The following is a 72,089-nucleotide window of genomic DNA, read 5'->3' on the forward strand; positions in this document are numbered from 1 at the left end:
GTTTACATTTCTTACAACATACACTTATCGCATCACAACACATAACACATTATTTATTATATTTAAAACTTCGCAGCGGACAACAACATAATTATTATTTTTCATCATATAATAATTCATAAAAATGTTTCAACATTGTCTCGACAAAACATCTCAACATTTTAATCCTCATGAACAATGTAAATAAAATATAATTATCTATCGAATCCCATAACCCCGGTGTCACATGACCAGAGCATTTGACTCGACTCCGTAGAATAGCTCTACATTTATTCTTCAAACCTCAACGAAAGCTACTCCTCTTTATCTGCACATTGCTCATCATAGATGAACATAAACACATGCAGAAGGGGTGAGAATTACATTATTAAATAATAATATAACGACATAAATATAAACATAATTATATATTTCACATATGCCGACACAGCTCATCATCATCATCATAATCAACAAACTCATGAACATCAACGAAACAACATATCAAATGCAATGCACACACCCATGCATGACTCAACACGACTCGGTATACCCATCTTGTGACCACTACAGGATCACCACTCCCAGATTCATCACCATAGAATCCGAGTTCCCCGTAAGGAACCAAGCCTCTCAACAAGCCCGGAGTCAACAACATCATTGGAACTCAGTCCGTTCATCACTAGGCATCGGCCTTTCATGAATGCATGCACACCAAACATGCATCATAATCAACATCGCAAAACATCGCAACAACAACATCATATGATCATGTTATCTTCATCATTAATAGCATGACATACGACTCAACAAAACAACAACAACATTACATCTTAACACATGGATTCATCACAATCAACCACAATAGGCCAAATCACCATTTCAACATAAAAATTAGTCATTTTTCAATACTGGAACAGTGTTAACCGGTTAACGCTATAGGTTAACCGGTTAACGCAGGAAAATACACATACAGGCAAAACGCAACAGTGTTAACCGGTTAACGCTATGGGTTAACCGGTTAACGCAGGCAAAACGCAACATTTTCACAATATACAACAGTGTTAACCGGTTAACACCCTGGGTTAACCGTTAACGCAGACAAAACAGCAGTTCCTGCGCTAACACAAGGCAGAATGCAGAGTTCTCCGCATTTTCCGCCGTCGGAGGACTTCCGGACCTCCGATTCAACTTCCGTAAAAGGCTACGCGTTCGGGAAAACGCGACTCACACAACTACGGATTCAATTTCAGCTTAATTCGACTTATTCATCATAGTACTAAACGACGGTAAACCCCAACTTCCCCAATCTTCCTAATTCCCCAAAATCCATCAACAATCCTACATAAATCATGAAAATGCTCGCATATTATCATTTAATAAGGTTCAGACCCCTTACCTGAGATAATCCGGCAAATCTTTGAGCTTCAATCCTTTCCGTTCTTCAACCTCTGCTCTACAGCTTCTCCCTTCTCTGCAGCTTCTCAACTTCCACGTAAAACCCTTCTGTTCCAAAAATGAGAAACTTTTTCTCTTATCCCAACTTATATATTTTCCAATTATTATTATTCCAAATAATAATAATAATAATAATAATAATACTAATAATAATCCAATTTATTTAATTAAATTAATAAAATAATATTATCAACTTAATTAAATAATTCTTTTACTTTATTTGGGGTGTTACAACTCTCCCCCACTTTAGAAGTTTTCGTCCTCGAAAACATACCTCAAGCAAATAGAGCCGGATACGACTCCTTCATCTGATCTTCACGCTCCCAAGTCAAGCTCTCACCAGCTGGACCTCCCCAACAACTTTCACCAGAGCAATCTTCTTACCTCTCAGGGTCTTCTCTTCTCGGCCATCTATCCGAATTGGCAACACCTCAACGGTCAAATTATCCCTCACCTGGATATCATCCAACTGAACAACATGCGAAGGATCCGCAATATATTTTCTCAATTGAGATACATGAAACACATCATGCAGATTAGAAAGCGACGGCGGTAAAGCTATCCGATACGCCACTTCCCCAACTCTCTTCAAAGTCTGATACGGACCCACAAACCTCGGAGTAAGCTTTTTAGACTTTAAAGCTCTACCCACACCTGTCGTCGGAGTAACTCTCAAGAACACATGATCTCCCTCTTGGAACTCAAGTGCCTTTCTCCTATTATCATGATAACTCTTCTGACGACTCTGAGAAATCTTCATTTTCTCCTGAATCATCTTAACCCTTTCAGTCGTCTGCTGCACAATCTCAGGTCCGAGTACAGCACTCTCACCTGATTCATACCAACACAATGGAGTTCTACACCTCCTACCATACAATGCTTCATATGGAGCCATACCGATACTAGCATGAAAACTATTATTATAAGTAAACTCCACCAACGGCAAATAACTATCCCAAGAACCACTCTGCTCCAACACACAAGCTCTCAACAAATCCTCCAAGGATTGGATAGTTCTTTCAGTCTGACCATCAGTCTGAGGATGATAAGCTGAACTCAACCTCAACTTGGTCCCCAACGCTTTCTGCAAACTTTCCCAAAATCTAGAAGTAAATCTGGGATCTCTATCAGACACAATACTGGATGGAATACCATGCAGCCTCACTATCTCCTCAATATACAACTCTGCCAACTTCTCTAAAGAGTGATTAATCTTCATCGGCAAGAAATGCGCCGACTTAGTCAATCGATCCACAATCACCCAAATAGAATCATTACCTTTCACCGTCTTCGGCAATCCCGTCACAAAATCCATGGAAATGCTATCCCACTTCCATTCAGGAATCTTCAAAGGTTGCATCATACCTGCCGGTTTCTGATGTTCAATCTTTGACTTCTGACAAGTCAAACAGGCATACACAAACTTAGCAACATCTCTTTTCATACCAGCCCACCAAAACAACTTCTTCAAATCCTGATACATTTTAGTTGCACCTGGATGGATACTCAATCCACTCCTATGGCCCTCTTCAAGAATACTCTTTTTCAATTCAGACACCTCAGGAACACAAACTCTACCTTTAAATCGCAGGATGCCATTCTCATCAATCTCAAAATTACCACCATTACCCTGGTTAACCATAGTAATATGATCAACTAGAGCGACATCAACTTGCTGACCATTCCGAATATCTTCCAGAATTCCACTATTCAACTTCAGCATACCCAACTTTACACTATCAGCGGAAACTTCACAACCCAAACTCATATCACGGAACTGTTCAATTAACTCAAGTTCCCGAACCATCATCATAGACATATGTAGAGACTTTCTACTCAGCGCATCTGCAACTACATTAGCCTTACCGGGATGATAACTCAATTCAAAGTCAAAATCCTTCAGTAATTCTAACCACCTTCTCTGCCTCATATTTAACTCTTTCTGATCAAACAGATACTTCAGACTCTTGTGATCACTGAACACTTCGAATCTGGAACCATACAGATAATGCCTCCACATTTTCAACACAAATACAACAGCTGCAAGTTCTAGATCATGCGTAGGATAATTCCTCTCATGAACTCTCAACTGTCTAGAAGCATAAGCTACAACTTTACCATTCTGCATCAAAACACCACCAAGACCCATCAAAGAAGCATCACAATAAACAACGAAGGACTCACCAGGATTAGGCAAGATCAACACTGGAGCACTGGTCAACCGCCTCTTCAACTCAACGAAACTCGCTTCACAAGCTGCATCCCACACATACACTTGACCCTTCTTAGTCAACTGCGTCAACGGCAATGCCAACTTAGAGAAGCCTTCAATAAATCTGCGATAATAACCAGCTAACCCCAGAAAACTGCGTATCTCAGTAGCAGACTTCGGAGTCTCCCACTGTAATACAGCATCCACTTTAGCAGGATCAACAGAAATTCCACCACTCGAAATCACATGGCCAAGGAAACTCACTTCCTTCAACCAGAACTCACATTTAGATAATTTTGCATACAATTTCTTTTCTCTTAACACCTGCAAAACAACTCTCAGATGTCCTGCATGCTCTTCTTCCGTCTTAGAATATATCAATATATCATCTATGAACACCACAACAAAATCATCAAGGTACGGATGAAATATACGATTCATATATTCCATAAACACACCTGGAGCATTAGACACACCGAATGGCATCACAGTGTATTCATAATGACCATACCTCGTACGGAAAGCAGTCTTCGCAATATCATCTGACTTCACTCGGATCTGATGATAACCCGACCGCAAATCAATCTTACTGAAAACATGAGCTCCAATCAACTGGTCCATCAAATCATCAATCCTCGGCAATGGGTACCGATTCTTGATAGTCACCTTATTCAACTGCCGATAATCGACACACAACCTCATCGTACCTTCCTTCTTCTTCACTAACAATACTGGCGCACCCCAAGGAGAAACACTTGGACGCACAAACTTCTTCTCAAGCAATTCTTCAAGTTGCTTCTTCAATTCAACTAATTCAGTTGCCGACATTCTATAAGGAGACATCGACACTGGACTCGTACCTGGTACTAAGTCAATGGCAAATTCGACTTCACGTTCTGGAGGTAAATCGCTTACATCCTCCGGAAACACATCCTGAAATTCACAGACAACAGGCAAATCTACACTCACCACTTTCTTATCCGCTTGCAGAGACGCAAATAAAGCGAATATCTGAGCTTCCTCTTTCACAAAATCCCCCACCTGCCTAGCAGATAGAAATCTTGCCTCATCATTCTCACCAACTTCAGAAAACCGCACCGTCTTACTATAGCAGTTGATAAACACGCCATAGAATTCTAGCCAATTCATTCCCAGAATAATATCAATTTGGTGCAAGGGTAAGCACACCAAATCAACCACGAACTCTCTCTCAAAGATCGTCAAATGACAACCTCGACAGACAACAGAAGTTTTCACAGAACCATTAGCAGGAGTATCTATCACCATACTTCCGCCTAGGGACGACATAATCACACCAATCCTGGTTGCACACTCATATGAAATAAACGAATGAGTAGCACCAGTGTCAACAATGGCAAGCAATTCAACATTATTAATCAAGCAAGTACCTTTAATCAGATTATCTTCTTTAGGAGTTTCAGCCCCGCTCAGAGCAAACACCCTACCAGTAGTATGAGCTGCAGTAGCCGCCTTCTTCGGTTTCGAGCACTGCGAACTGATATGGCCTTTCTCGCCACAATTAAAACATGTCGGACCAGCATCCTTACATTCAGTAACTCTATGACCAGTCTGACCGCATCGGAAACATCTCAGCACTTTCTTGGTACAGCTATCAGCACGGTGGCCTGGCTCGCCACACTTGAAACATTTACCAGCTATGGAAGATCCTCCCCCACTTGGCTTCTTCTCATCTACCATTTTCTGCTTACCTCTACCATTCGGAGATGCATAAGGATTACCACGATCCTTATTCTTCTTCTCACTAAGACTCTTGTAATGCGCAGTCCTAGCCTTGCTATCTTCATCAAATATCCTGCACTTGTTAACCAATGTAGGAAACCTACGAATCTCCTGGTAACCAATGCCTTGTTTGATCTCGGGACGCAACCCGTTCTCAAACTTGACACACTTGGATCCCTCAGCATCAGCATTATTATAGTGAGGACAATACTGCACCAGCTCCTCAAACTTCGAAGCGTAGTCAGCAACAGACAGGTTACCCTGCTTCAGTTCTAGAAATTCCATCTCCTTCTTACATCGCACATCAGCAGGAAAATATTTCTCCAGAAAGGCCGTCTTGAACCTTTCCCAAGTCATCTCAGCACCTGGTACTTCAATTCTCTGGCGAGTGTTATCCCACCAGTTTTCAGCCTCTTCAGATAACATATGCGTACCAAACTGCACCTTCTGTGCTTCAGTACACGTCATCACCCGGAAAATCTTCTCAATCTCCTTCAGCCAAATCTGAGCACCATCTGGATCATAGCGCCCTTTGAATGTAGGAGGGTTATTCTTCAGAAACCTTCCCAAATTCTTAAACTCGTCGACCGGCGGATTCTGCTGCGCCTGCATAGCCTGCGCCATAGCAGCCAAAGCCTCAGCAATCGCACGGTCATTTTCTCCAGCCATACTCTGCACAACACCACCACACCCGTTAAATATCGACAGTGTCATTTACACTAATCGACCAACAGGGAAAACATCACATTATGACTCGACTGGACTGACCTTGCTCTGATACCACTAATGTAACACCCTTCTACCCAATCGACATATTTAAATAAGTTATCAGAGTACCACATGTAGAAGAGTTTACATTTCTTACAACATACACTTATCGCATCACAACACATAACACATTATTTATTATATTTAAAACTTCGCAGCGGACAACAACATAATTATTATTTTTCATCATATAATAATTCATAAAAATGTTTCAACATTGTCTCGACAAAACATCTCAACATTTTAATCCTCATGAACAATGTAAATAAAATATAATTATCTATCGAATCCCATAACCCCGGTGTCACATGACCAGAGCATTTGACTCGACTCCGTAGAATAGCTCTACATTTATTCTTCAAACCTCAACGAAAGCTACTCCTCTTTATCTGCACATTGCTCATCATAGATGAACATAAACACATGCAGAAGGGGTGAGAATTACATTATTAAATAATAATATAACGACATAAATATAAACATAATTATATATTTCACATATGCCGACACAGCTCATCATCATCATCATAATCAACAAACTCATGAACATCAACGAAACAACATATCAAATGCAATGCACACACCCATGCATGACTCAACACGACTCGGTATACCCATCTTGTGACCACTACAGGATCACCACTCCCAGATTCATCACCATAGAATCCGAGTTCCCCGTAAGGAACCAAGCCTCTCAACAAGCCCGGAGTCAACAACATCATTGGAACTCAGTCCGTTCATCACTAGGCATCGGCCTTTCATGAATGCATGCACACCAAACATGCATCATAATCAACATCGCAAAACATCGCAACAACAACATCATATGATCATGTTATCTTCATCATTAATAGCATGACATACGACTCAACAAAACAACAACAACATTACATCTTAACACATGGATTCATCACAATCAACCACAATAGGCCAAATCACCATTTCAACATAAAAATTAGTCATTTTTCAATACTGGAACAGTGTTAACCGGTTAACGCTATAGGTTAACCGGTTAACGCAGGAAAATACACATACAGGCAAAACGCAACAGTGTTAACCGGTTAACGCTATGGGTTAACCGGTTAACGCAGGCAAAACGCAACATTTTCACAATATACAACAGTGTTAACCGGTTAACACCCTGGGTTAACCGGTTAACGCAGACAAAACAGCAGTTCCTGCGCTAACACAAGGCAGAATGCAGAGTTCTCCGCATTTTCCGCCGTCGGAGGACTTCCGGACCTCCGATTCAACTTCCGTAAAAGGCTACGCGTTCGGGAAAACGCGACTCACACAACTACGGATTCAATTTCAGCTTAATTCGACTTATTCATCATAGTACTAAACGACGGTAAACCCCAACTTCCCCAATCTTCCTAATTCCCCAAAATCCATCAACAATCCTACATAAATCATGAAAATGCTCGCATATTATCATTTAATAAGGTTCAGACCCCTTACCTGAGATAATCCGGCAAATCTTTGAGCTTCAATCCTTTCCGTTCTTCAACCTCTGCTCTACAGCTTCTCCCTTCTCTGCAGCTTCTCAACTTCCACGTAAAACCCTTCTGTTCCAAAAATGAGAAACTTTTTCTCTTATCCCAACTTATATATTTTCCAATTATTATTATTCCAAATAATAATAATAATAATAATAATAATACTAATAATAATCCAATTTATTTAATTAAATTAATAAAATAATATTATCAACTTAATTAAATAATTCTTTTACTTTATTTGGGGTGTTACACTAAGACATCACTAGGATTCTCTATTGGGTGAAGGTAATAGGGACTGGTTTGATCAAGAGCGAGATTCTTGATTGTGTGATTGTTGTTGTTATTGTTGGAAGAATTGAATTCACGAGGATCTTCCATTTGAAGGAATGGGGGTGAAGTTCAAGAATGGAACAAAGAGAGGTTAACCATGGTGGGTTTTGGGAAACGGTAAAAAAAAAAGATCATTTTCAAGTCATTCTTCCTCCTAATACCATAATACAATTTGTGAAATGTGAAATAATTTCCATTATTGAAATTACTTAAGAAATATATACACCAAAGTATATATATATATATATATATATATATATATATATATATATATATATATATATATATATATATATATATATATATATATATATATATATATATATCCAAACAACTCACTAAACCTAACTATATGCACCAAAATAGGAAAAGAAGTTGGAGATTAAAAACAGAAAACAACATAATTCTATAATTTAATATGAATCAAAAGGAATATTAACTAAACATCAATTAAAACTCATAACATTGCATCTTGTGGACGATTATTTAAAGATCATAATTGTCAATATCTTGGAAGTTTTGTTTGCTATCTTGGCAATGGTAATGCATTCTTTGAAGATATCATAGTGTCATTCTTGCCATGGAATGTCCTATCTCTATCTCTGTTCATTGGCCCTCTTTTTGATTCATTGACCTTCTTTTTAGTTGGAAACAAACTCAATGATAGTGTCTAGTACTTTTGCTAAACCAACTTTGATGCCTTATAATTAGGGTTTTGCATTATTCTAAAACGAAACCAAATCGATACAAACATATGGTTGAATTTGGTTCTTAAAACTCCTTTACCAATTTTTATTTGAGTTGGTTGGGTTCAAAAACCGATTCACATCAATAACATGCTTAAATCGATTAAAAAGTTGATTTTTCTCCAAACCAATTTGAAAGGTAAAATTTCCCAAAATCAATATTAACTAAAATGTTTTTTCCATTATCCTTATTATCCAATTTTTTAATTGTTTTTTTTTTACTTTATCCGATTTGGTTCTTAAGAAAAACTATTTTAGATTTTAATAAGTATATGTTATTATATAAAGCATCATATGCGCATACTTATATAAAAATGTTTGAACATTTTAAGATAAAATAAATCAAATCATATAAAAATAATAATTTATTATTAGAAAACTAAACCGTAGAACTATTTTAAATATGAGATTAATTACTATACATTGTCAGTGTAAAAAGTTTTTTACTATCGATTCATCACTATCATCCGTTTGGATTACTTTATAGATTTTTAAAATAAAAGTCAAACTGATTTCAATATCCATGATTAACTGATGGTGTAAAATCCTTTTACACTGTCAAGTGTATTTTAATTAAATCCTTTAAATATTAGTATGTATTAGTTATGAGTCTTTTATATTTTTTATTTTGTGCATAGTTATCAAATGTTGAGGTTATTGATTGTGATTTTTTTCTTGAGTTTTACCTTAGATAAGGTTCAACATTTGAAGTCTAAAAATATGAACTTAAAGCCTAAAAGAATTAAACAAAGATAAAAAATTCATAGAATCAATAACATAAATATATTGTTGAATACCTTAATAAAAAATCTACGAAACAAAATGAAAAATAAAATTGGAATGAGTATCTATGGCTGAGTTATATTTTTCTAATAGTAAACAATGATTAACCTAATATTTATTGCATTTTAAAAAAAAAATCTGCCTTTTGAATTTCCAAATCTCAAAGGTTTTGAAGTATTTCTATTTTTAACTTCTTTTCATTTATATATCAAAGTTTCTTATCCATTTTTGTTATAAATAAATAAATATATTTAAATCTCAAATGTTTAGAGATAAAATTAAAATAAGTGTTTGTGAAAATTTTTTATATAAAAATGTCTGATATTAGTTTTAAATAGAGGTCAGTTTTATTCAAATATTTTTTATTAAAAATATTAGAAAAATATTAAAATAAAAATCCATCAGTTTTAGTTATTTATAAGTCCTACTCTTCTCGGATTTATTCCTAACCTATTTTGATATTATATTTTATAAATAAATGAATTTTCTTAACTATTATTATAATTCAATTAATATATTTTAACTATATTGATTTCTTCACAAAGAATATTTTTTCCAATTCCAAACCTAATTGGTGTTAGAATATATAAACACACGTATTTTTTCTATATTATTATTAAAAAAACTATTAATAAATAATTTAATGGTTAATTTGATTTTGGGATACAAAGAGAGAAAAAGAACCATTCACATATATATTTTTTAGTTTGTTTATTATTATTATTATTATTATTATAAATAAATAGAGTTCAAATTTAAAATTAAAATAATTAAAATTAAAAACTAAAATGGAGCGATGATTTTCCTTTCTAGTTTATTTTTAACTATATTCGTTGATATTTATATTTTTGATATTTATATTTTTAATATTTATATTAATACTAAAAAGAGCAGGTTTAAATATTACTTTAAAATAAATAATACTAAAAAAATCTTATTATTTGATGTTTAATAAAAATAAATTTAAAAGTCTTTTCTTAAGAAAAACAAATTAAAATGCTATCACATTTAAGACTAATTTCAAAATGCGGTCTTTTTAAATGATTTTTTTTTACAAGAACCTCTCATTTGGAACTTCAAATTTTGTTTGTTTTATATATGAAATTAGTTGGTATCGGTAGTTGCAATTTTATAACTTCTTACTACTTGAAACCAACTCAATTTTGAGGTGGAAAAATTACACAAATTAAATTTTTAATTGATTGACCATGTGATATGGGGCACAAATTGAAAAGTAAACAGCTAGGAGTATAGTTTAACAAACAAAATAAAAATAAATTTGTTATGATAATAAAATATAGGAAATGAATAAAATTGATTCAGAAACAAATGTAAAAAAAATCTACATATAAGAAGTCATGATATAAAAATTTTAAGATGTAAATGATATATGTAAAAATAATAGTTGCGAGTTATGATGTTAAAATATAAGAAGTAAATAAAAAAATTTTAATACAAAAATAACTTATAAATAGTTATGACAATAAAATATAGGACATACACAACTATAATTTAACAAATCAAAGTAAAATAAATAAATAAATTTAAGTGTTTGTCATTAAAAACATGCAAAAATTAATTTACTAAAAAATACTTGATATTCACTTACCAAATTTTGTATGTTTTTTATTTGTGCTTGTTTTTTAAATATATTTAAGTCAGATAAAGATAGATTTATAGCAAATTTTAAGATGTAAGAATGTGCGAGAGATAGAAATATAAGAGATATGTGATAATAGAGATGTGATTTTACTTTATTTCTCAACAAATAAAAATAAAGCATAAGAATTGTGTTTTTTCTCGTGTAATATTTTAACCATTAGGAATAAAGCACAACAATTGTGCTTGCTCTCATCCAACTTCAATCAATAGCAATAAAGGAGAAAAAGTGTGTTTTCTGTTATCTAATGTGAACCAATATGAATGAAGCACAAGAATTGTGCTTTTTATGAAAAATCTAAGTGAACTACTTTTTTAATAAAAATACATACGTTGAATTTGATACTAAAAAGTCAAGAATTGTGCTCCTATTCATTTTAATTTATAATTTTCTCTTCCAATTTATTAATACTTATATTTAATTTGAGTAGATGGATAGTTTAACTTATATTTGCTAGTTAAAATACGTGAGTGGTTGGTTTAGAGTTTAATCTACTGTTAGTAGTATTTATTTGTATTTTTTAAATGATTTATAACGGTAAACAAGCTGTTATATTTATAAATCAATAATTATAAATAAATAAAAAAGTTCTCTTTATGAGTTAGGAGAGAAAAGAAAGAAAGAGTTCAAAGAAAGTAGATAAAAAGATAGATAATTTTTAACATTGTTTATAAAATAATAACTTTATTTAGAATAATAAATGAATATTTATTATTAATGATTTTTTAATTTTTAAAGTATTATAACATATAAATTAAAATTTAAGAATTTATCTAAACTCATATAATCTTTTCTCTAATACGATTTTTGAGTTGAGAAAATTTATATTATGAATAAAATTAAATTTGAAAATCCTCTTCATCTAAACTCTCAATTCTTTTCAATTTATCTTTTCTTTTTTTAGGGGATTATTTTTCCCACCCTAAGACTTACTCACATACTTTAGTGAAAAATTGAAATTACTCATAGAATACAATGCATCTTCGGACGCATTACATAAACACACAATTTATTCCTTATTGAGGGAGACCCTAATTGTATGTCAAAAAATTAATATGGAAACGTATCTTTGTATAGTTACAAAAATGCACCTCAAAGCGCGTTTTTAATCAAAGCACATGCCATAATCTTCTCCTTCCTTATTTCTTTTTTATTCTCTCAATTCACTTACAAGTTTCTACTCTTAACATCCAATCAATCAAAGAGAACAACATCAAACTCATATTTGATAAGTTTTTCATTTCTATATACATTTTTTATTTCTCTATACTTTTGTAGAAATTGAGCATTAGGTTTTGTTATAGGTAGTTTAGATATATTATTTAACTGAACTTTGTGTTTGATATGTTGTTTAGATGATCAATGCATTTTTAGAATGTTGGATTTCCATATTTCTGACATTTTTCGTTCTTACTGAGTTGCAGGTTAATACAGAAATGCACTTTCGTATTCGTTCAAAATTTAATTTTCTAGAAATCCGTAAATGCATTTCCGTATTTGGTTTGTATGCATTGTTTGCCTCGATTTTCATTGTGTTTCATATGGAATTGATTTTTTCTACTATGTAATACTTGTGTGGTTTAATTATATGCATTATGGCTGATAATCAGGAAAGAATGAGGCTCAAAAAAATGTTGTAGCATGCAACACTTTGCAAGGAAAACACCAGACTTTCGCAATGATCCGTCAGTTCTAATCTATTTGATGTGAAGGCATCAACTTCTGGGATTCATGCATCCCCAACTTCATCTTCCCGGAGGAGGCATAATTCACTTCCTGATGCCTCGGAAGCCCCACCGGTCCAGGTTGAGGCACCCCAGGTTGATGTTGTCTCTGATGGGTTTGGAGGAGGCTCGTACAGCTTATCCTTGTTGCCTCCATATCCAAAACATGTTTCCAGGCATGTGTGAGACGTAGAGGTAAAACTCATATGTATTTATTCTTTGAAATACACGTCTTGTAATATTTGAATTTTTTTACAATGATTTAATTTTCTACAGAACCATGATATTTTAAAATGCATAAACCAAGGTGAGAATAGTAGGTCAATATTGATGATGAGCGTGTTATGCATCCTAGAGAATACACATTGAGAGCATACTTATTGTACTTGGTTGGTACATCCAATTTTTTGGACAAGAATGTCTATTATGTGGATATGGTTTACCTCAGATACTTCACTGACTTGGACCAGATTCGCGAGTACAACTGGGGGGAACTTGTTTAATCTACATGTACTCCAAGTTAGTTGAAGGTTGTATGTGGAAGACCAAACATATAACAACTAGTTGCACGATTTTGACGATAATATATTTGTATCTTTTACTATTTATGTACCATTGTCATAACACTTGTGCTACATCATTACGAATAGTTCATATGTACCATTTTCAGGCATGAATCCTCCAGGACTTCCACACATATTCAGTTAGTTGTATGTTGATACCTACATATAGGATATGCCCTGTTCTTGTGCATTCGTCTCACTCATAGGAAATCAAGTGACAGATCCCTTCAGAGTGTATCTTGACCACACAGTTGCAGATGATATACACTTCTAGCCGTACCATGATCATTATCAGACGTGTCCCTTGAATGACATAGCCTTCTACTCTGGATGGTTGTCTTATGGGTCGCGTATAATGTATCCACATCTTCTTGAGTGTGTCATACGCTAGTTTGAGTATATGCAATTTGTTCCCAAAGACCCCTTTGATTATGTTCCTCCTAATATGGCCCGCGGAGATGTAGGTTCCATGTATGATGATTTTATTAATCATTTGGTAACGACTGAAGCATGAGGTGCATTAGCTCCCAGCGACTGGAGTTGTGCATTCAACAATGTCCAGTGGTATTTTAGATTCTCACATCCTTATATGACGCCGGGTGTTCTTGGAGATCCACCTAGGCCAGTTCATCAGAAGATATTAGACGAGGATTATGCTAGGGCAGATCGTGTTGTTGATGTGTTTCCTTGATGTCGATGTATTATGTATCTTATGCAAACGAGTATATACAAAGGAGTATTTATGGGAGGCTCTCTCGGGATGGACATTGTAGATTTCATTCTTACTGAGGCACATACGGCACTACATTATAGGAGGCAACGAAGGAACATGGGGTCCAACATACACAGTAGTGTAGTATTTGACTTTATTCTCGATCCAGGAATGATTCATTTATATATGTCATTTTCATCTTATTTTATAAGTGTATGGTTTAATTTATAAAAAAGTTATTATGATAGTATAGTTATAATACATGGTCTATTATATCAGTGCATCTCTAACAAAAAAATCAAAATTTATTGACTAAGGTGAATACTAATATGCACTTCCTTATTCTTTATAGGGTGAATACAGAGATGAATCTCTAGATCAATTCATGTCAAAATGAGGATGTCTTAGTTAGGAATTTATGGGGTGCGTATAAGGTGAATACATAAGTGCATCCCTGGACTAATTTAAGGTGAAAAAAAGAGAGATGTGCCTCATTTACACATTTAGTTATTGTGAAAAGGGTGATTTCAAAAATGCATTTCCGAATTTGTATGGACGTTTTGGTTTTTTTTTAAGGTGCTTCTCCATCAGTTAGGGTGGGAGAAACAATTCCCTTTTTAAAACCCTTTTCATCATTTTTTAAACTCTCTAAAACAAAACCTTAATATCTACGTCAATCTAAAGTTCTAGTTGATTACAACATGTAAAGTTAAGTTCATATTCAGTTGTTGACACTGATATGTAGGATTAAGTAAAGACGAGGTGTTAGTCTTTATAGTCTAATACAAAACAAATAAATTGAAATAAAATAATACTCCCTCAATTTTTTTATAAGCAAAATTTAATTTTTTAAATTTATTAAATAAATAATGTATTTGGACTATATATAGACTAGATACATTAATTATTCAATGAATATGAAAAGTTAAAATTTGTTTATAAAAGAGAATGGAGGGAGTAGTTTCAAATATTAAATATGTAATGTAAATTTGATCAAAATCAATAATATCTAAATCGATCTTGAGTAATGCTAATTCAAATTAATACTATACAAAACTCAAAGACACAAAGTTTGACAATCATTTGTAATAGTATGATCTAACACATATAAATGTCAATGGGAAATGACTAGGTTAATAGACTGAATAAATGGATAATTAATATATATTATATTAATATGATAGAATAATTCGTTGCCTAAAGTTACCAAAGTTATATTGTTCCAAAGTCACTGAAACCTAGTCCATGTCAATGGGGTGGGACAGTGTCTCTCCGACCTCACCCCTAAATTTATTTTTGGACCCCATCACGAGATATTTTTTCTCTCATCCCCGTCTCTTCGGATTCCCATAAACATAACAAAAGATAAACATGATAAAATAGAAAATAAATATATTATTTTTAATCAATTTAATTTTAAAAAATTCAAAAACTAACTAAATAAATGTATTAAATAATCTTCTATAATAAATCTATTCTTTTGACAATAATCTTCTATAATAAATCTTCTCAAATGGTCCATTACTTCATCAGTTGAATGAGAATTGCAAGAGAATGGAAGTGGATCACACTCTCCTATCTCTTGATCTCTGAGCTAGGAGTGTTGATTATCTCAGTATATGGCATACCCATTGATCAATTTTGAATCATCTTCCTCATATCATTATACAAAACATCTTTGTTCAATAGTTTCTCCACTTTCCCTAGAGGAATCAAGGTTTTTAAGATGTGCACTCTTATCTTATCTTTTTGGACTAAAACTAGGGTTTGTGATAAAATCAGTTTATTTCTGATCTTTAGAGCAAGACTTGATTCCATGGTATTCTATGTGTTCCTAAGTGTCCATATGTGGAAAATTGGCCATCATTTTTTGGTCAAAAGAGGTTCAATTGTTTAGATGACCAATGTTTTGATTCAATTGGGGAAAAGTCAACTGGGCAGGTTAAAAAGTCAATTTTTGATTCCTTGGGTCAATATTGTGTTCCCCAAGTCAAATATGATCTATGGTTGAAATGTGACAAGAAAAGTCAAGAGATTCATCAAAAATCAAGAATTTTGGAAAGTTACCTAAATTGGAAATTAGGGTTTTAGAAACTTGCTACTTTTGGCAAGTTTTGTGTTAGTGGGCAGCTACCTTCATGGCCAATGTTCTCTATGACCAAGACTCCAGATCAATTTGATATTAACATGAAATTTGTTCTCCTTTCTCCAAGATTTAAGGAGGTATCAAGATTGAAGCATTTGGATCATCATGGCTCAAGTTACGGTTGTTGAAAGTGGGGTGTTTCAAATTCATTCAATTGTCCCAATACTTAGAAAAATTCTAAGTATCCCAAGTCAGAATTCCCAAGCATGTTCGTGGTAGTTTTAAGGGATATTAGGGACTCCATCTCAATATGCTCCCAACATGAAAATTGTAGTGTTAAGTCTCCTCTTTCCATGGATTCCAAGCACACCTCATTTGGATAGCCACAACTCAAGATATCACCCTCAAAAGTCATGACCTTGGATTGATTGATTTGGCTTTAAGCACACCTAAAAAGTATTTGATCATTTCAAACAACCTAATTTATGTCCAATTTTCACAAGGTTACAAGTTTCATTTGGATTTGACCTCAACGTGAGAGTTGTTGAGCTTTATCTCCTCTCCACTTTTGCTTCAAAAAAATTCTTATTTGGTAGCTTAGGGAACAAGTTATGGGCATGGTAAGTTGGGTCCTCAAAATGACCTATATTTGACACTTTGACATGCATTTCCAAACAGCCATCTTCGTGCCTATTTTTGAATGAGCTCAGGATTCTTTTTCAAATTTCCTCTAACACTAAACATGTTCCCCTTATTCCCCTTTTTCCAAAATGCTCTATCTCACTCCATTTGGCCAAGAGGCCATGAAGTTATATTGACTTAAAGATGACAATGTTTAATCTCCATTACCACACTTATTGATTGGAATTATGCATGATGTTTCCTTTCCTTACAACATGATTTGTTTCACACGACCAACACACATTCTTTTACCTTGTATAGACCAACAACACACGAATTGTGTGCTTGCATATCATGTCCATATTTGGCCAAAAGAGGAAATGTTTTGTTGGTCTCTTTTTCTCTCTCCACTTCCTCCAAGTCACACAATTATGAGACTTTTTCATGACATCTCCAACTCCCTAAAACGACATAACGCATGCATTCCTTGCATCCAAAATGTAGCCTTGCATGCCACTCTTCAACTTAGCACAAAATTCCAAACTTGCCCTCCAACGGTTCTGCCTCTAAACAAAATATCACACCTCACCACAAGCATGATATATAAGATAACATTAATCTAATTTCGAAGGGGAGAGGTCATTGAAGAGAGAGAGCTCGGAGGCTGTAGTATTGAAACTTGAGGATTCCTTTCCATTTCTGAGATCATCTTCACCATTCACTCGATTTCATCTCGGTTCCCAAAAGAGCACCAAGCTCTGTTAGATTTGTTTATGAATCTCCATCAAGCTCAAGAAGCAATGGATCTTCTCCACTAGCTAAAACATTTTCTCACTTCACCTCTTCCATTTTCGAGATGCATATGATATGAACTACTTATGGGTGATGTATGAAGTTGGTTCACCATGTTGGTTTTGTCTGATTACTTGAATATATGATGATTGAGCTTGCTGAGATTCTTGAAATGGTGTGTTTTCTCTAACTTCCGCACCTTTTTTCTCCATGATCAATCCATGTTTTCAAGTTTTGTTTGATGTGTTGTTGTTCTATTCCATGAGACCTATGTTTTTGTTTTTTATTCCATCCATTTTTATGTATCGTGGTAGGAGTTGTGTGGATTAGAAGTTGGCATGTTCAGGTCAGGTTTAGGGTTTATGTTTGCATGATTAGAGGTTGAAGATGAGTGTTGGCGTCTTCTGATTGGTTTGGCGCGTTTTTTGTGCGCTAGTGACTTAAGTGGAACATGACTTTTGTTCATTTATTTTCGTGTCATGTTTTTTAAATCAGATTTTAAAAGGTTTGGACCATGGGCCGTGTGATTGTGCTTTCCCCACCCCCTTGTTCTGGCCCAGTTTTCTATTTTTAACTAAATTGCCTTTGGACCAAATTACTAACCTGCACCCCCTTTGCCATTTTCACTTATTATTTTATTTTCGTTTTATTTAATTTCATTTAAAATGTTTCCCTTGGGCCAAAAATTCTAAATTAATTCATGATTGACATTTGGAATATTTTTTAATTTTTCATATTTTTTATTTTTATTTTTGATTTGTTTTTGATATTTATTTTGTTTTTGTAAATATATATGTTTAATTTAAGCTAGTTTATTTATTAGGGTTTTGTTTATAAATTTCCCATTTGAATTTTGGCCCAACATTTTGTATACTTGTAGACCTTTGTATTTAAGTCACATGGGTTTTCATTTGATGGTTGGATAATCATTTTTGGATTGTTTTTGAACTTATTTTTGAAGATGGTTTGGTCTGGTCAATCAATTGGTGCATTGTTTGGAGATGGTTTTGTTTGAACACTTGGTGCACTTAATTTTGAATATATCTTTGGGACATTTTGAGTTTATGATTTCATCTTGATATGCCTAATTTTCCATAATTTTCCTATGCTCCTAATTATTTTTCTTAAGTTATCCAAGGCATGCTTGTTTCTTTGAGATACCTTTTACACTTAATAGACTATTTTGGAATGCACTTGTGTAACCATTGTGGATTTCTTTGCCATTATCTCTTGACCTTATCATAATCATTTAGAGGTCTTAAATTCATCCATGTGACCCCTTTTGGGCATCTCCATTTTATATTTCTTTGCTTGCTTGTCTTGAATACTTCTTGCTTGCTTTTGAGACCATAGTAGGATTTTGTTTTATGCATTCCAATTTAAGTACTATGAGTCCAATAAAATTTATTTCCTCTTGTTAACACTTATGACTTCCTTGGTCTTGGTATCCTAATACTTTGGTCTTATGATTCTTTGAATGGTATTACATTGCCATTCATCATGATGACCCATTAGGAACTACATTTTTCTCTTTTTTTGACCTACTTTTGAGTTTGATGGATGGTGAAGCTCTTAGGAACTTGGGATCCATCTTTGTGTATTTTGATAATGTTCTTATTTCATTTCTTTATGTCTCAATTTCATTTTTACATTGCCCTTTTACTTTGGTTGGACAAAGGACTCCTTGCTTGGATGATGTCCACCTTGTGACTTGCTAGTTATGCATGAACTTTGAGTTTGTTGGTTTATTGATACCTCTTGAAGTTAGAGGTTGTATGCTTTGGAGAGGAATTCACTATTTTTCTGTGACCCTATGAGCACCCCTCTCTTGACCTTTGCTTATCCCCATTGTATTTTGATGAAGGATTCCTTTTCTAGGATGACATCTTTACTAGTTTGTCAAGTTGTTTGACTTTAATATGTGTCTGAAATTTGAATGACTTCTCTTATTACTCTTAAACCTCATCTTGAATTAACTTATTGCACAAGTCATACATATCTTGATGTCATGTGTATGCTTCTTTGTCTGTTTACTCCTTGCTTAAGTTTCTTTGAACTTGTGTGTTTGTTTGCCTATCTTTTGGCCTATCTTTGAGCATAGCTTGAGTGATTCATTCATAATACTTGAGTGACTTATATGTGGAGCTTAATATTTCATACTTACGACTTGTATGGTTTGATACGACTTTACCATAATTATACTTCATCTACTTGCTTGAAGTTCATTAGCCTTTAGGAGAATGACTAGTTTGATTTTGATCATTACTTGTCTCAACCCTTGAGTATGCTTTGATATGATGCCTTTGTGATGTCTTGAGTTTCCTTATGTATTAATGCCCTGTTTTGATCGCATTCATCTACTATATCCTTTTCCATGTCTAATTGCCCACACACTTGTATTTATCTTAGTTTATAATTTTACATGATGATTGTATACTTTGATGCTTGAACCATATATGCATGACCTTTAGAAGTAAGACATGTCCTTATGTTTATTTGGATGTGATGTTGTTGCCCATTTTGATTTGATAACTTGTCATTTGCTTCAATCTTTCTTCCATGACTTCATATGGATTACTTTGTTTCTCTTTCATCTATTCTTCCATGACTTGATATAGATTACTTTGTTTATCTTTCATCTATTCTTCCATGACTTGATATGGATTACTTTGTTTATCTTTCATCTATTCTTCCATGACTTGATATGGATTACTTTATTTATATTTCATCTATTCTTCCATGACTTGATATGGATTACTTTGTTTATCTTTCATATATTCTTCCATGACTTGATATGGATTACTTTGTTTATTTTTCATCTATTCTTTCATAACTTGATAAGAATTATTTAGTTTCTTCCTTTTTGTTCCATTACTTGATATGGATTACATTGTTTATCTTCTATCTGTTCTTCCATGACTTGATATGGATTGCTATGGCTTGTTTCCACTTTTCGTCCATGACTTGATATGGATTGTTTAGTTTCTTCCATGACTTGATATGGATTGCTATTGCTTTTCTTTTTCTTCCATGTCTTGATATGAATTTGTCTTCTTCTTTTATCTCTTTTCCTTGTATGGATAACGTGTTACCCATAGGATTTTCTTTGGTTCATTCTTAGTTAATATTAAACTAAAGTAGACTTTAGGTTTTGTTAACCAAGCATGACAATAATAGGTAGACCCTGGATCTTTAACCTAGGTCAATCTTTGCATGTTAACTTGAGCAAAAATTTTCCTTTTATCCAAAATTTAGGACCACTATTGCATGCCAATATTCGGTTTCTCTCTAGAATTCCCTTAGATTTTCTATTTCTCTTTTGCATTAATTCTAAAACAAAAACCTTTTCTTAATCAAAATCCAAAAGCATTCTAATACTACCTGAACTGTTTCAATAATAAGAGAGAAGTACTCAGATACCACCTGCCTTGGGTGGATCATTTGATGTATTCTTTCATCAAAAATACTCAACCAATCAAATTTCTTTTGCCGCTTGACTTTTCTTATGAAAATTTTCAATAAGGGTGGTTACCCATAAAAAGCACCAACAAACCAAAACTTTTGAGAAGAACTACGGTGCTCTGATTCTTTATTGATACGTAGGCATTGGGTTGTAAAACCTAAACGAGCGCAATAATAAAAACTTTATTTTATTTATAATTCAGTGCTTTTGCATGCATTCCCTTTTAGTCAGTAAGTTTAAAATAAACACACCCTTTTGATTAGAACAACAAGAGTGGATCATGTAGAGTACTACATACGTGAGGGGTGATAATACCTTCCCCTTGCGTAATCGACTCCCTTACCCATCTTTTGGTTGCGAGATCATTAGATTCACCCTTTTGTAGGTTTACTCATTGTTTCCTTTCCCTCTCTTGGGATAAATAACATTGGTGACGACTCTGTTTTGTATGCGTGTTTCTTCGAGATGCGACAACTGGAAACTCTACTGGGGAATCCCTAAGCAAGTCAGTCCTAGCTCTTGTTTGGATTCTCTTCATTGGGTGTTTATTTATTTATGCTTTACTTTCTTATTACATTCATTGTATTTCATTGCTTTCCATATCCTGGATATTGTTGCTGTGTTGGTTGCTGGATCTTCTGTTTGCAGGTTGGGTGGGATGTTACTATGAGGTAAAAGCCCACTACCCAGGCCAATGACACATATGTTAGAGTGGATAGTCATGTTAACTCTCATGGAACCTGACACGTAAGAGTTTGTATGGCATACCACGCCCAGATGAGGTTCTGGTGAGAATGCTTTCATCTTGCATGTCTTATGCACTAGACAGAGTGTTATCATGAGAACTATCGATTCTTGTTGCCATTTAGAAGCCTGTTCTTTTCTGATTAAAAGCTACTTGTGAGTTGGGGTGGGTGTTACAAAACGAACCTTCATCGTGCCCGGTTTTCTCAAAATCACGTTGAACTTTTGAGCTTGGGATATTCAGTCAGTTATTAAGCACATCAGCTATTCATTGACGTGGAAACCACATTTGCATACATAAGCATCGTTATATTCATTCTCTTAACACACATGTCTTTGTATTTCCAGGTGTTTTTAATTTTTGATTCTCGTTATTTAAGTCGTCTCTAAAGATGGATACTGGTCGAGGTGGACATGTTTCTTACAAGTTTCCTAAGGTTAACCTGAATTCCCTTATCGAGATGGCTAAGAGATCCCCTCCTGGCAATCTGGAAATTTTCAAAAGAGATTATGGGAAGATTGTAGAATACGTCAAATCTCCTCTCAATAAATATCAACACAATGCACTTCATACTCTGCTACAGTTCTTTGATCCTCCCTTGCGATGCTTTACTTTTCCGGATTATCAGTTGGCGCCAACTTTGGAAGACTATTCATGTATTCTGGGAATTCCCATCAAACTTCAAGTTCCTTTACATGTGTCTATGGAGGTCCCTGATTCTGAACGTATTACTGCTACCCTTTATTTGGGCAAATCTGTGGTGGATTCTAATCTCAAGACAAAAGGAGGTCTCCTTGGGTTTCATTTGAGATTTCTTTTGGCAACTCTGGATGCTTTGGATAAAGAAGAAAATTGGAAGGTTTTCAACGCTATTTTGGCTTGCAGTATCTATGGCATTGTTTTGTTTCCTAATGTGATTGATTTTATCGATATGAACGCCATTCGTATCTTCATGGTAGGGAACCTCATGCCGACACTCTTGGGGGATGCTTATCATTCCATTCATTCCATAAACCACAAAAAGAGAGGTGGCTTAGTATGGTGTTGTGCTCCTCTTTTGTATCATTGGTTTCGAAGCCATCTCCCTTGCAAAGGAGCATTCGTAGATAACAAAGAAACCTTGAAATGGTCCAAGAGATTGATGAGGATTACTTCCAATGATTTGGTGTGGTATAATTTAAGATTGGATATGATGGAGAAATTTGGGGTAATTGCGAGTTGTGGGGAATTCCCTAATGTACCTCTCATGGGTATTAGGGGAGGTATAAATTATAATCATGTGTTGTCTCAGAGACAATTGGACTATGCTTTGAAATGACCTCAAGAGGATAAAAGTATACAAGAGTCTTTGTTCTACAATGTGACTGATGGTGTTGAAATGATGAAGAAAGCTGCTAAGGCCTGGAGTTACATTTCATGTGAAGGAAAAGAGTTCTTTGGAAAGAAATATTGTGTTGCTTATCCTCCTTAAATGGATTGGATCAAAGATAGAGTTCAAACTGTCTTGTTTTCTTTTCCGATGGAGAAGCCATTGTATCCTCAAGAGCCATATCACCCTGATTTTGTGCCTATAGAGTATTTCAATAAGACTTTGATTTTGAACAAGAAGTTGAAGCAGGAGAAAGAAGATTTGAGCATGCAAGTTTTTAGCTTTAGGCAAGAAAATATGGATTTGGCTCATAAACTTAGAGAGAGAGATGAATTGCTTAGTGAGTATGGTCTTGTTGTTGATGGAAGGGTCAGAAAGAAGCCTAAAGCTGGCAGAATTAGAGGGGATACTTCTACAGTTATTGAAGAACAAAGGAGAGCTCTTGAAGAATTTGAAGAAGAGATCAAGCAAAAGCATCGGGAACATGAATCACTCAAAGTCTCCAAAGTCAAGATGGAAAGGAAGTACAAGGCCAAGGTTAAAAGGTTAGAGAAACAACTTCAGGATAAGAATGTTTAATTCGAAGAGGAAAATAACCAGAGGTTAGGAGTGGAAATTCAGCTCAAAGGGAGCCACATTCACTTGGAGAAAGGTGTAGGGGAGAGTACAAACCTCAAAACTCAGTTGAAAGAAAGATATGATGCTCCCTTACAAATTCAACTCCATGAATGCAACGAATGTAAGAAGTTAATTGACCAATGTCGGTACTTGGATGGTATGATTTTTCGAAAAGATGTGGTTATCCAAAGCCTTATCTAGAAGCGCAATCAGGAAGAGACAAAGAAGTTGTTTGAAGAGTCCAAAGCCTGGAGCCTGAAGTATCTCAAGAGTGGAGGACCTCTGACCTATGTGGATTGGAAAGATTAAGATTATCTTCTAGTTTTCAATATAGTGGTCACCATCAGGACTGTTGATGGGGTCTTTTGATTTGCACTTTTGTTTTGATTATCTGCTTGTTTCTCTTGCAATAATTATTTATGTTACTATGCTTTATTAATGAATTTGATGTTTGGTCTATCCAGTGCTCATTATCTATCTTCTATTTCCTTTCGCTTATATATAACTTGAATCAAAATTTTAGAACCCTGGAAATACATGAACATATCATTACATGCATTACATTCATTCATGCATTCATACTGCATTCATAACAGGTTTTATGGTCGGACCTCTCTTATTGATTCTGCTCTTCTTAGCCGAGATTACAAATCCAGTCATTCAATGTTACGCCATAAAAAGCAACCAAAGACGCTAGATGGATCAAATTCAGGATAGTATTGATGAAATGAGGAACCATATGGATGCTAGGATGACACTGTTCGTGGAAGTCATTACTAATATGACTCGTAATCAGGAAGAATTAAGGGCTCTTGTGGAGATACCTCGTGTTGAGAACGAACGACCTAAGTTAATGTTTGAAGACTTTTCTATGGGGAAGCGTCGTCCCAATGTTGTTATGAATTTTGATGGGCCAAATTTTAATGATCCACATGTTAATGGTTATCATGCTCGTAACCGGGTTCTGCATGAAAATTTTCTACCACCACTGTACAATCATGGAGGACTACATCTCATTGTTGAGGATATGTTGGGGCATCCCAATACAAGGGGGAACCCTCAAATTCAAGAGTTAGTAGTAGACCGTAACGAAGATATGTATTCAATGCATAACAGTGACATGAGTTCTCACGCTAATGATAGAAAGTACCGTCTGTTGGAAGAAAGATTGAAAGCTCTAGAGGGACAAGGTGTTTTAGGAATGGAAATTACTGACTTGGGTCTGGTTCCAGGGGTAAGGGTTCCACCTAAGTTCAAAGTTCCTATCTTCGACAAGTATACTGGTACAACTTGTCCAAAGACGCATGTCAGAGCTTATTATCGCAAGATGTCTGCTTATTATGAAGATGAGAGGTTGATAATGCATTTTTTCCAGGATAGCCTAGTTGGGGCATATTTGGAATGATATATGCATTTGGAGAGAATGTACATCAGAAACTGGAGGGACTTGGTGGAAGCATTTGTGAAGGACTACCAATACAATATTGACATGGCACCAAATAGGACCCAGTTACAAAGTGTGACTCTGGGACCTAATGAATCATTCAAGGAATATGCTCAGAAATGGCGTGAGCTAGCTGCTAGAGTTCAACCTCCATTGATGGAGAGAGAACTGGTTGACATGTTTATGGGTACCTTACAAGGTCCTTACTATGACAGAATGGTGGATAACACTTCTACTGTTTTTCTGAGATGGTAATGGCTGGAGAGAGAATTGAAGCTGGTCTCAAAATGGGTAAGATATAATCAGCCATTACGGGTAGTTCTGCAAGTGGAGTTAACAAGAAGTCGTTCAGTGGTTACCCAAAGAAGAAGAAGGGTGAATCAAGCGCTGCTTATACTTAGAGGGGCAGAGGTAGACAACAATACCAACCACAACATTAATAACGTTATCAACATTATCATCACCATCCACATCAACAACAACAAGTGAATGTTGTGTCCATTCCAGTCATCACAACAACAACCACAGTACCAACAACAGCAACAACAACAAGTCGCTCATCGTTGCAATTATAATCAGCCAAGACAACCCAGGATCGAGAAAGTATTTGATCCACTCCCAATGACTTATTCTTAAGTGCTTCAACATTTATTACAATTGAAATTGGTTAATTTGAGGGGCATGCGACCTCCTCTTTAGAGGCTCCCTGCAGGTTATAATCCTAATGCTCGATGCGAATTTCATTCTGGTGGTATAGGCCACGATATGGAGAATTGTTGGGCCCTTAATTACAAAGTGCAAGAATTATTGGATTCTAAGGCCATTCAGTTCACCCCGAACAATGGACCTAACATTATTTAAAATCCGATGCCAGCTCATGCTGGACCTACTTTCATGTTGAACACTTTTTTATTTGAATCTTGGATCATGATGAATTTTGAGGTGAAAGTTTGGGAAATCAAACATATTTGAAAATTTTCTAAGTCCTAAGTCAAATGTTCACTTCTTCCACCTTGAATAACTTTTTCTATGGACTTCAAATGAGACACGTTCCTTCATCAAAGTTGTAGATCTTTCAAACCTTTTCAATTTGGTCAAAAGTTTGACCTCATTTGGATTTGGCATGAAGGAGTTATGCATTTTAGAATTTGAGGAAAATCACTTGTTCAATGGTAATGGCCCAAAATGACCTATAATGTTTCCTCTTGGCACATGCATTTTCAAGTTGAATTTTCACTTCCTCCAAACATCAAAGTTGAAGTAGACATCTTGAATTTGATCATGAAATTTGAATTGCTTTCATATCAAAAAAATGGAGCAAGTTATGATCTTGAGAAGTTTACCTCTAAACTAGGGTTCTGATAAAATGACCTATAATCTTTCATCCTAAAAAATGAATTTCCAAGCAAAAATAGCTCTTTACCTCAACACAAAAGTTGTTTGGAATGTCATTTAGAGTAAAGTTTCTCTTGGAATAATTTCTATATGACAAAAATTGTAGGCGATATGGTCTAGGGAACCCCAATTTTGACCAGTTGACTTTCTCTGGTCAACCACCATGAACCAACTTGCTAGCTTGATATTCTCTTGACTTTTGGGGCTCATGGAGGATCATATATGCACAATATGATGTAATGTGAAGTATACCTTTAGATATTTGATCAATTGTTGAAGAAATTTGTTGAAGAAGCCACATAAGATACCCAGATGAATTAGGGTTTCCAAGGCAAACAAGCTCCAAACTCTTGATGATTTCTTGATCAAAATAACATGTGAAGATAATGGGGATCCATATATGATACTTAGAGCCAATGTGAACCACTTCTTGATTGAGCTTCTTGCATTGAGGGTCTTAAACCCTAGATATGAGCTTGATAGAGCATAGGTGAGCATACACACTACCTACAAAAGCAACAAACTATACATTGACATATTTTTGGTATTTTGGTTAGTAAATAAATAAAAACAAAGTATGATACAATCTAAAGTGCTTGGTGACCTCTCCCAATGCAAACCCAATGAATGAAGGATAAGGAGAATGCCAAAGTGTGGTCTCAATGCCAATGCATATGATGAGATGGCATGAGGGATCTTAGGGTCAAAGTTGGGGTCTTACAGCAAGTTGTTGGCGGGCACCATGGCCATGACGGGTACCCCGTCATGAAGCCCAGGCTCAATTTTGGAATCGGTCGTCACGCAGGTGACATGTTTGTGTTTTGATGTCCATGGCGGGCGCCATGCTCGTGGCGGGTAACCCTCCATGAGCCTTAATTGGGCGTAAATACTTGTTTTAATGATATTAAGTTCCAAATTTCGAATTATCGACTTTTATGGATTGTTTGGGCATTGTTAGGCTTTGTTTGTGCTAGGATAAGGTGAAGTAACAATTAAAAACATTTTAATTGAGAAATAGGTGATTGATGAGAATTTTGATGTTGTGTCAAGTATGAGTTATGATGTTGCCATGATATTTTGAGATGTTAATTATGATGTCAGTGTTGTTGTATGTATGAGATAAGAATATGAATGAAGGGAATCATTGTGTGCTTAAGTTACACCGAGTTATATTATGTTGTGCATATATGAATTATTGTGGTATGGTAATCCAAAGAGGGGATTACTTGAGTTGTCAGTGCATTCTGTTAGGATCAGATGGGGGTCTTAACGCATTTATTTTGTTGTGCATGGATATATATGAGCATGCATCATTAAGTTGTGTCAAGAGGAATGTTATCTAGTTTGGAGACGGGACTAGTGACTTGTCCCAAGCTTATAGAAGGGGCTTGGAGCTCAAATAGGGGCTCATGGGTTCAAAGAGGGGACCCGGTTTCTGAGAGAACCATTTGTTGAGTTGGTACCACATGCATATGCATCGAGTTGCATATCTGAAGCGCATTGCATAAATGAGTTATATGCGTAATTATGATTGTGTATGGTGTTGTTTTGGGTGTGAGAATATTATTGTAAAGTGTTGTGTTGTGTTTGTGATTAATTATGTAGATGTTTGTAATTATACCTTACAGTTTATGTTGTTTATATTATTGATGTGAATTCTCACCCCCTTTGTTTTGATGTTGTCCACCATGGACAGATAGCCAAGATTAGGTGTTGTTGCTGTGATTGGAAGAATAGCTCGTTGGAGTTTATTTTCACTTATCTTTTGTTGTTTACCTTAGTAGGTTATGCTTTGATTGTGTAACATCGAGGCTGGGAACGCGTGTTTTAATTATTATGGAGACTTTTGTTATGATCTTGAGGAGCCAGTGATTTTGTTTTATTTGGAGAACAAACATGTTGTATTGAAAAGTATTTTCATGATTATTTATGATGCTATTTGAATAATTGTTTAAGTGTTTCATTGAGGTAGCACTCTAATTTTCGTATGATTCTTTTGTATAAGTATCGGCGTTAGGGTGTTGCATAATGTATCTGGTTGAATTTTGAGGTGGGTCACTCCGAAGTAGAAAAAAGTGTTTTCGAGAAGCCATATCTTGTCATATCAATACACACTTTATTATATGCACTTGCTATAAGATGACCCATTTCAAGAAAGTGCGTCCATTTTTCCTCCAATGTCGGACCGCTAACACAAGGAATAAGAGATTCATGAATTGCATTAAAATGTTCTTTTTTCCCATATAGTGTTGTGTATGATTCCTTATGTGTCTTCAACTATTTGAGAAATTCTTGCTGGACAAGTGTATGATTCTCATTCCCTATATCAAGCAAAGCTGAAATAGCGGGATAACCGCAATTACTGTCATCCTTAACATCTATTATTTGTTCAATGTATTTGTGCATAAAACCTGACATATTTTCAATGTGTTTGATTTTTTTAGTAAAGGTGGTGAATGATATGGTTTGCTAATGCAGGAACCTTTGAAAACACTTATTTTAAATTTTGAAATTGGAGAATCCATAAAATGTGTGTCTAACATGTTCGAAATAGGAAGGAGATCACTTCGCTGAATTGTTACTATGTGTTGGTTTGACCTTCTTGGGAGCATCTTTTGTTTTTATTAGTTTCGTGGGTGGTTTCAAATTTATGGTTTCTTGATAGGAAATCTTCCTCAGTTACTTATTGATGTGTTGTTTCATGTTGTCATCAGCTTTCAAAAATCTCTCTTGAATCACTTCCTATTCGATCATGATAGATATATTCAATTTACCATCCTTCGTCACACCATCATCATCAAACCGAAGCCTTTTCCAATGCGTGTAAACCTCATTCTTATGTGTCTATCAAGTTTCATCTTCTTTGAAATTAAACAAGCACGTGGAAGAATGTATGTCTTCCTAAGTGTACAACCACACTTTGAGTTATATGAACCTACTTTCTCTACTCGCTTGGCTTTGTGATAAATAAAATTCAATCCCGCTCGAGATAAATTGTCCACCAACTATGAATAAAGATTATTGTCATTGAATATGTGTTATAATACTGTAATGTTTCGATCAAATGATGTTTGTATCTTGTTATGTTGATTTTGAATCATTTAGTCCACATAGTCTTAACCTCTAGATAAATCACTTTTACTATTTCTCAACCAATTATTTAATGTAGCATGAACATATTCAACTTTGTTAGTTGTTATATTTCCAAAATATCTAATCTGATCGGTCCAAGTACAAACAACATTCTCCTTCACTTGGTCTAGAATTGTACTTTCAACAGATTTCAAGAAACCTGGATATTTTTCACACACCCTCTTGAAATGTATTACAAATTTGACATATAAGTATTCCATAGAAGAATTTATTATAACATTTCAGGCATCCGTTATGTTTTCCAATATCACATCAGCTTTGACCATGTTCCCATCTTCACTCTTGATTTGTTTGATTCCTACCACAGGCTTACGTCCACTTCTCACATTTTTTATGTGATACTTACAAAGTAATGCATGTGATGTAGGAAACATATTTGCAACCGAATTTATCAATGTGGTATCATGATCGGTGACAATTACTTTTGGCATGTTTTCTTGGTTCTTCAACATAGTCTGACACACTTCTAAAGCCTAAGTAACATTGTCCTCTTTTTCACTTTTCAAAAATGCAAACCCAATTGAAAAATTTATCTCCATAGAAGTAACACCAACAATTTTTAAAAGTAGAACCATATACTTGTTGGTCTTATACGTTGAGTCAATTATGGGCATAATGGAAAATATGTTGGACAATTTGATGGAATTAGGATGAGTCCAAAATATATCTTGAACGGTTTCTCCATCCTCGTGTATTATGTACCTAGATACATAATGATCATCATCCAAAAGCTTTAATAGATGTTGCATTTCAGTTCTTGGACCTCTTATCGTCTTGTTGTTTCGGGAACGAACATTGTATACTTATTGTGAGGTCTTTTCCTTTTCAAAGTTACAAGTATGTTTTTTGGTTGCACCGTGTTCAATTTCATATAAAAAAACAAGATCATTCTCTTCAGAATTAAAGTGACATACAATGGGATGACTGACTAACTTGAAATGCAAATCATGACCGACTAACTTGTAATGCAAATCATGATTATGTATACCACAAACCACATTAAACGTCCATGTATTATTTGCCTTAAGGTGTCATCACAACTTAAAAGGACCCTCACCTTTTCTCAAACCGGTGACATCATGTTTCAACTTCCGGATAGATTTTATGTACTTGCCACTTTTTTCACATGTCATTGTCACAAATGTCGATATTTTATCAGATGCAGAATCTAACCTCCCGATTACAATGTTGAACTCCAATGTTGTCGCCTTCATGCAGATTCATTGAAGCATATGCTCACGAACAATAAACTCTCACTTATTTGTAAATTGTTTACCAACATCTACCTCGACATCAATCAGTTTTGTATCCATAGACACAATAACTTTAGGTACATCGTCAATCTCGACATCAACCGGTTTAACATACGTAAACACAATACTTTATGTGCAATGTTAGAGTGCACCATTGTTGCAACCAGTAATAACATAATCAAATTTAAATTCAACCTAAACACAATCTGGAGTTAAACTTTTGGAACTACATGGAACATAATACATAAGTTAACTTCCAAATACAACGTTCAATTTACACCAACTAAACCAGATTCTTACAAACAATGAGGAAGGAAATGCATGTAAATTACCTTAAATTATAATTTATTTTGCTCCTTTTGATGTCAATAAACATAACAATGTGATTTTGAAGTATAAAACTTGATTGAGAATGGAAGAAGATTTTTGTAAGGTTTTGAGAATATGGTGAAGTATAGTGGTATGATCATGAAATGAAGAATTCATGCAAGGTGATGTTTTATTCACTTTTCTCGTTTAATAATTCCGAAAATTAACTAAATATGTCTAAGGGTTAGTTCGAAACTTAACCTACTTACTCATTTTCCATCAACACGGAGATTAACCTCCATGCTATTTTTTGACAAAACAAAAGTAGATCACTAACAAAGTGTCTTCGTGTGTTTTAGAGGACGACTTTTGTATTATTCCAAGGGTATTTTTGGATTTCTTAAGGGTGGTTCTTCACCACTGCAATCCCCTTCAACAAATGGTTAAATAGTATTAAAGAAAATCCTAATGACTGATACAAATACCCAATAAAACATACTACCTCCGTCCTTAAATACAAGACTTGAGTAAGTTAGGCTAAGTAAGAAAATTGGTTTGAATATTAAATTGATTGACTATTTGTATAATTTTGTGTATCCTTATAAGAGAAAAATAATTAAATATCTATACAAGAGTATTTATCACATATTACAGAGAGAAAAAAATGTAATATAATTAGGGATATGTTTGAGAAAAAATAATTAATGTACTTTAAAAGTAAGCTGATGAGGGTCTTATAAAAAAAAAGACAATGAAAAATCCAAAAGAGACGGAGGTACTATTTATCCTATAAATAAATACAATGACTTCTCATTTTCTGTGGATAGTGTTTTCTTGAGAACATTAAGTAAGATGTGAACAAAACTTTTTGCATACATTGAAAAAAGTGTGAACAATGAAAGGGAAAAAAATGTACATGTAATTTGACAGGCACAAAGCCATTCATGAACTCAATGATTGATAACCTAGTGGACCTTGTATGTCATCTTGTTTCCTATCACTTCTTCCCATCAATGATGGCATCCAAGGGAATAACTTACCTAGCTCCTTGCTTATTTTACTATACCTTAGTTGCTTATCATTGATTCCAAACTTTGCTCTTTCAATTGCTTCCATTATATCTTCCCTTGCCACAGTTTCACTACCTGCACAGCTCAAATGTTCATACATATGACATATTGTTATGCAACTGAGAATGACTTAAGAGCTTCTTTATGTTTATCGTGTCACATAAATAGCTTAATTAAGCGCTTATAACATAGCATTTTTATATAACTGCTTATGTATAAGATATTTCAATAACAAAAAATAAAATAAATTCAAACTAAATTCATAATAAACTATTTTCATCAACTACTTTAAAGAGCTTATGAAAATAAGTTGAAAATAGCTAACAGCATATCATAAGTTGTTTCCATAAAGTCTCCCAAACAGTTTTAGCTAATAAATCAATACTAACTGACTTTTAGATAACTGCTTAAGAGAGCATATAAAAATAGCTGATGATAAAGAATTATCTTTCGCAAATGAAAAAAAATTACTATAATCACAATAAAAGTGTTAAGTTATTTGTATACCTCTTCGAGCAGCAAGCAAAGCGGATTCATTGACAATGTTTGCAAGATCAGCACCTACAAGACCAGCAGTAAGAGTAGCAATCAACTGGCATATGATGTTAGCATCCTCCTCTAAAGGAACTCCTTTTAGATGCACAGCTAATATCTTTCTCCTTCCTTCTTCATCGGGTTCTCCTACAAACACTTTCCTTGAGAAACGACCCGGGCGACATAGGGCCGGATCCAAGGCTTCTGGCCGGTTAGTTGCTGCAATGACAACCACTCTCATCTCTGATTCAAACCCATCCATTTCTGTCAGCAACTACTTAGACGGAAAAAAATATTTGTCAGCTTAGAGCAAACAAAAATTATATAAGATAAGCGCTTATGCAAGCTATAAGTCGTTTATCCAAACGTGAGAAATACAAAATGATGAGTAAACTTGCCTGGTTTAGTGTTTGGTCACGTTCATCATTGAAGCTTCTACCACGCTTGCCTCCGACTGCATCAAGTTCATCGATGAATATGATTGATGGTGCAAATTTCCTTGCTGTACTAAAAAGGTCTCTGATTCTAGCAGCCCCTCTTCCAACAAACATTTCTACAAACTCGCTGGCAGATACCGTGAAAAAGGGTACACCTGCTTCTCCCGCTACTGCACGTGCAAGTAATGTCTTCCCGGTTCCTGGAGGACCGACAAGCAAAACTCCTCTAGGTAGCTTTGCACCAACCTTTTGGTAATTTATATCGCCTTGCAGACATGAGACTACCTACAAATAAGGAACAGTGTCAGTTAAGGAGTAAGGAGAACAATAAAGTTGATTAACCAGTGGCAAAAAAAAGTTTTACTAAACTTAAAAATAATCAAAAGATAAAGGTACGAGGTCAATTTTTTTAACTCACTCTAGTTTGACAGGAAATTCATTTTCCAAATTTACAATTTAGTCCTTCATATTTTATGACTGTGGGATGATTGACTGACAGAATGTGATGTAATATTCCAACATGCTTCATCCTTACAATGTTTCTATTTCTATTCATCTGTAACAAATATCTCATCCATTAGTGTTACGAGTTATCTTTATTCATGTAAATATACTTTTACCCGAATGTTTAATTGTCTACTAAAAACTCAATCTTCAAAAAAGTTGTCCATGGTGGTATGTGGCAGAGAGCAAAATCCAGCCATTAGCAGATTATGATGAAAAAACTCGCAATATCGGCCAATATTTAACATTGTCGCAAGCCCTAAAACTGCCATGGCAGATATTTGATAACATCGTTCATTCAAATATATTTTCATTCATATCTTAATTTTATAAATACATACGGTAAATATGTAAAGTATGAGTGTGTTCCTGTTGAGAACATTGATTTGTGAACACCCCTATATAGGTGGTGTTTACGGTACACAACTTAAGTTTTGTGTACCAGTCCACAAATGGTTGAAAATCAAAGTTGTGGTGGCGGGACAAATGGGCAAAACACTCCGAGCGGTCAGCCTCAAGGTGGGCCACTTGACTGTGTTGCCTCAAGAGTGTTGAAGCATGGTACTACAGATACAGTGTCGTGGTGTCCGTTTCAAGCATTGTGTATTGGTATACAAACATAAGTTGTGCACAGTAAACACTAGTACACACTAGTACTACCCCTTGTTAGGAGTGGAAATAGGTCAGGCCGACTAACTGGGGCCTACGGTCGAGCCTACATAGGCTCAGGTCAGCCAGACTTTTTTTTTTAAATAGAAAAGGCCTAGTCCGGCCTATTTAAATAATATGAATATTTTTTTTATTATCTTGGAGAACATATGAAAATAAACCTGTCATGGGTTTATTATCTTTGAATTAAGTACATAAACAAAACTTGGTTATCTTAGAGAACTTATGAAAATAAGATGAAAAACCTTATGAACAATGTCATAAGTTATTTTTATAAGTTTTCTTAAACAAGTAGTCTCACAAAACTTATGTTAATAGGCAAGTTATAAATCAATGCAAACAAACTTTAAGTTTCATTGGTCTTTTAGTTTGTTAGTCTATTTAAATATTATTTGAATTCCCTATTTACATATCTCTAAAATAAATAGGCTTTTATGTAGACTAACAAGCTAATCTGGCCTTTGGAAAGGCCAGGCTCAGCCTAAAAAAAAGCCTATGACAGGCGACAGGCTTAGACTTTGGTATTTTGGCACACCAGGCTTAGGCTTAACAAAGTCTAGTGTGGCCTAGCCTATTTCCACCCCTACCCCTTGTATAATACATTAATTGTTTAAATGTACCTATTGTACCACAAAAGCAAGGGTATGAGCTAAATCTAGAAGATGTAAAATTGTAAACAATAAAATCAAAAAAGATCAATAACCACATAACTCTGAACATTTTGTGATATCAAGATCTGTTATGGCTGAGCCCCAGGGGTATATGATATATTTTTAATTTTCTTTTGACAAAAACAACGAATGTTGTTTCACATTATTAAAAAACTTCCTTACCTAGATAGATAGTCAAATGGATTTGAACATAATTGTTGTTCTGAGATAAAGAGTTCTGAATTTGATTATAAGGAAACAATAATATAATCTGTTGTGTAAGTATACCATTGTCACATCTCAAAAATCTTAAGTTTATGTTATGCTACCATGTCATAAGCTAAAATCTATAACGGGCGATAATCTCATTCTCAACTTTCAACTGATGTCTTTCTAGAAAAACCTAACGAGATAAACATCATTAGCAAAACAGAAAACATCACTTTTATATGTTACATAATCATTTATCATAAATATTACTTATGAGAAGATTACCTCCATGAGTTCTACTTTTGCAGAATCAACACCTTGGACATCTTCGAATCCAACTGTCTGACTATTAGGTTTCCGCTTCTTTGCTGGACTATTAGCAGCAGAAAGTTGACGATACAGAATCCACATCAATGGAATTAATGGTATCCACAGTGTAATCACAGTTATCAGAGCACTCCTCATTGACATTAACACAGATTGAGGCGCGGAGCTAAATGTAACCCCCTTTTCTCTCATCAAACTCATAAGAAATTTTTCATCGTGATCTATTTTTCTCGTCGAATACTGCCACTCGGGAATGGAACCTCGTCTCTTCGAGAATTTCTTCAATTTCTTCAACCCTGGAATCTGACTAGATCTTGAAGCACCCTCACTCATAACCTCGTTTATATCCTTGTCTGTCGTAACATCTAATACTTGTTGTGATTCTTCACCAGCAACCTTATCATCTTCAACAACCTCAACATCAGACACCGTATTGTAATATATACGTCGAGACCCCTCTTCGACTAAAACTTTCTCAACAATTCCATTTTGAAGGCTTGCAATCAAGTCCGAATACGGAACAATTTTAGCCGGAGGAATCGAAGTAAACTTCAAAAACATGAAACAAAGTGTGAAAACAATCGAAAACGAGGTAGAAAACGCCACTGTTTTAACATTCTTCCTAACAAACACTCCAATCTCATTCAAAACAGATTCAACAGAAGCCCTTTTCATTCTCATAACCAATAACCGTAACCTCGGCCGCAATCTCAACGAAAATCTCTTCTTCAACCTCTTACTTTCCTCTTTACCATAACCACTCTTCCTATCACCCCTACTTCTACTAACAAGTGGCTCAATTTCATTATGAACACCATTCTGTTGAGACTTGCAACAACAATAACGAAACCTCGACAAAGGAACTCTATTTTTTCTACCATAGCACTCAAATTTCTTGTTCCATACAAACTCATGCTGAAGAGTATAACATTGATTAAACTTCATTGAAGGCAAAACAAATGAACTAGTGCATAAACCTCTATAAACCCTAAAATGTCTAATTTGTAACCTATTTGGGGTCAAAAATGACCCAGTACAACAAGGTAGCGAAAAACAAGCCATTCCTATTCCAAAACCAAACCTATATATCCATAAAATCTTCTATTGTTCTATAAACTGAATTACCTCACAAAATTCCAAAAAAAAAAAATTGAAGCTTGAAAATGAAGGGATGAAGAATTTCAGAGAAATAACTAAATGTGAAAATTGGGATTACTGAATATTATGGAAAATTCAAGAACTTGAATCATGTGTTGTAAGTGCTGGAAGAGGAAGATGAACAAAAATCGTGTTTATTGGTTGGTTTTTTTGTGTTACTGTTTGTTCAGTATATCTATCTAGTAATACGTGTTCAACCATTGGATGTGGGTTTTTGATTTGTTGGTCCCATTGCATTTGTGAAAGTTGGGCTTTTTTTTTCCACTTATACCTTGCACCCTTATATGCTTTCACCATATTAACCCGGAAACTATTAAATTTCATTTAAAAAGAATTTTACTTGAATTTTTTTAGTTTTTTTGAAAAACTCTTGAGGGGGTGTTTGTTTCGTGGATACAAATATTATTCCCAGGAATATGACATTGGAATTCACATATTCCCTTGTTTGTTTCAAGTTTTGATAGTTTATGCTTGGGTACTTTTTATTCCCAGGAATATGTTTTGTTCATAAATTTCTCCATTTTTATTCCCATGTCAAATGATGGGAATCTTATATTCCCATAGGAATATAAAATAACCAACCATAACTTCCCACTCTCATGTTATTTTAACACATTTATTTTTAATTTTTTAATTTTTAAAATTTAATTAAATAAAATTTAAAAATATTCCTAGGAACTTTATTGATTTTGCCAAACACATTGATGGGAATAAAGTTCCTGGCAATACTATTCCTAGGAATGATATTCCCGGGATTATAATTTTAATCCATCAAACAAACACACCCTCAGATTTTTGAATTTTTCGAAAATGTTACCGCATTTTTAGAGTTTATGATAAATAAGTATCATGTTTTTCAAAAAAAATTGATAAAACCACTTGTTTTTCATGCACTTTTATCGGCTTTAAAAAAAATCGGTTAAATGCATACTTTTTTCAGATTTTATGAAAAAATCGTTAAAAATGCATTTTTTGAATTTTTTTTGAAAAAACGGTAAAATTGCATGCATCTTTATTGATTTTTTCAAAAAATCCAAAAAATATATGGATTTTACCAGATTTTTTGAAAAATCCATGAACTTGTATGTTTTGCTTTATTTTTTAGTGAAGACCAAAGAAACATATGGCATGATTGCTTCTCGGCAGCGTAATAGAGTTGAAGTTGTTGTTGCGATGGCTCGAGTGAGGCAAGGTGACATAGATGACTCACATCTCTGGGCGGGGAGAGTAGCTCTTGTCGATTCTCATAGGAGGCGGTTGGCCGATCAGTTTCAATTTTTTGCACCCAGCACTACCCGGCGTAAAGGAGATATACCTGCTTCTGGATGGACGAGAGATGACGGTGATAATGATGATGATGAGCTAGATGATGTTCATACAGCGGTTTTGGATGACGTACAAATGGTGGCGAAAATAGAGGTGCCCCACCCTTCTGAGGCGGAGGCTCCGACTACTAAGAGGTTACTCTGCAAACATCTACTGAGGTACCTACTCCGCAAACCACTACGTAGGCTCTTACTACGGGTGATATAGAGGTTACTTCTCCAGTTGAGATAGAGGTCATTGTTTCGGCTTCGACATAGTCGTCTGTACACATTGATGGAGGGTTTATTGGTAGACCCAATGATTGTTTTATGCTCACTCAATATGTCAATCATGTTGCATTCATATTTTGGCAGGGAGAGGTATGTATATGATATGTCGATTATGTGATTATTTATTATTGATACTTTGAAATTAACTAATGTTTTTTACTTTGTTTGTTACAGGACCGAATTCCGCTGAAGGTGCCCGCCCATGGTACACAGTTGAAGAAGTTCTTGGATTTCGAGATGCTAGAGGTGGTCAAAGCGATTGTTAATGATTGTGGTCTCCTTTCACTAGTGGAGTGCTCACTGACCATGCTCAACGGTAAGTTATCGATAACCTTTATTGAGTGGTGGTATAAGGAGACATCTTCATTCCATCTTTCATTTTGCGAGATGACTATGGATGATGTCTCGTTTATGTTCCATCTTCGCCTAGCAGGTACTTTCTTCACCACTCATCTCATTAGCCAGGACGTTGCATGTATGATTGTTGTACATGAGTTATTGGGGAGCATGTGATAAAGGAGTTTAGGTTTAATATGGATGCTCATTTTTGCCTATCTTGGTTGTGCGATAGGTATAAATATCTAATGCATCAGGATATGAGGCATCTGCTAGGGTATACATGTTACATCTTGTAGGATGTACTATCTTAGCGGATAAGTTTCATGTATATATCGATGCAAAATACATGTGGATATTTAGTCTCCTTGAGCATGTCGGTTGGGCATGAGGGTGTGTTGCACTTATTGTTCTATATGTTACACTTTGAGAGGTGACTACCTTTAAGACGAGGCAGCTTGCTAGTTATATGAGTCTATTTCAAGTATAAATAATTATTATTTCTTATTCATAGTAGTTCTTTTATGACATTTCTTGATTTGCCTATGTTCTTGTGCAGTGTTGGATGTATGAGCATTTCCCCTCCATCTGTGAGGGGTGGGTTATTCCTATCATTGTTGGGTCCCCACGGGCCAAGATATGGAGGGCCAGGCATGCACACCCAGGAGGTGTTGTGAAGTACAGGAGGAGGATTGATGCGCTAACTATAGACGATGTCATCTGGACACCCTATGCATACCATATAGTGCATCATGAGTTCGATGACACTTTGATGTTTTCTGGTTATCTGCGATGGGAGACGTTAGTAGCTAGACACTTACTTGAGAGTTATTTTCTCCAGTTTGGATATGTCTAGGACATCCCACGACCAGGCCCTGCTAATCCATCTGAGGACGTTGGTAGATGGTTTGTTAGTCACATTTTGGGGTATGCCCGGGCCATTAGAGATCGTGCAGTGGAAGTTCAGTTTCCAGCAGAGTGTGTGGATAGGGTACTTGGAGTGGTACCTTGGTGTATCATACCCTTTAGGTAGCATGGGTATGATGTTTGATCTTCTCATGTTGGATCTTATCATGTTGGATCTTCTCGTGCTAGACCTTATCATGATGGAGTACCTTATGATGTTGGGGTAACTTCTTGTGATGTGTCGCCACCTCCACATGGTGAGGATGACGCTCAGGTCCTGCATATGATAGCAATCATTATGGATAACCTCATGGGTTTGGTGAACCCATATGATGAGGTTTATACTTTGGCATCGCATGTAGCACACATAGCCCGTAGGGGACCTATTTATACCTTATTATCATTTTTTGTATTATTTGTCTATTATGTGTGGTATTACTCAAATGTTTGCACAACACTATTTATTAGATAACATTTTGGCACTTCCGTTGATGTATGATGAATACAACTTAACATTTGACAAACTATTACATAACTTAGATAGACGATTAAATAACTTAAGAAAACAATAATAAATTAGAAAACCTAAACACTACCATATGATTATGGATATTTCAACATTTTGATTATGTCGTTGACAAATCTAAAAATTGTTGCATCAAACTCGATTGATCCTTTAGTTAGCCTACAATGATATGTTCTCCCCATAACTTTCAAATCTTCATTGATCTTCAACTCAATAAGATTGTATTTCACCTTTCCATCAGTATCAATCTAGTCTTCATGAAACTTAATCTTGCTAACCTTTTTGTTCTCGGTGTCTGGAAACAGATCATTCAAGTTGGATCTCATAGGGGCGACACATGTGATGCCCTCGGGGAGGCGAAACTCTACAAGAGATTTCACCCCGTAGAAGTACACTTCTACCTTAAACAAAAAAGTGAGGCATTGTAAGATGTTTTTCTTAACAACACATGATCTCTATTTATACAACTTTAGATTCATTCTAGAAGACCACACAAAACGGTCGGTACAATCACATTCGTACAAAAATGTCGGCAAAAACTCAATTGTTCAATTAACACTACCAGATATTTGCATGACCACTAAAAATTCGGTAATTGAAAGTTTTTTGAAAAAACAGGTACTTGTTGCACTATCGGATTTTTCACCTTTAATAAAAAAAATCCGGTAAAAAAATAACCCTTTAAAAACAACTTGTTTGTGACATAACATACCGGTTTTTTAAAATACTAGGTACACCAAAATTTTCAGATACACTACCAAAAAAAATTATTTTTACCTATTTTTTTATATGTTCTACTGGATTTTTTGATAAAATTTTGACAAAGATGACATGGATATTATAGAAATATGTGGAAATGCCAGGAAAATTTCTCGTTATCTGGTATTAACCCAACCCAATATTTAAAGTAGATTTTTTAAGAGGAAATATTAAAAACATTTTAGGAAAGTATGTTAAACCTAAATAAATAAAAACTAAAAATATTTTTTAATGTAAAATAAATTTTATAAAATTGAAGAAAAAGATATCCTTAGATGAGGGATAAGATCCTCTCAATTTATTTTACAACACATATATTTAATAATTTTAAGTGGTGTGTAAATAATGAACATCAAAAGAAGCTTCAAATATATTAATAAATATCTTAAACATATTACAACTACAACATCAGTGGTCTGGAAGAAAGAAGTTTAGAACACACAGCATACAGGAACGAAATCAGATAACAAAAAAATTTGTTATGTGGGTTTTCACAATCTTGAGTAATGGTGAATGAACTAATCACCAACACGAATCGATTCACGTACCAATAACTCCCTGTGAAAAATTATAGCAACATTAAAGCTCTTTTAAGTTAGACAAACCTAAATCGCAGCGAACCATAACCGAGAAACTAAATCCCAACAAGGTGGCGATTAGGTCATGAACTAGAACAAAATCATTGTTGTGAAATGGCTTGAAACAAAGTTGAGAAATATTGAAAAAACAAAGGTTATAATGCAGAACTTTCTAAGTGCAGAATTTTCCTAAGTGCAGAATTTTTTTCTCATAACTTTTGGATGGTTTCAATCCATGATATTGATGATTAATTTGGTGTATCTTCTTCTTTGCAGAAAATCTAGCATTGGGGTGGAATAATTGGCTCGAGGCGACATCGGAAAGTGAAGATAAAACCATGGAAATGAAGCTTCACCGAAGATGAAAAGTTGTTGGAAACTTGCATCATGTAACATATAACATAAACATGAAATTCTTGATTTTTGATGAAGAATGGTGATTCTTTTGATCAAATGCTTATAGGGTGGGTCTAGGAAAATTTAGGAGTCAATAGTCAATAGTTTACTAAAAGTTAACAATTGACTAAAATGTCAACAGTTGATCAAAAAGTCAACCTTACCAAATTGATGTGATTTTTATCCTCTTTCCTTGTAATCCATTCTTTCAACTTGTATCTCAAGTAATAAACATTGTACCATGAATTTCCATGAATGAATGAAGTATTTGTTGAATTTCCAACATTGACTTTTTCCCTAAATTCAAGCAATCTTCCGAATCAAATAACAATCATTTCAATCCCCTTGACAACTAGGAATCCCAAATAAACAGATGCTCTGCACCATAAATGATATGAGAAATAAAGCCGAATGATCACTAAATAATAACCATGCTTGAAAATCAACTCAAACCGATTATATTCACTATTACCGAACCTTAATTTGATGATTGTGTTATGCAAAATGCGATGAATGCATGACTTAATTGAATGAATTAAGGACCATGTATGCATATGATTTTAACGTAAGCCAAACGAATTGAATGAGGAGGTATGCCAAATTTTGGGGTATGACAGATCCCCATATTTAATCTTTTTGAACCTGAATGTAAGAATAATGACAACTTTTCAGGTAATCGAGTTAGAAGAGGACTAAATACAAGAATATCCCAATACTTTGTCCATTGAGAATGGATATGTATTGAAAGGAAGGTAAGTGTATTACTATGGAATGGTGATCAGCTCTTTGTAGGTTTATCTGTTGGGGATTGACTGAAATATTATATTGAGGAAATAGATCAGTCGCAAGAGAAATGTTTGATATGCATGATATATACAATGTATGTTTGCGTTTTTCATGACGCATGAAGTTATGTATATTATACATCAATGAAGGTTATTTTATGACACATGAATGGTATCTACAAGTGTGAGACACTTTTGATATGGTGGTAAACTTCAACTCTCTGGCCTCTGATAACTGAACTAGAGAATTATACTTTGAAGAGAAGAGATAAGTATCAGTGTTTAGAATGATTTTTGTTTTGCCTCCACTGATAAGCTTTGGAAGATATCGGTAGTTGAGATATTCCCACGGGGTTCCACAAAGGCAAAGATTAATTGTGTATTTGCAAAAGGCAAACATAAATAGTATAGAGAAAAATTGTAAAAAGGTCTTGAAAATGACTTGCCAGACGGGAACTGGGATTTGGAATGATTTGTGAGACGAGAGCTGGACTTTGAAAAGATTTTCCAAATGAGAACTGGATTTTGAAAAGACTTGCTAGACGAAAGCTGCACTTTGAAAAGATTTGCCAGACGGGAACTGGACTTTGAAAAGATAAGTCAGACAGGAACTGGCTACCAAACGAGAACTGGACTTTGAAAGAGTATCAATCGAGGTTGGACTTTATGGGGAACTCGGTGGGAATACCATTTGGGAATTTAGGTAGGTAATATTCTCTTAGGAGATGCATTATTGTTGGGTTCTTCGTGTAAGGTACCAAATCTGGCTTATGCTTCGTATGCATGTTTGAATTTGTATGGCGTAATGCTCCATCTTGATGGATATGCTACGCGTTTTTAAGGATGTAATTCTATGTAATGATGATTACTATATGTAGGATGAAAGTAGAGTTGAGCTTTTTGGTATGCCAAGCAAGGTGGGCTTTGAGTATGATCGGACTTTATGGATTCCAATAAGGATTGGATTTTAGAGGTACCAATAAGGATTAGGATTTCAAGGTGCCAAGTAAAGTTGGGCTTTGAAAGATGCCAAGTATGATTGGGCTTTGAGAGATGCCAAGCAAGTTGGGCTTTAGTGGTGCAAATAAGGATTGAGTTTTGAGAGATGTCAAACAAGTTGGGCTTTAGAGGTGCTAATAAGAATTGGGCTTTAAGATATGCCAAGAGGGGTTGGGCTTTAGGGAGGTGCCAATAAAGGTCGGGCTTTAGATTTTTTACAAGGCTTCATGTTATACCAGATGAATGATATTCATGAGTGAAGTGGCCTATTTTATGCATTATAATGATTTATGCATGGTTCACCAAATACTCATGTAGTGGGAGGTGGGAGGTGGGAGTTTTGAGGCTATGATAAGGGTTATGGAGACATGATTCTCCGACACCTACTTCAGGCTCAATAGTTGTTGATACACCTTTTCACTTGCCTTCAAACATGGAGAGAACTTATATTTTCGTAGCTTATCTCTTCCCCGATTTGTTGGGTACTTACATGGATTTCCCCAGTCATAAGTTACGAAACATTCTTGTCATAGACGATCTTGATCTGACTTGCCCTTGTGTCTTGAAACTGTATGCCCTTGATCAACCATATCTTGGAGCATTTGACTTCTTGTACCATTGAGGTGGCCTGCCTCAGTATGAACCTCGAAGTGACTTTTCCCCTGGCTAGATGATCTTGGAGAGATTTGTTGAATCTCGATGTGATTTCCCCAGATTGACTTAATCTTGGAGAGATTTGTCGAATATCGACGTGATTTCCCCAAATTGACTGAATCTTGAAGCGACTTGCACTTTGGCGTGATCAAACTTTCCATTATGGAAAATTTCTTGATGTGAAACGCTTATTCCCAAGTAAAAGTGTTCATTTTAAAAATGCTAATTATAATGTTATGTTTATGCCAGTTTTGAAATCCAAGTCTGTCCACTGAGATGATGACATATAATGAATGAATCGCTAGTTATAGTGCCATATCAATACCAAAACAAATGATAAGAAAATCTTTAGGAGTCAGTTTTAACATGACCCTATTATAGTATGCTTTCGAAATAAACCCTGCTTCAATTAGGTCTTTTAAGGGTTGTAACGTGGCCTGGTTCACGATTTTAGAAAGAAAAGAATTTATGGCTCAAAATGTATTTTAACCCACCCATTCTCCTTGATGTTCTCTAGTCCTACGTTCATCTAGTTCAACACAAGCATTCATTTTCAAAAGAATTTTTAATGACAACTGATGGTAAAGGAACCAACGAGATTTTCATAGTGGCAGTCACCAAACTTTTGTTTTGTTGTAGCCATAGGAGTTTGTTCTTGCTGAGGATTTTTTCTTTTAATCCTTTATTTTTCTTTTGTTTTTCCCCTAATTTTTTCCTGGGCTGATTTTTCGAGTTTGCAATACACCGGGATACCCTAATTTTTGCATAAAGTAAATGACTTGAAAATAAAAGCAGTATTAATACAAGTTATTCAAATGTTAGTTGATTAGATGTTAGTGATGTTTTGCTTTTTAATTGATTAGGTCATTCTTTGGAGAACACTCAACCCTGTATTCACAAGCATGGATCCTTGAACCAAGACATCTTCCATACGAAGGAAAAAAAGGTCAAGTTTCCACACAATACCATGAAAGGGGGTAGACTTACAATCCCACTTACTAGAATGATATGCCTTTAGGGTCAAAATTTAGCTCTATGTTAAGCAATCGTAATTGGACTTATGTAGAAGTCACAACTATCTGAGGCGGGGCAATAGAAATTTAGGTGCTAATGCATGTTAGAGATTTGGTATAATGAACCAAACTCCAAAAACATACCACACACTAAAAGAAAAGGATCAAAGGAATAGACTTATCTCATCCATACTTATATTGGTACATCTAACACAAAGTTATTGATGAACCAATTATCCTTAGGATGTTGAGATGTCATTGGTCAATGAAAGGTATGGGAAAGAATTGGATGGAAGATGAAGAGGGAGGGGAGATGAGAGAAACACAAATTGGTCATGGGAGGAATTTTATCAAATTAAAATCATCCATTCATTTTGGGAGATGAAATGTACATTTCATCAATCCCCTAAATCCAATGATTTTAACTCAATAAAATTCAAATCAACCTTGACCAAGGCCCAAACACATAGTCAAACATCACAAGTCAATAAAAATGGCTCAACATTATTTCTATACAATTAATCAATTAAAAATCAAATTAAAAATGAATTAAATTTCAATTTAATTTGGCCAAAACCTAAAACCTCTTCAAAACACCAAATAAATGGCCAAGAGATTTATCCTAGGTCAATGAAGGTCAAAGGACCTTGGACAAAAAATTTCATGATTTTTGAAAAGTCAGAAGTATTTTTAAACAATTTAAAATATGCACAAAAAACATTAATTCATGAAAAATACCTAAATAAATCCAAAAAATAATTTTAATTCAGAAAATGAAAGAGAAAAATATTTAAAGATTTTTGGTGAAAGTCCCATATTTTTTGCATTAAAAATGAAATTAATATGAATTAATCAAAATAAAGCAATTAAACATAAAATCAGAAATTAAAATAAAAACAAAAAAACAAGGTCCATCAGATCTCCCTCATTAATTGAGGTGGCAGATCTAATGGTTACGCGCATCATGTCCATGGTGTTCCAAAGTCAACGTGTTGCAACATTGGTAATCCAAATCAAAGGCCAAGATTAAAACACTTTAAACAAATCTGATGGTTGAGAGGCGTGTCAACACACCAGGAGCTAGGGCTCCGGTGGACCTCATCGGACTGGTCCACCATCAACCATCACTAAAATAAAAAACAAGGACATGGATTCATAGAAAAATGCTCAGGAGCTCGAATCTGGCCTCAATTTTCTCCAATTCCAAGTATATAAAAAGATACAGGGATTTGAATTTTAAGGATCATGAACTAAGTTCCTTCGATTTAACCTCAAAGCAACTCATTCTTCTTGCCTACATTGGTAGGACTTCAGCCAACCAAAAATCACAAAGAATGGTGTAGAATTGAGAGAGAATCGAAGAGATGAAATTTCTGAAAAATCACCTTCGAGTTGGTTCAAATTCAGTTGATCTTGATCTGGATTTACTTGCTTTCTCTTCCTCTTGCTTGCAGAAATTAATTGAGATGAAAAGGGATGTGAATTTCTAGAGTTTGAACTTCCAAACAAAAGATGAAGTTCAAGCTCGATTTCAAGAGAAATCTTCAGAAATTCTATGGAAATGAGGGTTTGGATCAGTCTAGCAAAGCTTGGGCAAGGTGTTGATGATGATTCTGAAGCCTTGAGCTTGCTTAAATAGGCAATGAATTTGATTTTTGTACCACTTGAAATTTGGCTAAATTTAGAAACCTCTTTACATGGGTGCATGGGCAATGATTTGGGCCTAAGGACTGATGTAATCCAACTCCAATTCGTGTGCAAAGTGTTCTGAAATCATCATGTGGAAGCATGCAAAGAAGAAGAATCATTTGAATCCAAATCTTGCCAAAACACTTCCCACAATGGAGCCATGTGCAAGTCCCTTAATTTTGATCAAAATGAGATGATCTTGGACTTTTTGGAAAAGTGAGATCAAGGGGAACAACTTTAATATTGAACACTTTTCCATTTGAATCTTGGACCATGATGAACTTTGAGGTGGAAGTTTGGGAAACCAAACATATTTGAAAAGTTTCTAAGTACCAAGTCATATATTCACTTCTTCAACCTTGAATAACTTTTGCTATGGGATTCAAATGAAGAAGGTTCCTTAATAAAAGTTGTATATATTTCAAACCTCTTCAATTTGGTCACCAATTTGACCCCATTTGGATTTGGCATGAAGGAGTTATGCATTTTAGAAGTTGAGGAAATGGTATTGGTCCAAAATGACCTATAATGTTTCCTCTTGGCACATGCATTTGCAAGTTGAATTTGAACTTATTCAAAAAATAAAAGTTGAAGTAGACATCATAAATGTGATCATGTAATTTTAATTGCTTTCTTATCATAAAAATTGAGCAAGTTATGATCTTGAGAAGTTGACCTCCAAACTAGGGTTCAAACAAAATGACCTATAATCTTTCACCATAAAAAATGACTTTCCATGCAAACCTAGCTCTTGACCTCAACATGAAAGTTGTTTAGAATGTCATTTTGAGTAACTTTTCTATTTGAATAATTTTCATATGACAAAAATTGTAGGATATAGGGTCTAGGGAACCCCAGTTTTGACTAGTTGACTTTCTCTGGTCAACCACCATGAACCATCTTGCTAGCTTGGCATTCTCTTGACTTTTGGGAGTCGTGGAGGATTATATAGGCATAAGATGATGTAATATGAAGTATACCTTGAAATATTTGATCAAATGTTGAAGAAACTTGTTGAACAAGTCACATAAGATACCCAGATGAATTAGGGTTTCCAAGGCAAACAATCTCCAAACTCTTGATGAATTCTTGATCAAAATGACATGTGAAAATCATGGGGATCCATATATTATGTATAGATCCATTTTGAGCCATTTATTGATTGGTCTTCTTGCGTTGAGGGTCTCAAACCCTAGATATGAGCTTGATAAAGCTTAGGTGAGCATACACACTACCTACAAAAGTGTTAAACTACACATTGACATATTTTTGGAATTTTGGTTAGTAAATAATGAAAAACAAAGTATGATATAATCAAAAGTTCTTTGTGATCTCTCCCAATGAAAACCCAATGAATAAGGGGTAAGGAGGATGCCAAGGTGTGATCCAAAAGCTAATGCATATGATGAGATAGCATGAGGGATCTTAGGGTCAAAATTGGGGTCTTACAGCTGCCCCTATTTAAGGACATTCTGACTGAGGAGGTGAAGGTTAAAATCTTTGTATCGACTCAATAGAATGGACTTAAATAACAACATATATAAATAAATTTTGGTCCCTATGAAACCTCATGATGCATATTATATGAATGTTAAAAAGAATATTTATGGGGAAAATGTTACCACAAAGGAAAAGAATCCGGAGAGACTGAAAGTCCACAGGAGCATAATGTATTCCATAAGGAAAACTCACCGGGAAGACAGAGACTCTGGGGATAAGAAGTTATGTGTAGGCCAGGCTACGACTTAAAAAACTGTTAGAGACACGAGGGGGGTTTCCATGAAAATAAATCAATGAAAGGACTCGGTCGGGGGTAGAGGGAAAATTTGCAGAGGAAGTGGGTAAATCAGAACAAAACTAAAATACTCGAACCAAATAGGGGATTGGCGATTTAACTGAGGAAATACACACTCAAACTCAACTGGGGATGCATGAGCTTCAACACAAGAGTACCAGAAGTATATTATCCATTATTGGTTACTGGGTAGGAAGATAACATACCCTGACGGAGAGGCATCCGTTACCAGTTAGGGTAAAAATATCAAGGATGACTCGTTGAGGAAAATGAGGTATGTTCGTTACCAGTTACTGGGTAAGAACAACCTACCAGGGAAAATATCAAATAGGATTTACAACTACCGGTTACCGGACAGAAGACCAAAGAGAGAGAATATTCGTCACCGGTTAAAGTGAACATATCAAGGATAGACTCAGAGGGAAGAATATCTATCATCGGTTAGGATGGACATATCAAGGATAGACCACATGGGGAATATCTGTTACCGGTTAGGGTAAACATACAAGGATAAACTGCCTGAAAAAGTAGGAATTACATCTATCGGTTACTAGATAGAATACCAAAGAGAATATCCGTCACCGGTTAGGATGAACATATCAAGGATAGACTCAGCAAGGGGAAATAGGACTTACAACTGCCAGTTACTGAGCAGAAGACCAAAAGAGAGAACCCGTCATCGGCTAGGATGAACATATCAAGGATTAACTCTGAAGGAAGAAATAGGGTTTATATCTACCGGTTACTGGGCAAAATACCAAAAGAGAGAACCTGTCATCGGTTAGGATGAACATATCAAGGATTAACTCGGAGGGGAGAAATAGGATTTATATCTACCGGTTATTGGGCAGAATACCAAAGAAAGAAGAAAATTCGTCATTAGTTACGATGAACATGTCAAGGATTAACTCTTTAGGGAATGAAAATAGGGATTACAACTACCTTTTTACTGGGTAGAAAATCGCAAAAGGAGAATATTCGTCATCGGTTAGAATGAACATATCAAGGATAGACTGCCTGGGGACACATGAAAATAAATCCACTAGGGATAACAAAAGAAGTAGGCTACTTTTACCGGGTATTGGGTAATAGTAAAATACTCTACAATTGAGAGGAATATTACCAGTTACTAGGTAATAGACTCTCAAGGAACCAAAGATATCTGTCTAGGTAAGAGCTAGAAAGAGACAGTCAAGCAAGGACTCAACCCAATGAGGATATAACTCAAGGGGAGTAGTTCCATCCAAGTAGTTAAACTGGGGAGGAAACTGAAACAATAATCGTCCACGAGGAAATAACTCAGTGGGGAGGTGAGAAAGGTTAAATTCTTTCTGCCTAAGGGGGATGACACTCTTCAATTGAAAGAGGACAGACGCACCAAACCTGTATGGGGAAACAATGTCACCATAACAGAGGATCAGAATAATGAAACACCATAGCAAATGCATAATGGATTATCTGATGCTATATGTTATGCATGAATATGTATATGTTTGATGATTATGCTGACAAAACTATCACAAAGGATACAAATGTCACAGATTCGAATCATCGCTACAACACTCGGCCAATCTCGATAAGATGGAAACACCAATTGGAGAAAAATGTTGAAATAGATATAAATTATCTGGTGTTGAAGGCTTCAACCCTGGATGGGGAGAGAGCAAGGAAAACCTGTTGGGAATCCAAGTTGTCAATTCTATGGGGAATTTTAGATCAATACCATATCCTATGGGAGATAACCTCGCAGGGGACCACTTCAAACACCGTTCCATGATAACACTGTAGGGAACCCGAAATGAACTCCGTTGGGGAGAACAAGAGATAAGACTTTGTACGGACCCAGGTAAACTATTAAGGGTATGAGTTCATAATTCAGCATGGGAAGTGATTACAAACTCATCTGGAGAAACCGACTTACTGTTGGGAAGAGGTTATCAAATCAGTTGCCTAGGAAGACCAACCATGCTTCGCACTTTAAGACTTACCTGTTCTCAAATTGCTGTTGATATTCCTTACCGAAATTGATCGCTTTTTAAAGTGATTGCTTTCATATTTTAAGAAAAATTATTTTTTATTAATTTATTTCAAAATTATCATCATAAAATTTAATTCTATTTAGCTGAAAAATAAATAAGAGTAGAATCAATTGGACAAAAGCCCAACTTTATTTAATAGAATGGTAGTCTGTAAATGGCAAGACTCCATAGATCTTTACAAATAGTTGGAAATGGTAATTTAAATGGAAAAGGGCTACATTGAATATAATGATCACTACTCTCCTCCTACCAACTTTAATATCCGATGCGCTCTTGGCTTCGGTTAAGAGTGATGAATTAGAAAAGGCTGACTTGCTCAAAGTTGCTCCTATAACTGAGGAAACAACTGGCTGCAGTTACTTGCCATAAATCCCTAATTTTTGCATAGATTACCCCAAGGTGGGGTACTCAACCTATCGGGATGAACTTTCTATTTTATGTCTCTAACTTTTGCCTAGATCGCCCTTTCGGGTTTTCAATCCACTGAGACCCTCATTTTTGCCTAAGCCTCCCTTTTGGGTTTTCAACTTAGCGAGTTGTTCTTTTCTTTTTAGGCAAAGTAATTCTTGACTGCATTAGCGTTCACAGGACGCGTGAACTCTTCACCATCCATAGTTGTAAGAATCAAAGCACCGCCTGAAAAGGCTCTCTTAACAACATACGAGCCTTCATAGTTAGGAGTCCATTTTCCCCTAGCATCAGGTTTGAAAGATAAAATCTTCTTGAGCACGAGGTCATCCTTCTCTGAATACACGAGGCCTGACCTTCTTATCAAATGTCTTCTTCATTCTCTGCTGATATAGCTGACCATGACACGTGACAGTTAATCTTTTCTCTTCAATCAAATTCAGCTGGTCATATCTGGTTTGACACCATTCAGCCTCAGTCAACTTGGCTTCTATTAAGACACGCAGTGACGGGATCTCAACCTCTATAGGGAGCACAACTTCCATACCATAAACAAGTGAGAAAGGGGTTGCCCCTGTTGAAGTGCGGACGGATGTACGGTACCCATGCAAAGCAAATAGGAGCATCTCATGCCAATCTTTACATGTTACAACCATCTTCTAAATGATCTTCTTGATGTTCTTGTTTGCATCTTCAATGGCCCCATTCATCTTAGGTCTGTAGGGAGAAGAACTATAGTGTGAAATCTTAAAGTCTTTGCAAAGAGCTTCCACCATGTTATTATTCAAGTTAGATCCATTATCAGTAATGATCTTACTTGGCACACCATAACGGTATATAATCTGGTTCTTGATAAACCTATCAACAACTTGCTTGGTTTCATTCACATACGATTTTGCTTCAACCCATTTTGTGAAGTAATCAATAGCCACCAAAATGAAATGATGTTCATGTGAAGCTTTGGGCTCAATCATGCCAATCATATCAATTCCCCACATTGAGAAGGGCCATGAAGAGGAAATAACATTCAACAGTGTTGGAGGAATATGAATCTTATCTGCATAAATTTGACACTTATGGAATTTCTTCACAAACTTGCAACAGTCAGATTCCATTGTCAGCCAATAGTAACCTGCTATTAACATCTTCTTTGACATAGCATGCCCATTGGAATGAGTACCAAAGGAACCTTCATGGACTTCAGTCATCAACATGTCTACTTTGTATCTATCCACGCATCTGAGCAGAACCATGTTGAAGTTTATCTTGTAAAGCACATCACCATTCAGGTAGAAGTTGCCAGATAATTTCCTCAAAGTCTTCTTATCTTTCAAAGATGCCCCGGGTGGGTAAATCTGACTTTGGAGGAAATTCTTGATGTCAAAATACCACGGATTCTCATCTCGGACTTCTTCTATAGCAAACACATGAGCTGGCCTATCAAGACGCATCATTGTCAAATTGGGAACCTCATTCCAAAAGTTTTCTACAGTCTTTGAAGCCAGTGTTGCAAGAGCATCTACCATCCGGTTTTCATCTCGAGGGATACGATGAAACTCAACCTTTGTAAAGAAAGTTGAAATCCTCCTCGCATAATCTCTATACGGTATCAAACTGGGTTGATTCGTCACCCATTCACCTTTGATATGATTCACAACCAAAGTTGAATCTCCATAGACGTCAAGATACTTGATTCTGAGATCAATGGCTTTTTCAAGTCCCATAATGGAAGCTTCATGCTCAGCCATACTGTTTTTACACTTGAAAGTCAATCTAGCTATAAATGGGAAATGAGTGCCTTGAGGAGTAATAATCACTACCCTAATGCCATTACAATATTGATTAATGGCTCCATCAAATACCATGCCCCAACGGGAACCAGGTTCTGGCCCTTCTTCAAGCAATGGTTCATCATAACCTTTCATTTTCAAGTACAAGATCTCTTCATCAGGGAAATTATACTGCACTGACTGCTAATCTTCAATCGGTTGGTGAGCCAAGTGGTCAGCCAAGACACTACCTTTGATTGCTTTTTAAGATCGGTATTCAATATCATATTCTGATAATAACATCTGCCAACGAGCAATCCTTCCGGTTAAAGCACGCTTCTCAAAAATATACTTGATTGGATCCATTTTGGATATCAACCAAGTAGTATGATTCAACATATACTGGCGCAGACGCTTAACAGCCCAAGCCAATGCATAACAAGTCTTTTCAAGCATAGAATATCGAGCCTCACAATCGGTGAATTTCTTACTCAGGTAGTAAATAACATATTCTTTCTTTCTAAATTCATATTGCTGACCCAGAATACAACCCATACTTTCATCAAGCATAGTCAGATACATGATCAACGGTCTTCCTTCAATAGGCGGAGACAAAATCGGAGGTTCAAGCAGATACTCTTTGATACTTGTAGTACCCCATCTAACCTCATGCATATTCATCCTCATTCATTCATGGTTAACATTGACTAACAATCATCATAAATTCAAGGTTTCTGGTTAATAAAACAGATTGGATTGGAAATTTTGGTATTGCTCAGCCTATGGGTTGCAACCCTAATTCTTGATCTTGAGGGATCTTGTGTTTGAAGTTATGGATGTCTGACATTGACTTCTAAATCCTAATTGTGGACCCGTGGTCTGAGGTGTAGCATGTGGAGCTTGGTATGGTGTTTGAAACCCTAATCAGGGATAATTGATATTCAGGTGCTTTGCTGGTTTGGATTTCTAATCTACGGTTCATCAAAACTCTAGTCCTTGGCTTTGAGGTTTGTGAACCCTACAGTTTGCATTGAGGTAGTGGAAACCCTAGTTATGGTTCATGGCATTGATGTGCCACTTGAGTTGACTTCTCTCCTAGATTGAGATTCTTGATTGATACAAATCTTTGAACTTTGACTCAGTAAACCCTAATTCATGGTGTTATGTGATTGATTCAAGGCATGTTTGCATTCCTGTTCATTGACCTCATGGTCTCATGATCCATTTGATCCGAGTCTTATTTCATTCCCACTTCATCCATTACTTTCATGGTTTTATTAAAATGGCAAGATTCATTCATGCTTTGATTTAGTCCCATTGATACAAATTCATTTGATGACCCATTAATTCAATTTCATTCATCCATTCAAAGAAAGCCAAGCCATTATGCCTCACACATGACCCCATGCATCAAAACAAAGGAAAAAACCCATTTTGCATGATGGAAATTGATTACCATGTTTGGGAAATCGATTTCCCTGCTCCAGTAGCAAAAAAAATCATTTCTAGATGATGGAAATCAATTACCATGCTTGGTAAATCGATTTACCCTGCTCCAGTAGTCAAAAAATGCATTTCTGGATGATGGAAATCGATTTCCATGCTTGGGAAATCGATTTATCCTAGGACAATAGCCAAAAAAACACTTTTTCATGATGTAAATTGATTTACATGCTTGGTAAATTGATTTACCCTGGAACAGTGGGTCAAAATACAACATTTTCAGCAATAATGCAGTTTCCTTTGCACTTAAAACAGCTCCAATGCTTGCATCAATACACCTTGAAATCTCTACACAATTATGCAGCAACCAACCATAACATTCACGCATTAAACCAAGTATTCCCAACACTTAAAATCATCAACTTTAAGCTATTCTAACATCCCCCAACTGTCATAACAATCCCAAACCAAACTACATCAAACTAATCCCAAACCATGTCAAACCAATTCAAAACCACATCAAACTAACTCCAAACCTCTTCAAACTAATTCCAAACCATTTTAACTAATTCCAAGACTCATTTAACTAATTCCAAGCCTCACAAAACTAACTCCACCTCCATTTAATTACAGATTTTGTGCTTAGGGTTCTTGACTTTAATTGCTCAATTTCTAGAATTAATTAATTTGTGGTTAGAATGGATGAAGGATTAGGATAAAGGAGGTTGAAAGGAGTAAGAAAGTGGTGCTTTTTCTTGATTCCGGCCAACTTCGCCGCCTCCGACGTGGTGGTGTCGGAACTCCGGTGGTGGTTCTGTTTTGACATGAGAATTAGAAGATGATGTGTAGAGATGAGAGAGTGAGTGCTGAATTTTTCACATGCCCATTTGCAAGTTTTGTTGGGCTTAACCATTAAGCTCAATACTCTGCTTTCTACACCCCTGTTTTGCTTAGCAACATAATTATTGAATCCAACTACATTTCTTAGTATTTGGGCTTATTCTGTTGGGCCCAAAACCCCTTTTGCTGAATTCTGCACTCTATATTCAGGGTGTGCACCCCCCTTGGTCCAACTTTTTAATTACTATTTTAATCACCTTTAATTCCATTTTATTTTGTGTTGATATTTTTGGTAATTGTTTTGTTAGTATTTTAATTAGGTTTAGTTAAGCTTTAGATTTTAATTAGAAATTAGGAATTAATTGGAGTTTAGTATAGTTTTTTTAATTAGATTTTAATATAGTTTAGTTAGATTATGAATTAGAAAATAGTTAAATTTTAGTTAATTTTAGAATTTAGCTAATTCTTGAACATTAGGTTAATTTTAGAATTTAGGGCTTAATCAATTTGTAGTTTCCAATTAAAATTTAATTAGAAATAAATTTGTGTTCATGATTGGATATTTTTGTGAATTGACCATTTTACCCCTTAGGGGTTATTTTGTCATTTTGACCATTTAAGTGCATGTTCCCTTAGAAACTTTTGACATAGATTTTTAACCATGTCTTAACAATTACATGATCCTTTATGATAGTTTCTAACAATTACTAACTTCTAGATTAGGATTAACCTAATTCCCTAAAACCAAAATAAACCCATGGTTAAATTGATCAAAAGCAATTTTGATTAATTAAATCCTTTGAACTTGTATAATCCCACAGTCTAAATTGAGTGACCAAAAGATCCTTGGTCACTTAATAAGACTTTTTCTTCCAAGCTGTGGAGCCCACAACCTCAAGTCAAGATCTTCAATCAAGGCATCCTCAGTCATATCAAGCAGTGAATTATACAAACACGTCAAAGGTGGCATCTTCAAAAGCTTGTCAAGTCAAAGTTAGAATTATATGGCATGAGCCTTAAGTAATAGAGGAGGAGTGGGACTGGAGTATTCCTACCCCCATTCTGAGTATCTTTGGGTATGAGACGTATGACTCAACGCTCATCGTATTCACCCATGTTCATAGACTTTAGCACAATTCTAATCATACGAGTGACAAGTCTCTCTCTTCATAAAGCATCATACAACAAAGCAAGAACTACGTCAACAACTTATCAACCATGAATCAAGTTGTGCGATACGGGCCTTGAGTAATGGAGAAGGAGTGGGATTGGAGTATTCCTACCCCCATTCTGAGTATCTTTGGGTATGGGATGTATGGCCCAGCGCTCATCGTATTCACCTCTATTCATAGACTTTAGTGCAATTTGAATCAAACGATTGATAAGGTATTCATCATCAATACAAGAAACAACTACAAATATTCTTCTCTCTCCACTTGGAAGTTAAGACGAGAGTTACATGCCATGAGCCTTAAGTAGTAAATAAGGAATGAGACTGGAGCTTTCCTACACTCATTCTGGATATCTTTGGGTGCAAGATGTTTGCCTCGTTGCTTATCGTATCCACCTTTACTCATAGACTTTAGTGTGATTCTCATCAAGTAACTATCAAGTCTATTCATCCTACTTTCTAATCATTTCAATTCAATCATTTTATCATCACATTCTTTAGCCTCCAATCATTCTTGCTTTCAGCCCTAGTAGGCTCAACTATGAAAGCTCTGATTTCCTTATTGCACTATAAGGGTATGTAGGCAGGAGAATCCAGTTTCTTCGCGAGCTACCTTATTTATAATCCATCATTCATTTCAATCAATTCTACTTATTTTGCCTCCAATCACCTGCGTTTTCAGCCCAAGGGGGCTGAACTACGAAAGTTCTGATTTCCTTATTGCACTATAAAGATACGTAGGCAGGAGAATCCATATTCTTCGCGAGCTACCCTATTTATCAATCACTCATTCTCCATTCACTCAATAAATACCATCTTTTTTAGATCAATCATTCTTCTCCTTGGACTCCTTGTCTATCCTTTTAGGATGATAACGATAGTCCACCTCATCAATCGAGAGTTGTTTGGCCCGTAACCCAAATATTTAATTCATTCTTTTTCGGCTAAGATGCCATTTTTCTCTTCAATTAAGAGTCTATCCCTCTCCGGGATCCAAGATACTATCCTGATTTGGTCTTGAATTGTCGATTCCCCAGCAAGTGATACACTATTCCTTGCACTCCAGTACTGCCATCCTTCCTTGAAGATGTGTTTGTCTTATGAGTCCCCATTGCTTAGACAAATATCTCTCTCTTTCTATTCTCGTAGTTCCAAACTACGATTGCTCTGACTTTCTCATTGCACGATGAGAATACGTAGGCACGAGGATGCGAATCCTTAGTGAGCATACTTCTAATTATTCCTCCTTCCGCCTTAGGGCATCATTCATATCTTTTATGATTCATTACCTACCTTCGATCATAAATCGTTCATCCAGTGACATATCTATCTCTTTGACATTGAAATACACTTTCCTTGGAATTCCATATATACCCTTTTAGGATGCCTAACTAATAGTCTGTATTTCTACCAAGAGTTGTTTGGCCCTTAACCCAAACACTTAATTCCTTCTTTTTAGCTAACACCCTGTAGAGGTTAAAGTTGTTTCCCTCTATGGTAAACATCTCATTTCTCTTTTAGATTCCAATATACTTTCACCTTTCGATTTCAAACAATACTTCTCCAGTCACTTGTCACTAGACACTCAATTCTATGACTTCGGTCACTTCATTCCGTTCATCCTGTGTTACAGTCATATTCTACCTTCATTCACTTCATGTGATACACCTTATTATTTGAGACAAATACACTATACCTTTGTGCTCCATCTTGTACATCCTCGTGAATCAAGAGTTGTTTGGCCCTTAACCCAAACACCTAATTCCTTTCTTTTTCGGTTGTTCCAATACAGTGATACAGTGTCGTAGGCCCTCACTTGTTGGTTCACACCTGTTTACTCTTGGGTTCATCTTTTCACCCTTGTTGGATTTCAAAACATAATTCTTTGGTCCAGACCATATTTCTATCACACTCCTTTCCATCTCCCACCTCTAGTTCCTTGAACTACGAAGCTATGAATTCCTCATTGCACTATGAGGATACGTAGGCATGAGGGCCCTAATCCTCACCTATCACTCTATCTATTCCCTTCCTTTCCCCTTCTTTTGGCAAGTAATCCTTAGATATCACACCTATTCGAGCAAGAATAATCAAAACGGTTCCCATGGAGTACCATGGATGTTTGGGGTGCTAATATCTTCCCCTTGCATAACCGAATTCCTTACCCAACATATCTCTTTCCCCCGGGTTTTGTCGAGGTTCTCCCTTCCCTTAGGGGATAAATAAAGTTCGATGGCGACTCTGTTGTATGTTCGAGCATGCGATACGTTCTAGTATATTTCTGCTAGCTTCAATACTGTCAAAAGCTTTATGGCAATCTTCGGTCCAATCAATAGACTGATCTTTCCGAAGAAGCTTGAATATAGGCGCACACGTGGCAGTCATATGCGATATGAATCTTGAAATATAGTTCAAGCGACCGAGAAAACCTCTGACTTGCTTCTCAGTTTTGGGCGCAGGCATCTCTTGCGTTGCTTTGACCTTGGCAGGATCAACTTCAATACCCTTCTCACTAACAACGAAGCCCAGCAACTTACCAGAATGAACACCAAATGTACACTTATTGGGATTCAAGCGGAGTTTGTACTTCCTCAAACGCTGGAATAACTTCAACAAATGCTCAACATGTTCTTCTTCATCACTTGATTTGGCAATCATATCATCAACATATACTTCAATCTCTTTGTGCATCATATCATGAAAAAGAGTGGTCATAGCTCTCTGGTAAGTTGCACCAACATTCTTTAAACCGAAAGGCATCACTCTATAATAGAATGTTCCCTAGGGCATAATGAATGTATTCTTCTCCATATCTTCGGGTGCCATTTTGATATGATTATAACCAGAAAATCCGTCCATAAACGTAAAGACATTGAATTTATTTGTATTATCTACTAACATGTCAATGTGTGGCAGAGGAAAATCATCTTTCGGACTAGCATTGTTCAAATCTCTATAGTCAACACACATGCGGACTTTCCCATCTTTCTTTGGAACATGCATAATATTGGCCACCCACTGCAGATACTCGGAGGTAACAAGAAAACCAACATCGATATGCTTCTGCACTTCTTCTTGATCTTCACTGCCATGGTAGGATGAGTTGTCCTTAACTTCTGCTTGACTGGCGAGCATTTTGGCTTCAACGACAATCTATGTTCCACAATCTTAGAATCCAACCCCGACATGTCTTGATAGGACCAAGCAAAAACATCTGAATATTCTCGTAGAAGATCATTCAACCCCTTATTAGCCTTTGGACACAGTTGAGACCCAATCTTGACTTCCTTCATATCATCCTCGGAACCCAAGTTGACTAGCTCAATCTGTTCTTCAAACGGTTGAATGGCTTTTTCCTCATGCTCAAGTAGACAAGACAATTCATCAAATATTTCTTCATTAGTCTCTTCCTCGGCCTCAAACACAGGAAACTCAAAGTTTGGAGAGGGAGTAGGATCATTGTATTCAATGGGTTTGGGAACCAACCTGCATAATGATTTGATATTTTGATTTTAGAGAAGTGAATTGTGACAAAATATTATGCAGATAGACAATTATTTATTTATTTATTTATGTTTTTTGTGATTACCATTTTTCAGAAAGGCAAAAAAGTAAAAATAAAACATCATAGATGTGGATGAATAGAATTGCATAATGTTCACTTCTCCCTTAGGCATATGAGAAGGATTTTTCCTTAAAACATGAAAACAAATTACTTAGAACGATGAATGATAACAGGAACATCAATAGCAACCTAATTGTCGTAAGTCACGCCAGGTGTCACAAAGTTGGCGCAGTCTTCGTTTTCATCACCCTCAATCACAACAGCTGAGTGCTGTTCACTACCATGGATGAACCATCCATTATGAAAACTAGGTTTCACTTCTTCAGCTTTGACATTTGACGACCCTTGTTGAAATCCCAATCCAGCCCTGTTCTTATTCTCAACAACCTCTATCATGCGACCCCACTGATCAGTGCAGCCAACCTCAATAGCTTTCTGAGCATCCTTGAAAGAAGACATGGGTGCCCCAGCTTTCTTTTCTTCAGCAATAGACAAGGCTTGGAACGGAGTTCCAACCTCCTCCCCAGCTTCAACATATTAGAAAGATGACAGATGGCTTACCAACAATGCCTTCTCCCCACCAACAACGACAAGCTTGTCGTTCTTTACAAATTTGAGCTTCTGGTGCAGAGTAGACGTCACAACTCCTGCTTCATGAATCCATGGCCTCCCTAACAAACAACTATAGGTCGGGTGGATATCCATTACTTGAAAAGTAATTTAGAAATCACTCGGACCTATCTTGACTGGAAGGTCCACTTCTCTAATGACGTTTTTGCAAGAACCATCAAATGCTTTAACGATCACGCCACTGTACCTCATAGGAGCGCCTTGATAGGAGAGTCTGGAAAGAGTTGATTTCGGAAGTACATTCAGAGAAGAACCAGTATCTACCAATACTTTAGACAACGCATCCTCCTTGTAGTTCATTGAAATGTGTAGTGCTAAATTGTGATTTCTACCTTCCCCGAGAAGTTCTTCATCACAAAAGCTCAGATTATTGCAAGTAGTGATGTTAGCAACAATGTGGTCAAACTGATCCACAGTAACGTCATGCTCCACGTAGGCTTGCTCCAGTACCTTCTATAATGCTTCTCTACGTGCTTCAGAATTCATTAACAAAGACAACACTGAAATCTTTGACGGGGTCTAGAGCAGCTGCTCCACCATATTAAACTCACTCTTCTTAATCAATCTCAATACCTCATCATCATCATTAGGCTTCAGTTTTCTGGATTCACCAGATTGACACACTGGAGCATTAGCAGGATTCACCATAGGCACATCTATCTTCTTGCTGGCTGAAACATCCTCTACTTCTCTTGGAAAGACCGGACAGAAGACACGACCAGTACGGGTCACCTTTGCAATATCGGCTATATTCACCATAGAATTTTCCATAGGAAACGGCACCTCTTGGCCATTCTCCACCATCGTGACATTATACTGATACGACACATCTTTATCGGATGCATACGGGATGGGACCCGCTAACCATATAGCTAACGGAGGTACCGGTTTATTGATGTTACTGCTGCTACTATCAAATTGAATCACTACCCATTCAGGGGTCTTAAACACCGATATAATTACATTGACATCATCTACCTCCCTTGACTGACAAATTTGAATAAGCCATTCATCCATCAACCTCTGAATATCCCTCTTAATAATGACACATCCTCGAGGGTTCACGCTGCATATCACACAACCATCATGGTCATGTTCATAGTCACTTACCAAACAGATATCTTTATGAATTGCGGGCAACCGGTCTATCTGATATAGCGAACATCATAAACCTTATACTCTCCAGGACAACCATTTACCATGTTGACTGAAGCATTACCATGAGCGAGCAACAAATTGGCTTTCACATTTGGTGCACGGTCCTCAAAGGACACCAAATCAGGACATCTGAAACTGTACTTCTTAGTGTTCCTTCTTCCACAATCCATGGTTAGAATATATTTGCAAATAAGACCTTAGTTCCTTGAAATTTATTTTCTGTGATGAATGTCATGAAGCGCATGTATGAATGAATGCAACAACCCCAAACAAGGGATCACACACAAGGCGAGCACAAACAAAGGTCAAGCGATGGATCAAGTCATTGTCAAGATCAATCATCCATTTTGGTGGATTATAGCTTTCACCTTATCAACACCCAAGTTCCATTGATATTGATAAGACTTGATCAGATTAACCAAGAATCAAAGGGTTTGTTGTGAGTCACGAGCATGGAGTCGGGTTAAGAACCATCCCAAAGGGGTATACTAAGGATGAAAACCTATAGATCATGTTCTAAAAAGTTCCCAGAGTCTTAATCCCATATATAAGATATTATAGGTTAGGATGACTGACTCATCAACCCATAATATTCTCAAGAGAAACTTGTTTGAGTGTAGTATCGCATAACAACTGTTATCAAGTCTACGCTTGAACAGTCTCCGCACTACGTCCTAAATAGGCCAAGTTGGGTTAAATGTTCTACGTTCCTCAGCTTCTCGAACCCCAAATCAGAGAAAGTAATGCCTATCCACAAATAACTTGTGTGACATCAGTACCTCCATAAGGGTATCCACTGAGTAGATGGATCTCAAGACAACTTGTTAAGGACTACTCCACACAAGTCGAACATGACTATACCATCCTCCTATCTTAATTGCACTCAAGTTCGGGTTAGAACTTATGTTAACACTCAGAGATCACCAAGCACAACAAGCAGATTATAACATACAAACAAGTATACAAACATCAAATATACAAATATATACACATATAAAAAAGTAGGCTAAACCCACTGAGGACTGAAGGTGAGAAAAACAAGAGGGGGGGGGGGGGGTTGAATTGTTTTGAAAAAATAAAAGCTTTTTCAGAAATAATAACAACACAGAATTTTATATTGGTTCACTTAGAAAACAAAGCTACCCCAGTCCATCCGGCCAAGGTGATTTCACCTTCAAAAAGGACTTAATCCACTAATCTTGAAAGATTACACAACCAATCGTCTAAGAGAATAATCTTTTAGCCCTCTCAAGTATACAGACTGCGCAGAGTCACTTGAGGAACAAAAATAATTTAAATAAAGATTTGTAATGTAAGGTGCTTCTAAGGATAAGCAAGTATTACAGCAAAGTATTAGAACAAGAGTTTTTCACGTAAGAGCAGCAACTCGTGAAAAAATGAGAGAGAATATGAATGGCTTTTCTGCATTGATGTTGTATCTCTTAGTGAGGTAGACTGTCCTTTATATAGTAGTGAGAAGGACCGTTGGAGTGATGATAGAATCTTGGTCTTTGATGAGCATTCAATGTCATTACTTCTGTGTTTCTTGCTAGAACCATTTTGTCTCCCTGATTAACTTCTTTCTTAAAATACTTCCTTTCCATACTGAGAATTCTTTCTGTTACTCTTTTTGGACTTGGTGAATCTTCATCAGAGTCTTGTTGTATCAGAGTTATTCTTCAGAAGGAGATCACGTCTTAATTCATCAGAGCTTCTCAGAATACTAGTCTTCTTGATCATCAGATTCTAAGACCAGTAGTTGTTAGAGCTTCTGGTTCTTTTTACTGTCTTTCTTTGATCAGAGTCAGAACTTCTTGGACGTACTTCTTCCTTAGTGGCGTCTGATCTTCTAGTACTTTGCATCTGATAAGTGTTTGTATCTGATAGGAGATTAGAATGCTTCGTTACTGTTCAGAGTCCAGCATATTTGTTCAGAGTCCTGCATACTTAGAGAAAATCTCGTTAGAGTGCCATTTTTGGTTTCATCCTTTGTTATCATCAAAATCTTAGAATTCTATTGTAGAACCAATTTTGTTCTTACAAGGACTACTCCCCAGCAGAGTCGCCACTTAATTTCTGTAGTGGTATATTCATGACCACTAAGCTATGGAGAAGCTTAACGTCAATAAAACCAGAGTTGTCGCCGCGCTTTTATTGTTTCCTATAGCACCTCAAATTTGCCCTCCTCATTCATGCATTCATTTTAGGTCATTTAACATTTCATATTGCATTTCATCATGTCAATCAGAATTAGCTCAAAGAGTTTGTCGTCCAAGAAGCTTGGATGTCATCCAAGTCACTTTGTGGGTTCTATCTGAAGGATCAAGCTTAATGGGCTCAGTACAATTCAAAATTCAACTATGAAGCCAAAAGTCAACTGTTGGTCAACTGAAGGTGAAATGGCCAGGGAATGACTTGAGTTACTTCCAACATGTTCAAATAGGGTCTATTCATCATTCAAAGGAGCTAAAGTTTGTTCATGAGTTGTCATGCTCGCTAGGCGAGCAGAATGGGTCGCCTAGCGAGTCCCAAGAAAAGCCACCAGAATCACCTGCGCTCAGAGGAATTTCCTGAACTGTCATGCTCGCTAGGCGAAGCCCACACGTTTTGAAAAAAAAACGAAATATATATATATATAAAAAAAAAACGAAAAAAAAATATAAATGTATATATATATATATATATATATATATATATATATATATATATATATATATATATATATATAAAATAAAAAACAAAAAAAAGAGAAAAAAAAACGAAAAAAAAGTAATAATAATAAATAAATAAATAAATAAATATATATATATATATATATATATATATATATATATATATATATATATATATATATATATATAATATATATATATATATATATAATATATATATATATATATATATATATATATATATATATATATATATATATATATATATATATATATATATATATATATAACAGAAAAATCTTGGACTTTGACCTCTCTCATATGAGCCCACAAAGCCACGAAAATCAGGTTATAAATTCTAAAAAAATTCAGTGGAAAAACCCTAGAGAGATTCTAACTAATTCAGAGCAACCTCCAGAGACTGAAGGGAACTCATCTGCAAAGAACCAATTCCCTCTCATATAAATCCTAAGATTGTTCTGCAAAGCCAACTGTGCAATTCAATTTCAATCGATCTCTCCAATCAGTAGCCTGAGAGATCTTTGGGTTTCTTATTTCTTTAGTTGCTGTTACTTCGGATCTTTATCCGTGTGGTAGATCTCTTGATCCCTTTTACATCTTTCCCGTATTTTACCTCTTTCTTAGCTGGAAGACCTCGATAGGAGGCAATGTTTTTGTGTGTTTACTTTTGTGCCCAAAGACCTCCAAGAAGAGGCACCAATGTTAAAGACCTCTATGAAGAGGCAATTGACGGATAAAAGGGATTAGTAGTCAATCCCCCGTTATTCAGTGTGTCGTTCTTTAAGATCACACTACGTGTCGACGCTTCAGAACAAAAGCCCAAGATCTTTTGTCCGGTCAGTCAGTGGAGAGGGTTCCACCTTTCTGAATCCCCACTTTTTGTCATGAGCTCACCCTGTCCAGGGTTAAGAGCTATGAGGTCTTATCCTCATTACCCGTTTGATCTGCTCACCCTGACTTTCAATGTCAGTGGTTAAGAGCCCATTTGATTACCTTTCCATGGCTTGTTTGTCGAGGTTGATATGACCCCTCTTGACTAAAGCCTTACCCACGTATGTTTGAGCCCCCTTGTTGGCGTGTTTACTTTATGCATGTTTGTTTTGTATGGTGTGATCGTCTCCCCATAGGATTGTTAGGCTTCGTATAGTCTCTCGTTTGCATGTCAATTAAGGTAGCACGGTTCCTTCGCCTAGGACTTCCTTTTTGCATGAGCATTCCTAAAACACAAACAAACTCATTGATTTTTCTTCTCCTAAGAACACGTTAACTCCTTCTACTACAGGCGAGTAAGTCTTCAAAGGTCGAGCATCCGATAGATTGCGTAGTAACGTCATTCATCTAAAAAACACAAAACAAACAAAAATAGGTTAGCTGAGCTACGGTGCTCTGATTCTCAATCCTTCTTGAGATACGTATGTAGCAGGGTAGGGCCTATGCGAGCAATAACTCTTTATTTTCCCTACATTGATTTTCTCTCTTTCGCATCGCATATAGGACTTTTTATACACACACTTTAGACATAAATAGCAAACGTGGGTCCTGTGGAGTACCACAGACGTGAAGGGGTGTGATAACCTTCCCTTCACGTAACCGGCCCCCTTACTCAGTTTTCTTTGATTCGAGACTTTGTTTTATCCGTTCCCTCTTGGTTATGCAGTACTACCTTTCCCTCCTCTTGGGATAAAAGTACATGGTTAGCGACTCTACTCTTTTTCCTCGCCACCTCTTTTCGCGTCTGTACTTGGATTCGGGAAATCCGGGGAGCGACATTTCCAAAGGAAAAAGGGAAAAGTACGAACAAAATTCAAAGATAAGAATTTTTCAAATCAAAACTAATAAAATGCTAGAGATTACATAAAAGGGGGTTGGTTACACAGAGGGAATATGTTAGCACCCAAAGTATCCTATGTACTCCTAGGGAGCCCTTTTTTATGTGTGTATGTGTTTTTGGTATAAAATGATGTTTGAAAAAAATAGAATGTGAGGATGAGAAAAGAATTCAATGATTATATTTTTGTGTTTGACAAGACCTTTGGACATGTGCCTATGTACCAACATAAAAATGAGGGATCAAAACCTCGTAGTTCGTGGTAACAATTTAGAAATGAGTGAATTGTTGTTAATCAAAAGTTAAGTGAAAAGAGGCACAAAGGGCCCAAAAATTTGAATGAGTGTTAATTCTTTTTGTCTTTTGAAATTATAAGTCAATATGATTAGATTTATTTACAAGTTTGATTTAAGAAAAGAGTTTTAAAATGCAATGGCATAGGGCAAAAGTTTCTAATTTAAAGCAGGTCTAAGTTTGAAATCACAAGCAAAGAAGGTTTTTGAAAGGGGAGAAGAGATTTTAAATTTAAGAAGTGGGATGAGATGAAGAGACTAATCCTAAGCATAAAATTAAAAGTTAAGAGTTGAAAAGATCTGACCAATGGGATGCAATCCAACAGACAATAATGTCATATAGAAAACTCATTTTCCCTTTGGACTTTTGAATCAAGCAATAATCAACAAACACTTAGAAATATGAAGAGCAAGGCATCAAATAAAGATGGCCACATCCAAGCAAACAAATCCACAACTAACAGTCTTCTTTGTCTTCTCATGTATCAGATGAAACACTTCTTGATTTTTGCTCAGAATAAGGTGTAGCATGAGATCAAAATAATAGTTGCATCAAGAACATATAGCAGATGAACTTAAATGGATCCCAATACTTGCATCAGATGAAAGCTCAAATCACAATGACTTGGTCTCAGAAATGTTGGCATTGGCCAAGTCCTTTTTGCATATGGATTGTTGCCTAATCCTAAGTCCAAAAGTTCAGATCAAACCCAACAGTCCACACAAACATTTTTTAGGGTTTTTTGTTGTTTATTAAGTATTTTAAGATCCTAAGACCACAAACACAAACAAGATAGACAAACAAATATATACAATCACAATATATGGCTCAACGGAGCAAAGTGAAAATGACACAAACATAAACAAATTAAATGCTATGTAAATGATAAATGACTTGAAATTAAATTGTATAAAGTAAATGACTTGAAAATAAAAGCAGTATTAATACAAGTTAGTCTAATGTTAGTTGATTAGATGTTAGTGATGTTTTGCTTTTTAATTGATTAAGTCATTATTTGGAGAACACTCAACCCTCTATTCACAAGCATGGATCCTTGAACCAAGACATCTTCCATAGGAAGGAAAAAAGGCCAAGTTTCCACACAATACTGTAAGACTCCAATTTTGACCCTAAGATCCTTCATGCTATTTCATCATATGCATTGGTTTTGGGATCACACCTTGGCATCCTCCTTACCCCTCATTCATTGGGTTTGTATTGGGAGAGATCACCAAGAACTTTTGATTGTATCATACTTTGTTTTTTTCTTCAATCACTAACCAAAAAACCAAAAAATATGTCAATGTATAGTTTGTTGCTTTTGTAGGTAGTGTACATGCTCACATATGCTATATCAAGCTCATATCTAGGGTTTAAGACCCTCAATGCAAGAAGCTCAATCAAGAAATGGTTTACGATGGCTCTAGGTATAATATATGGATCCATATGATCTTAACATGTTATTTTGATCAAGAAATCATCAAGAGTTTGGAGTTGGTTTGCCTTGGAAACCCTAATTCATCTAGGTATCTTGTGTGACTTCTTCAACAAGTTTCTTCAACAATTGATCAAATATTTCAAGGTATACTTCAAATTACACCATATTATACATATATGATCCTCCACGAGTCCCAAAGATCAAGAGAACTTCAAGTTTGCAAGTTGGTTCAAGGTGGTTGACCAGAGAAAGTCAATTGGCCAAAACTGGGGTTCCCTAGACCCTATCTCCTACAATGTTTGTTATATGAAAATGATTCCCAGAGAAAAGTTACTATAAATTACATTTTAAACAACTTTCATGTTTAGGTCTAGATCTATTTTTTCTTGGAAAATCATTTTTTATGATGAAATATTATAGGTCATTTTGTATAAACCCTAGTTTGTAGGTCAACTTCCCAAGGCCATAACTTGCTCATTTTTTATGATATGAAAGCCATTCAAATTCCATGATCAATTTAAAAATATCTAATTCAAGTTTTATGTTTTGAGGAGGTGAAAATTCAACTTGAAAATGCATGTTCCAAGAGGAAACATTATAGGTCATTTTGGGCCATTACCATTGAACAAGTGATTTTCCTCAACTTCTAAAATGCATAACTCCTTCTTTCCAAATCCAAATGAGGTCCAATTTGTGACCAAATTGAATAGGTTTGAAAGAGATACAAGTTTGATGAAGGAACTTTTCTCATTTGAAGTCCATAGAAAAATTTATTCAAGGTGGAAGAAGTGAACATTTGACTTGGGACTTAGAAAATTTTCAAATATGTTTGATTTCCCAAACTTCCACCTCAAAATTCATCTTGATCCAAGCTTCAAATGAATAAGTGTTCATCATGAAAGTTGTTCGCATTGATCTCACTTTTCCAAAACATCTAAGATCATCTCATTTGGATTAAAATTGAGGGACTGGCGCATGGCTTCATTATGAAAAGTGTTTTGACAAGATTGGATTTTAAATGATCAAATTATTTTGCATGCTTACACATGATGCATTCAGTACTCTTTACACACGAATAGGAAGTGGATTGCATCGTCCTCAAGGCCCAAATCATTGCCCATGCACCCATGCAAGGAGGTTTCTAATTTTGTCCAATTTTCAAGTGGTGCAAATATAAAGTGCATTGCCTATTTAAACAAGCTTTAGGCTTCAGATTCAGAAGGAACACCTTGCTCAAGCTTTGCTAGACCAACTCAAACCCTCACTGTCATAGAATTTTTTGAGATTTCTCTTGAAATCGAGCTTGAACTTCATCTTCTGTTTGGAGGTTCAAACTCCAGAAATTCACTTCCCTTTTCATCTCATTTGGCTTTTGCAAGCAAGAGGACGAGAAAGCAATTAAATCCAGATCAAGATCAAATGAAATTAGATCAACTCGAAGGTGATTTTTCAGAAAATTCTTCTCTTCGATTCTCTCTCAATTCTCCACTATTCTTGTTGATTTTTGGTTGTCTGAAGTCCTACCAATGTAGGCAACAAGATTGAGTTGCTTTGAGGTCAAATCAAAGCAACTCAATTCATGATCCTCAAAATTCAATTCCCTGTATCTTTTCATATACTTGGAATTAGACAAAATTGAGGACAGATTCGAGCTCCTGAGCATTTTTTCTTTGAATCCATGTCTTGCTTTTTCATTCTGGTGATGGTTGAAGGTGGACCAGTCCGGTGAGGTTTACCGGAGAAGAAGACCAGGGCTCTAGCTCCGACGATGTGTTGGAAGCATCTCAACCATATGATCCTTTTAAAATGTTTTAATCTTGGGCGTTGCTTCTGATTACCACGCGTGCATCTCATTTGACTTAGGCATATGTGGAACGCGCACTCTGATCCATCTGATCTGCCACCTCAATTAATGAGGGAGATCAAATGGTTCATGTTTTTTTTTATTTTCTGAAATTTCTTTTAATTGCTTTATTTTCATTAATTCATATTAATTTCATTATTGATCCAAAAAATATGGGACTTTCACCAAAAAATTTAAAACATTTTTCTCTTACATTTTCTGAATTAAAATTATTTTTTGGATCAATATTGATATTTTTCATGATTTAATTGTTTTGGTGCATATTTTTAATTGTTTAAAAATACTTCTGATTTTTCAAAAATAATGAAATTTTTTCTCCAAGGTCCTTTGACCTTGTTTGACCTATAATAAATTTCTTGGCCATTTATTTGGTGTTTTGAAGAGGTTTTAGGTTTTTGATCAAACATAATTTAATTTAATGCATTTTTATTTGATTTTTAATTGTTTAATTGTGTAGAAATTATGTTGAGCCATTTTTATTGACTTGTGAGGTTTGACTATGTGTTTGGGCCTTGGTCAAGGTTGATTTAACTTTTGTTGGATTAAAATCATTGGATTTAGGAGATTGATGAAATGTACATTTCATCTCCCAAAACGAATGAATGATTTTAATTTGATAAAATTCCTCCCATGACCAATTTGTGTTTGTCTCATTTACCCTTCCTCTTCATCTTTAATTGCATTTTGTCCCATCCCTTTCATTGACCAATGACATCTCAATATCCTAAGGCTAATTGGTTCATCAATAACTTCATGTTAGATGAACCAATACAAGTATGGATGAGATTAGATCCATTCTTTGATCATTTTCTTTTTGTGTGTGGTATGTTTTAGGAGTATGGTTCATGATACCATATCTCTAACATGCATTAACACCAAAAAAATTATTGCCTGACCTCAGATAGTTATAACTTCTACATAAGTCCAATTACGATTGCTTAACACAACGCTAAATTTTGACACAAAGGCATAGCATTTTAGTAAGTGAGATTGTAAGTTTCCCCCCTTTTCATGGTATTATGTGGAAACTTGGCCTTTTTTCCTTCCTTTGGAAGATGTCTTAGTTCAAGGATCCATGCTTGTGAATAGAGGGTTGAGTGTTCTCCAAAGAATGACTTAAACAATTGAAAAGTAAAACTCCACTAACATCTAATCAACTAACATTTGACTAACTTTTAATTTCAAGTCATTTACTTTATGCACTCTAAATTCAAGCCATTTATCATTTGCCATTATACATATCATTTAACTTGTTTATTTTAATGTCATTTTCCCCTTTTGCTCACTTGAGCCATATATTGTGATTGTATATATTGGTTTGTATATTTTGTTTGTGCTTATGGTCTTAGGACCCTAAAATACTTAATAAACAACAAAAAAAACCCTAAAAAAATGTTTGTGTGGACTGTTGGATTTGGTCTGAGCTTTGGACTTAGAATTAGGCAACATTCCTTATGCAAAAGGACTTGGTCAATGCCAATATTTCTGAAACCAAGTTCTTGTGATTTGAATTCTCATCTGATGCAAGTATTGATATCCATTTGAGTTAATCTGCTACATGGTGTTGATGCAAATGTTATTTTGAACCTGAATCTAATGTCTTATTCTGAGCCATTCAAGGAGTATGCCATCTGATACATGGGAAAGATTTTGAAGAAGACTATGAAGTTGCAAGCTTGGATTGGGGCTATCTTTATTTGATGCCTTGTTATTTATCTTGCTTGCTTGTTGATATTTCTTGATTTTAAAGTCCAAAGGAAAAATGAGTTTCTATATGACATTCTTGTCTATTGGATTGCATCCCATTGGTCAGATCTTTTCAACTCTCAACTTTTAAATTTTTGCTTAGGATTAGTCTCTTCATCTCCTCCTATTTCTTAAATTTCAAATCTCTCCCCCTTTTTAAAACATTC

At 35.6% G+C, this 72,089-nt stretch overlaps 2 protein-coding genes across 2 annotated transcripts; one reads left to right on the plus strand and one right to left on the minus strand.

Annotated features, from left to right (window-relative positions):
• Window positions 1–22,296: 22,296 nt before the first annotated feature.
• On the plus strand, window positions 22,297–23,223 carry LOC127094638 (uncharacterized). The gene has a single exon (XM_051033448.1). The coding sequence runs from the start codon at window positions 22,297–22,299 to the stop codon at window positions 23,221–23,223; it is 927 nt and encodes a 308-aa protein (XP_050889405.1).
• Window positions 23,224–32,203: 8,980 nt separating this feature from the next.
• LOC127120653 (probable inactive ATP-dependent zinc metalloprotease FTSHI 3, chloroplastic) lies at window positions 32,204–37,254 on the minus strand. The gene is made up of 4 exons (XM_051051168.1): window positions 35,806–37,254; window positions 33,449–33,772; window positions 33,024–33,324; window positions 32,204–32,591 (listed from the first exon to the last, which is right to left on the minus strand). Exons 1-4 carry the CDS (start codon window positions 36,907–36,909, stop codon window positions 32,389–32,391), a joined length of 1,932 nt encoding a protein of 643 aa, XP_050907125.1. The 5' UTR covers window positions 36,910–37,254; the 3' UTR covers window positions 32,204–32,388.
• Between the last annotated feature and the right edge of the window lie 34,835 nt (window positions 37,255–72,089).

This window comes from Lathyrus oleraceus, chromosome 1, assembly GCF_024323335.1.
Source record: "Lathyrus oleraceus cultivar Zhongwan6 chromosome 1, CAAS_Psat_ZW6_1.0, whole genome shotgun sequence".
NCBI lineage: Eukaryota > Viridiplantae > Streptophyta > Magnoliopsida > Fabales > Fabaceae > Lathyrus > Lathyrus oleraceus.

Bases quoted from the DNA above. Each gene is read 5' to 3' on its own strand.
- LOC127094638 (XM_051033448.1), top strand. From the start codon at position 22,297: ATGGATACTGGTCGAGGTGGACATGTTTCTTACAAGTTTCCTAAGGTT.
- LOC127120653 (XM_051051168.1), bottom strand. From the start codon at position 36,909: ATGGCTTGTTTTTCGCTACCTTGTTGTACTGGGTCATTTTTGACCCCA. The intron at 33,325-33,448 runs GCAAGTTTACTC...CCGTCTAAGTAG, and splicing joins GTGACCAAACACTAAACCAG to TTGCTGACAGAAATGGATGG. The intron at 32,592-33,023 runs GTATACAAATAA...TGAGCTGTGCAG, and splicing joins TTTGCTTGCTGCTCGAAGAG to GTAGTGAAACTGTGGCAAGG.